This window comes from Tetrao urogallus (genome assembly GCF_951394365.1).
Source record: "Tetrao urogallus genome assembly, chromosome: 1".
Taxonomy (NCBI): Eukaryota; Metazoa; Chordata; class Aves; order Galliformes; family Phasianidae; genus Tetrao; species Tetrao urogallus.
The window spans coordinates 172513115-172585203 of NC_136813.1; the positions used below are offsets into that span (position 1 = coordinate 172513115).

At 36.4% G+C, this 72089-nt stretch overlaps 1 protein-coding gene across 1 annotated transcript; it reads right to left on the reverse strand.

The window, feature by feature from the left end:
- Window positions 1–4795: 4795 nt before the first annotated feature.
- POT1 (protection of telomeres 1) lies at window positions 4796–58636 on the reverse strand (the record flags this gene model as incomplete). Its single annotated transcript, XM_079549584.1, has 19 exons — window positions 4796–4908; window positions 5922–6027; window positions 7985–8076; window positions 8509–8603; window positions 10837–10972; window positions 12891–13096; window positions 18020–18176; window positions 18589–18633; window positions 19637–19725; window positions 20373–20536; window positions 28567–28722; window positions 31707–31997; window positions 37261–37391; window positions 46899–47013; window positions 48230–48277; window positions 49090–49200; window positions 52969–53054; window positions 54480–54552; window positions 58514–58636. 19 exons carry the CDS (start codon window positions 58634–58636, stop codon window positions 4796–4798), a joined length of 2337 nt encoding a protein of 778 aa, XP_079405710.1.
- Window positions 58637–72089: the final 13453 nt, after the last annotated feature.

Genomic DNA, 72089 nt, shown 5'->3' on the forward strand with positions numbered 1-72089 from the left:
CAATGACCTCAATATGTAAAATGAGGCTATGAGTACCTTCACTACAGCCACTAAGAAATGAGTTAAGAATTCCCTGCCCCATCACATCAGATCAGCCATCTCTTTAACCAGATTGAAAAGTAGGCCAAAGGCATTCCCTTTTTTTTCCAGGCCTTAGAGAAGCTAAATGAGCTTTGAAAACTATTGCTATTTCTACAATGCTGTAAGATTGCTGTGAAAAGATCTATTTGTGAGGTATCATTTTGTGATGAAAAAAATGACTTGATGTGAGTAGTTCTAGTTGCTTGGATAAGTACAAGAATGTATCCTCAATAGAGGGTATGGTATTTTTGCAAGATTTTTTTTCCGCTATTCAATTTTTAATAGAAAAACAAACAGATCTCTCTCAGGTCAAATAGAAACAATTTCCAGGACATGGATCCAGAAGAATTGAACTAATTTGCAAACAAGTTAGTGAATTGGTAGTCTAGCTAATCACTTGCATACAGATTGAAATAATATTAAAGACATTATAAATTACCAAATCACATAGCTCATGGCAAGCAATAGGTTTGCATCAAAATTTTCAGGCTACGGTATCTGATTTTTTGGATATCTGGAGCACCTCCCTATGAGGACAGGCTGAGGCAGCTGGGCTTGTTCAGCCTGGAGAAAAGAAGGCTGCGGGGTGACCTCACTGCAGCCTTTAAATACCTAAAGGGAGCCTAAAAACAGCAGGGGAATCAACTCTTTGAAAGGGTTGATAACAGCAGGACAAGGGGAAATGGTTTTAAGTTGAGGGAGGGGAGATTTAGGTTGGCTGTCGGGGGAAGTTCTTTACAGAGAGAGTGGTGAGGTGCTGGAACAGGCTGCCCAGAGAGGTTGTGGATGCCCTATCCTTGAAGGTGTTCAAGGCCAGGTTGGATGGGGCCCTGGGCAGCCTGGTTTAGCATTAAACGTGGAGGTTGGTGGCCCTGCCTGTGGCAGGGGGTTGGCAATTCACGATCCTTGAGGTCCCTTGCAACCCTGGCCATTCTGTGATTCTGTGATTTTTTTTTTTTTTTTTTTTTTAGAAGTGCAGTTAGATATTTAACAGGCACTTCTCATTCCGAACTGTCCTTCAAGGTTTAATGTGAAGCTTCTGACCTTTCCCATGCTTTCAAACAAAGCTCTTCAATTTTTTTTTTTTACTGTTTTTTCCTGCAAAAAGAACCCAAGCAGCAGCACACTGCTAATAAATGAATTCACTGACCTTTAGGGGAAGATCATTTCACACCTTTCTCCTTAATTTTACCACTACTTGCTTTGCTGGTTGCCCACCTTAACAGAACAGCATAGAGCAGAAAAGCAATCAAACCCCATCATCTGACTTTAAGAAAACTGTAGCATTATGAGCAGTGAGACCTTACAGACAACAGTAAATATGCAAGGGTACCTGAGCACAGCACAGTGAGTATCTAAAGAGTGACATGCCAATATGACCTTTGAGTATCTAAAGAGTGACATGCCAATATGACCTTTGACCTCTCTTTAAATTGTGGATTTACGTCAAACTCAATCACTGCTCCACTTTCTTATGGGATTTTTCACCTTTAACACAGTAAATGGTGACGGAGTATTTTTCAAGATGAAGTATCATATTAAAGCACAGTTATGCCATAATAGCATTAAACACTGCTGCCTTCCCCAGTTAAAAACAACATTCCCCGGTAATACACATCCTGTGTGTGACTGATCATATTTGGTGCTTGAAACATTGGCTCAGAGGAGCTTTGAGTTGCTTAAGGAGTTATTTGTAGACAGAAGGAAGCAAAAGACCGCACTCAAATCTATTTGGTCAGCAGATTTCATTGTTCTGTTTTCTTGCTCTTTTAGTCAAAAAATTCTAGCAGCCTTTCTAACTTGTCATCTAAGCTGTATCAGAAAAGAAAGGACACAATTATGTTACGGCACTGCTCTGACATACAAATTCTCTGGCCCATCCATACCTTTTCTGGGAAAAAACAACAAAGTGACCCTAAAAAAGCTACTAATTATATTATGATCTTTATTATATTATTGTATTTATTATTATATTATTATAACATAATTCTGCTCTACATTTTTAAAGCAACTCAGACCTAGTGATCCTTTGTCGGGTGGATGTTTCTACAAGCCACAGTACTTCCTGGGTATTTAGTATGTAGGAAACTATGTGAGCAGGGTGTGCAGCAAAGAATCTCATCAAGCCTCTCTACCATCACTACATCTTGCCTTTGCTGCTGTTCTCTGAAAGTTTCCTCTCTCCTTTATTTTCTGTTGAATTTCCTTGTTTCCTATCTTTACACTCACTGTTCAGTACACTTGGAATAACACATATTTGAAAATAATGCTTACTCGATTTTTCTTTCTTCTCCTTTGGAGAAAGTTTTCTGCAGTTGCTATGTTCATGCCAGTTTCACATACTTGAATAATGAATAAATTCATTGCAATGTAAAACATCGTGGTATGAAGAGATAAGAACTCATTCTTTTTAAAACAAACTCTCTTCCTTCTGTTGCTTGTTAGACCCAGCTCCACTGTGTTTTCAATCCCACTTCCTGCTGCTCAGTAGCCAAAGGATTAGTATTAAGCAAAGCATTTCAAAGTCTTGTCTGTAAATCTCTGGATCCTGTAACAGCTAAAGCTGATGAGAAAGTTCAATCACCACTGAACAGCAGGTCACCCATCAGAAATGCCTTCTTGCATCTGCAATGTGTGTTATTATTGTACATTCTGACATTTTCTTTGGAAGCTTCAAGAGGGTTTTAGGCAACCAAGAGCTTAAATTCAAATGACTTTTGAAAGACTTCCAATCTTAATTGTTTAAACCACCTTAAAACAAGGACTTCAGGAGCCCAATCATACAGATATTCCTGAAAACACCATTCCTACATATATTTTGCTTTTTTTGCCTGTTTTTTCTAGAAGACCCAAGTCCTCATTTTAATGACATTTTCACCATTTCGATGCACTCACCTGTGTAATTGGTGGGGTGGGGGAGGAACAGAGTTCATGTTCATTTTCAACTCTGCACTAATTCTGTTCTACATAATGATCTTTAGTATTGTAAAATATATATATATATATATATTCATTACTAATTACAATTATTTCTACAGATCGTGTTTGGAAAGAGAATTAAATACGCATTCCAATCCAACAAACTGTAAGCATTCATTTGAAGCAAGCCTACTGATAGCAAAGTTTTCAATATCTTAAGAACTAGAAACTGAAAGTCAAATACAGAACACCTCAGTATTTGAAAAAGATTTTATTAAATGTTTTAATAGTTACAATATTCACCAGCACAGAAGTGTCAGTTTTCTGGCAGGGATCTCAGACATCAGACACAATGAAAAGACTTCATTATAAAAAACATACGCTGTCAATTACTGCTGTCAGTTGGTAACAAAAATAAAATAAAATAACAAAAATATCTCCTTCCAATATTTTCATGCATTATATACAAGAAAAGTTACAAAAGATTGTCTTCAGTTTAAACCTCAACTTCTGGAGTCATTTGGATCCTGCCAGTGCCTCAGGTTTAATAATGCACATTTAGTAACACAATATTTTTTCTTATGCAGTTATTCACAGATTCAGGCACTGCTTCACAAACCAGTATTGCTCTTCAGTAAACGGCGGGCTCCATTCTGAATTTCAGATTTTCCTTTAAAGGAAATATGCACTAATCACCTTCAGCAATAGTTCCCCTTACACATTGATCAATAAAGTGCATGTTCTCTGGGGTTATGGCACAGAAATTCACTACAATCTTTCAGAGTATCCGAAAATTATCAGAAGACATTTGGTGAAATTTTAAATTGACAAACTGCATAATTACTAACAAGCTCTGAAAAAAAATTAAAAAAGAAAGTGTTTTTATTAAAATAATTATCTGCTGACAAGTATTGTATCTTGCTTCTGATCTCCTTTAAAAAACAGTTGTAAATATTTTGAGATTTTTCTCAGATGGGAAGCACTTGATTTGACAGGGATTTCTCATTAGTGGAGAAACTTGTCCTGAATTTCTCCTACGTACTTCTGAATGCAAAATAAAACCATCAAGTAATTTCTCCAGCAGTACTTTCAAGCTATGATATCACTAGATTAGTTTGGTATCTCTAAATTTAGTCAAACAATCTGATTATGTAAGATAGAAAAGACAGATCTTGGCAGTTTAATCTGACAGTAAATTTAACCTAGATATGAGAGCCTTTGAAAACACAAACCCAGGCAATAAACTCTGGTCCCCAACTGGGTCACTTTAAAAATCTTCACAGTTTACCGAATTTCAATATTCATTTTATAATTTTAAAATCTTATTTTCGTGACCTGACTTCAATTTTAGTGATAAACATCACACAATCAGATTTGTAACTCCATCAAAATACTTGCAGAAAATAGTCTCAAAGTTTTCTGTAGAGCTTCTTCTCTCTATCTTTACCAACATCATTTATTTTAATACAGAAATGAACAAAGCAGCATAATTCTGATTGTACTTTCTGAGTAAAATCATCAGTTTATAACCTCATCGCTGCCTTTCAGAAGGATAGCTGGGTATTAGATTTCTTCCATCAGCCTGAGCTGAGCAGCCTCCAGTAAAGCTTAGCCTCTTCCAGTTGCAGTGAGATCACAAGACTGCATGTAAAAATGTAGAAAATACATTGAAACATAATTTCCGTTCCTCTTAACAGAAACTAAAATGCCATATATACATGGATTTTTTTATGTAGTCTGATATATAAAAAATAATTGAATTCTTATTGGATTACTTCCTGTTAGTAACACATTTCTATATAACATCTTCAGCAACTGTAGTGTCAAAAATTTGGTAATAAACTTGATGTTTCATTCCATCTGCAATGTTATAGGACTTGATGAAGCATTCCAGCCATGGCAAGTCATCTACAAATCAAAACCAAATTACAATTTAAAGCTCATTTCTAATTTTTATAGGAGAGAATTACAACTAGAGCAGGATCTTAACTATGATACTTAAGCATATAAAATATTTAAAGAGAAGAAAAAATAATTACTCATTTGAAATTAAAATTCATAACTAGCATTCCAGTTCGTATCTCAAAATGTCATGCATCACCAGAAATGCTGATCAGTGACAAGCAGCCTCCCAGAGCACCTCCACCTTGAAAGCTCTTGATAACACTAGTTCTACAGTACTATAGCATTTATAGACTTTCTAAAACAAAATCTCAGTGATACTAAGATTAATGAAACTGATCACAAAGGGAATCTTCTACACCCTTTACAAAAGGACCACTTTTTTTTAAAAAAAAAGACTTTGGTGTGGTTGCCTTTGACACTCATGTACTTTGTGCGACCATGCTTCTGAGGTCGAAGCTGTGGCAGAGACATAGAGATACCTTGCATGGACGTGGCCTGGACACAGCTACTTTCTGTCACAACAAAACTACTACATAAAAACCTGTCTGGATCTAGACTGAAGTTTTCTGCTTAATTTCTAAGGGAGTTTCCTGCAGCAAGGGATGATCTAAATCAGAATGTGCACATGCAAACACAGAATCTCACTCACTGCACATGCCAGGCACTGAATCTCTTTCCTAACGTGCTGTGACACTCAGCACAGGGGTGTTCTGGTTCACTTCCATATGAACTGAAATGACAAGTTAGTGTCTACCTTTATATGACTGTATTCACACATCACTGCGTTCCCCATGAGAATTCACTGAATCATTACTTTTTTTTTTTCTCAACAGGGACTTCTACTATTAGAGAAACATATCAAAACAAATTGATTAGAACTCTCCTTATAGACACCAGCATTTCTCACTTCTGATTTTTACCCAAGCATAAGTTGAATTCTAAGACTTTGTATAAGTAATAGCAGACCAAAAGACCCTTTCCATTTTCATCTCCCTCTAAAACAACAGCAAGCTGACCTAATTTTCTTCCTGGAGGAGAAAGTGTATTCATAGTCATCTCCATCTTTTGCTGAAGAAAACTATTAGTTAAGATTTCAGAGGCAGGAATTTGGAAAAACTTTTCCTGGAAGAGAACAGAAGAGAGTGAGGTGTTGGAAGAAGGATATGAACTCATTAGCCCCTTTAAAGAAGTAAAAATCATCCAAATAGTTAGTGAAATAGAAAAAAATAATACTTCTAAGTCCAGATATAGGAAAAAACTATGGCAAAGGGCTGATACTGCAGGATGCATTTCTGCATGGAAAAGTAAATAATGGAATGAGGAGATGTTAGATAAACCTTTTCTTTAGATATTATTTACAGTAACATCACTGACAAAACTCCAATTTTATAATTTCCATGCTTGTTACCTAATTTTGTATCCCTCAGGGCTAATCACTTTACAGCTTCACAAAGTGAACTCAAATTTTTGATGGCAATTTATCATATTTTAAAAAATTAAAATACTAAATAATTTATCCTTTGTCTAATTTTTGTATGAGATGCTTAAGTGACTGTAAGTCAGCAGATAATCCAGTGGCAAAACTGACACAGGTAACTGCTTTTTCCCCTCCTTGAGTTCTTCTGACTATACAACTTCACAATGTTTTCCTACAAAACTCAAATAATGAAAAAAGAACTGACAACATTCCAATAAAAGCGTGACTGGAAGGTGGTGTAAAGTTGTACTTCAAAGTAGCCCAGCTTCTTCTGAGGTGATGCTGAAGGACTGAAGTTTAGGCTAGGAAGGCACAGCCTGTCCTTGAAGTTACCACCAGCAGAGATGCTAGCAGCTGTTATTTCAGAAGAAACTTGTTTCTTTTTCCTGCAGCTGAGCTGTAAACAGTATCTGATGAGACTCTTGGCTACTGTAAACTATAGATTTCTGGAATTCTAAATGCAGAGACGGTTTAAAATCTTTTCCTCCACCTCCCTTCTGCATTTTAGTTTCTTCATATAAAAGGAAAATGAACAGTAGAAAGATGACAAGCACTTTTCACTAGATACACATACAAAACATTGTGTTTTAAGCAAGAAAAAACATCTCCACAAAGAATGAGAAAATGTCTCATTTTCTTATATTATATATATTATATTATATATTATATTATATAAGCTGAGTTCTGTTTAGAAATGAGAAGAATGTACCAAACAAGAATCAGTAAGCAAGAAATTTATTCATCCTTATTATAATTACAGAATAGAAGCATTGTGCGTTAATGACTCATGCTAAGGTACTCACAGAAATTTTGGGCCAACAGAGAGGAACTCAGAACACAAGTGAGAATGTTCAGAGCTTACAAAAACTCTGATATGGAAGAAAAAACCCACCTCTGGTACTGATAAAAAACTGTTAGATGGAAGAAGATTAAATTAACCTTGTTTTTACAGCCTTCAGAAGGAAAACTTGTACAGCATTTAGTATCAGGCAAAGTATGTATTTTTCAATGTCTCAATGGACTTAAGTTGCTTCAGAGGAGATTGGAAGTAGATTAATTCTAGGGTAAGCAAAGTAATGGTATTAAAGTGCTTCTGGAATCAAACATATATTTACATGACTATGGCTATAACCTAGTATCAGGGAAAGAAAGGTCTCTTGTAGTTCATGGTCATATGAAACAATCGGGAATTACTCAATGGACAACTTAGATTCTATCTGGAGTTGAAAAAAAAAAGTAATGACATTTTGAACTGCATAAATCCTGAAATTCATTCAAGTAGCATTCAGGTTGTCAATAAAAGCAGAATTTATACAGAGAAAAGTATAAAAGTCTACAGAGATACAAAATTATCAACAAGCTTCAGCTTTGTCTTTATGCTTTGATATTCTATACATTTTATTGAAAAATAATTAGATCTGCATCCTGAGCATCTTCACTGATAAGTAGCATTAATAACATTATAACACTTGCAATGGACACTATAAAATGCTGCAGGTAACACAGAATGAATACTTCTACACATACATTTGTTATTCTAGTAACAAATAAAATTCAAATCCACATAATCCATATAGCTTACCTTTACCTAGGGTTACTTACATAATCAAAAAGATATGCATTTAGTGCTCCTGTTCCATCAACTAGTGTGAACTTCATAACGAAAACATACTGGAGTGGTTCAATACCTAAAACTGAAGGAAAAGATGGATCTGCTTTATACAGTGAATATGCAAGATAAACCATAACAACTCACGCAGACAATACCTCTCTTTCAGTGGTAACTTACTTTGAATATTCTAATTAAATCATAAATTGATAGGCCAAAAAAATGTGGCCTCTCAATGTCAAAGTGTGGTTTGTATTTTGAGAGTGCGTTGCAACTTGCTTAGATACACTTTAACAGGTGAGACTGCAAAAACACAGGAAAATTTTAAGATACTCTTATCCTAGTAATAGAACAGCTAACCTTGGCTTAGATGTTAGATTCTACCTTTTGGTAGGATCCTCCTACTCCTCTTACCCATACATGACGAAAGTCTTAAGTCAGTGATAACCAAGGCATTATGGATACACACTTAAGAATCAAGGCAAAATTGTTTCAGGACAGTATCATGTCAGCTGACCTTGTGCTATTTCTGTTGGTTCCCACGATGGTTCTCGTTTTTCTGCTAGGGAACTTAGATTCTTGATACTCTTTGGAGTTGAACACTTCTTACATCTAGCATTTAAAACAAGAACAGTGAGACTAACCAAGCATTGCAACGTTTATACCAGAGACATTCTGCACAGAAAGAAATAACTCAAATTTCCTTAATCAGTGGCAGCTTAAACTTTCTGCTATTTTAAACAACTATTCTACTGGAAACAAGACTTAGGCCATATCAAAACCCTTAATGCTGCTTTTCAATCATTCCTGAGTAAACTTGGTCTGTACATCTTACATAGCTAAGCATATATTCGTGTACCACCACTTGTTTAGCAATACAGACAACATCTTACCTTACAAAAGATGGAATGAATCTGAACTAGCGGCAGGTTCTAAAAGCACAACAGGGTTAGAAGAGAAATTTGGCTTTACCTATGTTCAAACATATTAAATACAAGTTTCCACAAAAGTAAAAAAGGTTTCTACAAAAGTAATACCTCCTTATGTTACTATGTTGTCCTGTTGTTACTATGTTGTCCTGTACTCAGCACTAGTGAGGCCGCACCTCCAGTACTGTGTCCAGTTTTGGGCCCCTCACTGCAAGAAAGACATTGAGGCCCTGGAACGTGTTCAAAGGAGGGCAACAAAGCTGGTGAGGGGTCTGGAATACAGGCCTTGTGAGGAGAGGCTGAAGGAGCTGGGAATGTTCAGCCTGGAGAAGAGGAGGCTCAGGGGAGACCTCATTGCTCTCTATAACTTCCTGAAGGGAGGTTGTAGTGAGCTGGGGGTCGGCCTCTTCTCTCGTGTCATTAGTGATAGGACCAGAGGGAATGGTTTCAAGCTACGGCAGGGGAGATTCAGGCTGGACATGAGGAAGTATTACTTTGGGTGGTCAGGCACTGGAATGGACTGCCCAGGGAGGTGGTGGAGTCACCGAGCCTGGGGGTGTTCAAGGAAAGGCTGGATGTTGTGTTGAGGGACATGGTTTAGTGGGAGCTGTTGGGAATAGGTGAACGGTTGGACTGGATGATCTTTTAGGTCTTTTCCAACCTTGGTGATTCTAAGATTCTATGTTGGCCTGCAATGTTGGAGGTGCATGCTGGTGGCATGGCAGTAGAGGTTGAACCTTCCCACCAGTATTCTGTTACATTTTGTTGCCATGTGACAGATGGCAACAGAAGGGCAGTCTGACACAACAGCATCTGACAAAGAACCACGTATGAAGTGAAGGTGTCACTGAATTCTTCCAAGCAGAAAAAATTGCACCCACTGACATTCATTGATGTTTGCTTAAAGTTCTATGGGGACCAAACAATATGTATGAGCACAGTGAGGGGTGGGTGGTGACTTTCAGTGGTGGCACCTTTGCTGGTGCAGATTTTTATGAGTGTGGCATGCAGGCTCTTGTTCATTGCTGGTAAAAATGTAAAACTAATGGTGGTGACTATGTTGAGAAGTAGTGTCTTGTAACTGAGAAATTCAGGTTTCAAATAGTGTTATTGTTCTCTTTGTATCTGTTGTCATTTCCAAGGAAACAGGAGGTACTACTTTCAGAGTGACCTACATATTGCTGAGTTTCCTGAATTATATGCTGCTGCACAGTACTGGGCAAACATACTAACTAGCACTCACTGAAAAGTAATACAGTATTAAAAGTTATGGCACAGTTACCAGACCTAGATTTGTGTATCACATTGCACATTCTCTGTGAACTGTGGAATTCAGACACCTGTTGAAGCTTTCCCAGTAGAGATCAGCACCTACAAATTGACAACTTATTTTACACTATTGTGAATCTCAATAAATAGCAATGGCACAGAAAGCTTACTCAACACTGGGAATTTAAAAGAGAGTAAGACTTAAGACTGAAATAATTCTCTGGGGCCTCTATTTTTATCTGTCTGGAAAAAAAGGCCACAGCTTACTGTTTCAAAGCAACATATGTGTTTATGTTTTGATTTTTGTCTACCAAGAAAGACCAAAAAAATGCTATTTGTCTGTCTAGAAAATGGAAGATTTGGACATTCTGCGGTCAGTACAGACTCATACACACGTTTCAGTCTCTGAAATTACTGCCCTAACCATGGACCACAGGCAAGACTGAAGCTGGGGTGCTGTGCACTTAAAGATATAAGACTTATAGTGTAATTGAGCATGATAAAATCCAAATGCAATTTAGCCAAAAGGATGCTTTGATATTTGCTTTGAATCAAAGACTTCTTAGATAAGTTATCCCTTAAGCACTGCAGTTTGAATTACTGATCTTTATTACTGCAATTCTTATCAATAAATACTTTTAACCTACCCATAATATTTTATGTTTCCTTGTAAAAGAAAAGGAGCTGAAAGATCTAATAATTCAAGATCATCTTCCTTGGATTTCACAGGAATAACACATTTAAATCTTCTTGTAAGTTTCCAGATTTCTTTTAAGGTTCCACCTATTAAAAATGGAAAAATGTTTTCTTAAACTGTAATCGAAAGTAAATAGAAGAACTTGAATTTCTTGGCTGATTAGATGTTCATCCGAGGACAACTGATGTTTATCACTAACTATAATCAAGACTTTATGACAAGTAATTATGGCACTGGGTTGTAAAATATTTATGGTATATATCTCTTACTTGTATTGATGAGGTAATTATAGACGAAATAAGTAAAGGTGCATTATTACTACTGATGTAAAATGCCCAATATTATGGAGCCTCCAAAATGCATTTCTCATTACATAAAAATACGTAAAACAAACAGATATTTGAAATTGCTTCTGAAAAGGTCTGCCAAGTCCAGTGACACAGTTCATACCTTTCATATACACCTGAACTCTCATCCCAGAGATTAATACATAAAATTCAGAGTAGTTTTAACCATGGCATTGCTAAGAGGCCTCCAGACTTGTTTTCTTTTTTAATATAAAGCTGCATCAACTGAATGTATTCAGACTCCTAAGAGATGAGTATAAAAGAGAATCAAGCAGGGGTTAGCAGCGATTTGAATCACACTAAACTACTGTTAACTGAAACATTTCATTCCTCAGTTCAACTAATCTGCAGCAGTAGTTATTGATTTCCCTCATTCCCTTTGGAGGCCCACCTAAAAATTTTGTCTGTTATCCGACTGTTTCCTCAGCTGCAGCCAAATAAGTGCCAAGCTCGAGGTGAGAAGTTCTTGATAAAGATTATGGGAAGAAATAGAGTCTTGTATTGAACAAGAGCAATTTGCTTCTGTTTAACAAACACAAATAACCTTTATTATATCTGCCCATTAAGTGATATAATGTATTTGCCCTTTGAGCACGGTCAGTATCCAGAAAAGCACCAAAAAGATTTCTAAGGAGACTGCAAAATCTTAACCTCCAAAAACTTAAAATATCACATGGACGTGGCATAGGAACAGTTCATAATCGATGTGTTGGGGAAAAATGAGTCCAAACACTCATTATGCTCCAACATGAAGTACTTAAATTTACAAAGATACTTGGCTGCTGGCATTTTAATGTCTGAAAATGACTTACCATGTTATATCATTTCTTTCATTTTGTTTCCATAAAGATAAGGTTGTATTACATAGAAAAAAAATGCCAGTCTTGTACACATCAGACATAAGCCTGCTGTCAGAATTAGTCAAACATAAAACAGCAGGAAATAAAAGTAGGTTTGTCCTAAACCCTATGCAAAGGATCCTCTGACTCACACTTAGTTATTCACCTCTATACTTGGACACAACTGAGGACTTTGTTCTGGAATCAGAATGGTACTATATGCATACATTTTTACTGTTCTTCTTCTACTCAAAACATTCCTTATTTGTACTGCTAAATTGCTTTGTCTAAAGATCAGTGGGTATTTCTCTTCCCCGAGGCAAACCTGATTTAAAAGCAAACAAAACAAAACCAGAACTACAAAAACATGCTGTAAGATGCCTTATTTGTCTGAAACAACACTGACATCCAGAGGCTGACAAAGTTAATTGTAGGCTTGTAGGTCTCCCAAACCTTTTTCTTGCAGCAGAAGTCTTCCATACCTTTTCCATATCAAGACTAAAAAAAAACGTTTAGACAACCCAAATCTGAACAGCAGATCAGTAAGCACAGATGGAAAATAACATATTAACATTTTAATTTTGGGAATCGTTTGGAACAGACAGAAGTACCTGACCAACCTTATGAACATTCAAAATTACCTTTTCCTGTGTGTACTACAAATTTCCTGGTCAGCTCTCCATTTGTTATAAAATGCCTTAATGATCACTGCTACTTGTACTGAATACAACTTCAGCATATCTTAACTTTGTTTAGTTATTTGTAAACTCAGAGTGGGCACTGTCATAAAAAGTGATATATTTACAATTTCATCTTACCTTCTATCATAAGCAAGGTATTTTCAGGACGTTGAAGCATTTCATAATGCTTTACAAAATGAATAGTTACTTTCCTTCTGCTCTCATCTTGTGTAGTCCACATTACAGACTCATACCAGGACATACTCTGTAATTCTGGGTTTGGGGCAGTAGCTTCACAGTCTTGCAAAATGAAGTCGAAGGCATCTCCATTTGGAACTTCTTGCCTAAAACCATTTCCAAAATTAGTAAGTAAATACTAACAACAATCTAGCAAAAAGGAAAGCAGACTTCTAAATAAATGGTACAATGTAGTCACAAAACTTAAAAGTACATGAAGGAATAGCAGTTTTGTTTTTATGTCAGTTAAGACATTTAAGGTTATATAGCAAATTATATAAAGATAATTCATTTCCATTTTAACAAACACTAAGTAACATAAGCTTACTTATGAGCAGAGGCAGCATGGCAGCATTGTTCACACACATGCAAATCCATGGAAAAACAAATGAGAAATTTAAGGGACTTCAGTTAGGCTGTTAAAAAAAAAAAACAACCACCCACACAAAATTGCATTCCACTGTATCAGGACCTGGGGGTCCTGATGGACGAGAGACTTAACATGAGCCAGCAGTGCGCTCTGGCAGCTCGAAAGGCAAATGGGATCCTGGGCTCCATCAGGAGAGGGGTGGTCAGCAGGGACAGGGAGGTGATTGTCCCTCTCTACTCGGCTCTTGTGAGGCCCCATCTGGAGTACTGTGTCCAGGTGTGGAGCCCTCAGTACAAGAAAGACATGGAGATTTTGGAAAGGGTCCAGAGGAGGGCGACTAAGATGATCAGGGGGCTGGAGCACCTCCCCTATGAGGACAGGCTGAGGGAGTTGGGCTTGTTCAGCCTGGAGAAGGCTGCGGGGCAACCTCATTGCAGCCTATCAATACCTGAAGGGAACCTACACCCAGAAGGGGAGTAAACTCTTCAAAAGGGCTGACAATAGCAGGACTAGGGGAAATGGATCCAAGTTGAAGGAGGGAAGATTTAGGTTGGACGTTAGGGGGAAGTTCTTTACAAGGAGAGTGGTTAGGCCCTGGAACGGGCTGCCCAGGGAGGTTGTGGATGCTCCGTCCTTGGACGTGTTCAAGGCCAGGTTGGACGGGGTCCTGGGCAACCTGATCTAAATGTGTATGTTTGGTGGCCCTGCTAGGCAGGGGGGTTGGAACTACATGATCCTTGAGGTCCCTTCCAACCCGGGTGATTCTGTGTACTGTAACTGAATGACCACTTAAGCTCATATAACATTTAGTTATATGAACTTCCATGTTCCAGCCTATTTTGCTTTGCGTAGCTTAGAGAAAGAATGAAAAACTGCAGTTTAACTTCACATATGCACTGTAAGTGGAAAATCTGCAACTCCATGTAACAGTTTATTTCCTATCAGGTGCAGATGCATCACTCATATATTTTGTTTCACCCAGAGAGAAATAAGACAAGAAATTCAAAAATTACTACTATTGCCAAAAACAGGCAAAGAGACAGCAGCTGGCACAGACAGAAAAAAAATACATTAGAATGTTTTCTCCTCAGACCTGCCTGACCTGTCTTAACTGTGGCATGGACAATGACAGAAGAAGTAGAAGTCTGGGCTATTTCACAAAACGTTGAAGGAAAGTAGACAGCAAACTTCAGAGTAGAGTCAAAAAGAAAATAACGACAACTCCTGAAGTTTATGTTGATGATTTCTCTTTCAAATCCAGGAGCACCCCTGCTTTCACCACTGAGGAGAATTATTCTTGTGCGTAAAACCCAAACTTTGATATTCTTCTGCTATAACTGCAAAACTACCATACAAAAAGTTTTTTTTTTAAATTTATTTAACTTTTATTACATGAATACAGTGCTGTTCACATGAACTCTTTCGATCTGTGTTTCTAGATTACTACTCTAAATAGGAAAACAATGGACCTAATATAATAGGTCATTACCCCTGATACATCCATTGAACTCTCCTCGTTTCTATGGTCTGTAGATTTCCTGAATAGGCAGGAATGGAATGAATTCTTTTTTGAACTAAATGATACACAAGAGTCAATCTCTTTAGTGCAGATATACAAACGTAACTAGTTCAATTTTTACCAGTAACAGAAGAAAGCAAATACTACTCCTAGCTACAAAAAAAAAAAAAAAAAAAAAAAAGGCAAGAAGGACTCACTGAACTAAACGGTCATCAATCTCACCTCAGTCTCTGGTAAGGTGACTCAGCAGCTAAATCTGGAAACCATTTCCAGGCATGTGAAGGACAACAAAATCATTAGAGGTAGTCATAACAGATTTACCAAGGAGAAGTCGTGCTTCATCAACATGATAAGCTACTACAATGAAATGATCAGTCTAGTAGATGAAGGGAAAACAGCAGGTATTGCCCACCTGGACTTCAGTAAGGCTTTTAATACTATCACTCATAAAGATCCTCACAAACAAGTCACTGACGAATGGGCTGGATGGGCAGACAGCAAGGTTATTGAGAACTGGCTGAACAGCTAGGCCCACAGAATGGTGATCAGTGGTGCAAAGGGTGCAAAATCTATCTAGAGACTAGAAATTGGCAAAGTATGCCAGGGGTCAGTATGGAACACAGTTCTGTTCACATCTTCATTAATGATCTGGATGATGGGGTAGAGTGCACCCCTAGCAAATTTGCTGATGACTCAGAAGAGTGGCAGATATATCAGAGTTGTGCTGCCATCCAAAAGGACCTTAACAGGCTGGAAAAACTGACTAAGAGGAACCTTGTGAAATTCAAGAAGTGCTGCACTTTCTCAGAAAATAACTCCATACACGATACATTCTGGGGTCCAGCCAGCTGGAAAGCAGCTCTGCAGAAAAGAACCTGGGGGTCCTGGCTTAAAGATGAGTCAGCAGTGTGCCCTTGCCACAAAGAATGCTGCTGGTGTGCTGCTTTGTAAATTATCACTTGCAGGTTGAGGGATGTGATCCTTCCCCTCTACTCTGCACTGATGAAGTCACACCTGGAGTACTCTGTCCACTTCTCAGCTCCCCAGTACAGGAGAGACGTGGAGATACTGAAGAGAACCCAACAAAGGGCAAAAAAAAAAAAAAAAAAAAAAAAAAAAAAAAAAAAAAAAGAGAGACTGAAGTATTTCTCCTGTAAGGAAGGACTGAAGAGAGCTGGAGATGTTTATCCTGGAGAAGGTTAATGGGACATCTCATCAACATATAAGAATACTCAAAAAGTTGTAGAGGACAGAATCAGGCTCTTTTCAGTCGTGCCCACCAGGACGAAGTGATGAGCATGAACTGAAACACAGGAGATTCTGTCTGAACATCAGGAAACACTTTACTGTGCAGGTAACTGAGAAATTGAATAGGCTGCCTAGAAAGATTGTGGAATATCCTTCATTGGATATGCTCAAAAGCCACATGCACATAATCTGTGTGGCTTCCTCCAGCGGGCTTGGACCAGATGACTTCAAGAAGTCCTTTCCCGTTTCAATATTCTGTGATTCTGTGAACATTTTGGTATTTAGAAGGAAGACTTCAGTAGAAGTCTGAAAAACAAAAATACACCTCTCTGAAAGACTTTATGAAGAGCTGTATGCACCTCACTGCATAAAATGTTAAAGGTTCAAACTCTCACTGAATTTTGTTCAGTCAAGTTCCTGCTTAATATGCTAAGTATGCAAAAACAGACAAAGAACTTCTTCACCTTAGTACAATATGTAAGAGGAAGGAGAGAGGAGCTCAAATCGTATTTTCTTCCCTGGTCTGTTAACTTACATATTCTTGAATATTTTTACCTCATGCATACAGTTGAGAAAAGAGAAATCAAATTTCTAGAATATAATTGCAAGTAGTCCAATTATTGCAGCAGGATGGTAGTCTGAATAAGAAATATGCTAACTGAAGTCTTGCAAAACTTTCTGGTTTAAAATCTGTCCTCATTCTGTGGCAAAGAGAAGGCAGTAATTTGTAGAAGTGAAACTTCAAATGGAGAATGTGACAAGTAAAGAATACATAAAAAGTCAAAGAAAACTGTAAGATAAGTACACAGTCAACAAGGAACAAACAAATTCCTGTCAATTTTATAGGCTTATACAGAGTTAGCAATTATATCCAAAAAAAGTGACAGAAATGGCAGAGACAGTAATTATTTTCCATTAATACTTGGTAATAAAGATCAGGTACTTGTGTACTGTGAAGACAATTAAGCACTTTTCACATTAGCGACCAAGATAATACAGTAAGATCTGACAAGGAGAAATAGTAAAAGCAGTAGATGCCACTTTGCACCTAGAGCACTACGAGAAGGCTAGCAGGAGCATTTTGTTATCTCAGCAATGTGCATCTAATAAAACTCAATTATACAAAAAATTTCAAATGGACAGGAGATGCTAAAACGCTATCACAAGAAAATTATTAACACCAGTAGCTATAAAACTGCTTTCTTAGAGCTTATGCAAGGCTAAGCCAGGCAAAAAAGTGATTCAAGACTCAGATGATCAAGAATAGCTCTACAAAGTATATTATTCAATATTTTAATCAAAATTGGGCTATGTCAACCAAACTTTCCCTCATTATTAGCAGAAACTTCTAGGTAAGATTATTTACAAAAGCATTATTTGTCACAATGAGAAACCATATCACCTGATAAAATGGGTAAGTATACTGATTCAAGTTAGAAAAAAGACCAAAGAACTAAAGTGAATGGTACTGTTCTTATATTTCTGGATCAGGATAAGATATCTTCTCTGGAAGATTCACTTTAGTCAAAGATATTTTATTAATTAATGCAGACCATAATTTGGAGACTATCACATCTTTTTGCATATCCTATTTTAAAACTGCACGACAGAAACAAGTACTTAATGCAGTGTTAGTATGGAAAAAACTTCACTGTCAAATCTGAAAATTAAGAAAAGTTGTTTTGAAAGCACTCAAAGGATTCTGCAAATGCACATCACCTGATGATTTCAAATTTTCTTATTACCAGTAAGTTTCAAATCTCTGCTTGAAATGAATTACATTTAAACGCAGCTTGTTTTACACAAAAAGAAAATGAAAATACACTGAAAATACAGACAACCTAAAACATATACAACAATTTCTAAATTACTTTTATTACCTAGAACACTTACAAAGTATTGCATTTGGAACAATGAAGTTTAACAGACTGATAAAGCTTCTGGGGTTTAAAAGATCTCAGCTTTGCTTTAATTCGATACTGTTGAGGAGCTCTGCTGTTCAGAACAGTTTTCAATATCGTGTTACTCATATCCTGATGATCTGTCAATACTGCAAAATAACAAAAAAAACCCATACGTACCTATTAAATAACATAATATTTGGAACATGAGGAATCATCAGCATGGATAAGCATTTTGCCTTAATTCCCTGCTTTTTTTTTCCTCAGCTGCAGCCTCAGTTTTATTAATACAACATGCTACTTCAGCCGTTAAGTAAAATCATAACAAGCTGTGGGATCATGGCGTACTTCATGGTGTAGAAATTCAACATACAGAAAGAACCAAATGTAAACAAAATATATAAATATGCTTTATTCCTTTATAAATCAAAACAATTCATAAACTTATAAGATTCCAATCTTATAACTGTTCTTACTGTAGTAAGTAATGGAAATTACTTCAACAAATATTTTTTTTTCTAGTGAGAATAAAGTTTACTTTGACAACAAAATGTTTCCTACCTGTAGCAGATAATTGCTGACATCTCTGTAACGGCGATTCAAGATCTGAAATCAAGAAGGAATTATTTTCCTTCTTTACATCTTTATCATGTAGACTCACAAAACCAGATAAACAGACAGGTGCGCACACAAAACAAAAAGCTGAGCAAGGGAGAATGGAAATCCTAATAACATATGGAAATAATACATAAAAGGAAAGCATGCAAGAGACAAATATTAGATGTCAAGAGCTATTATGTTTGTGGAGAAGTTAGTGCATATATTAAATAGCAACACCCATGAAAATAAAAATTTTCAGACTGTATACAGTGAATAGCTGCTAATAGTAATCATACTTCTGCAATCTTTCTGGACAAAAATATAGATATTACTCAAAAAAAAAAAAAGAAAGATTGCCTAGTCCCTTCTTTGAGCAGCCTCTATGACACATGCATGGAGCAGCAAATCTATGCAAAAATATCTAAATATTTTATTGATGGCTAAGTAATGCAGGATTTTAAAAGCCAGCAACAAAGGCATAGACTATATTCTACTCTAGGGTTTAACTGATGTTTATTTTTAAGATTAAAATACCATTTAAAAAGTAAGACTGAATCTGGAGAACTGTCCCTGTGCTATTACTCTTCCTTTGTGTTGCACCTTGAAACTCTGCCCCTATCACAACTTTTCCATCCAATGGCTTTAGAAAGGATTCTCAGTTGCTAGCAGCTTAGTGGTTCTTTCAGCATGTGTCTTTGAGGAATCCTCCTTTAGAGTAAGGAAGTTACGACACTCCACTTTATGACCTTTATAGAGTACATTTAAGGACACTGTTCGTGTTTAATAATTCATTCACTTCCTTGCAGGAAAGTATTTCTTGTTATATGTGAAATGCTTCTGCTGCGAGATGGATACAATTATGTCAATGTTCAGTTTAATAATCCAAAAGAATTCCCTAAAGTTTTGTCAAAGTAACATCGCACACTTATTTGGACCGTATGTATCTCGACTATACTATTCTTATATATACATATCAAAGAAAAAAGAGTAAATTATTAATTGCTTTTACCTGTATCAATGTCAAAAGTGTCACCTAATTCCAATGAAGACATGCTTTCCATATTCTGACTGTCTATTAGTTCCACACATTCTAAGAATCTAAAAATAAAGGGCAACACATTTTCATAGTCTTATGAGACTTTCACACACAGGTAGACGTATAAATTACACATAAATGAATCCTGTGATTTATCAACACACAGGTAAAATGCCCAGACAAATTCTTCAACAGAGACAAAAAACTCAACTGAATCAGAAGCTGCAGGAAGAATGTATATTAATGATGCAGGCAACAGCCTCCTTTCCAAAGCACTTCTGGAATTTCAAACACAATACACTGCCAAAAGAAATCCATACTACTGGAAACAGAATTCCAGTAAATAAGCAGAGATGTCAGTTACTTACCTTTTCTTCATGTACACATTCAGCTCAATAAAGCACTTATATGCACATGCTCAAAATATCCTCATTTGGATCATCATCTTCTAAAAATTATGTCGCTATGAAACAGTGTATTATTGTGCCCTGGATTTATCATTATAGCACTATAAGATAAAATCTTAATTTTCCATTTGAAAAATTAGCCTTCACTTACTTACCCTCCCAAATATCTATTCTTCATCTTAATAGTGCTAAAGTCATATTCTGTTCCAGAGTTCCCAGTTTCTTACATCCATTTACAATTCCGAACTGCACAGTTATAACTGTTGTCCAGAATCATGTAGGAAAAAATGTATGGCACTTACGTTTTCAGTTCCTCAACATCTGGGTTATTTTCTGGTAAGATTCCTATTCCTCGACCATAGCAAGTGCCACCATGAAGATGAAATTCTATATGTGATGATATATCTTCATTTTTAGCACTTGCCTGTTTTGTATGAATACTGTAAATTCTCAGAAAACTTCCGATCTTAAAGAGAAAACAAAGATTTATAACACAAAGTTAGCTTCTTAATTTGAAAATTCATAAACCTCTCTCTGTTTTTACAGAATCACAGAATAGCTGAGGTTGATAGGGATTTCTGGATGTTGTTTGGACCAAACTCATTGCTCAAAGCAGAGTTAACTGGAGCAGGTCACTTGAGGCCTTATCCAGTTGTACTTTGAATATTTTCAAACACGGAGACCCCAGAAGCTCTCAGGCTGACCTGTGTATTTTGCTTTATCAGACAATGTGAACGGCAGCAAAGGCTGCATTCAGAACCAGTGTTCTTACAAAATGTGATTCTCAAACAAACAGGAAGACAGACCAAGGAAGCCAATGTATTCCATTTCTAAGGGCATAATTTGTCTTCTATATTCACTGTTCAGCCTTCAAGCGAATGACGTGCTGTAATCTTCCCAGGTATGATGAACACTCAGCAATTTACCTCATGTCCATCATCATGCATGGCATACTGTTTAGGTAAACATACACATCCAGTTATACACATTTATCAACCATCTCTCACTTTCATGCTACAGGTAACATTTTTCAGTGTCGGAAAAAAAGGATGTGTGTTAGAAATTCAGTGATTCTGACATTATCCCAAACTTTCTCAGCTTTACTGGTCAGGGACATAGAGCACACACTTCCTGTTTTGCTTAGTCATTCTGCATTTTCTCTAAAAGTTGTGTCAAGTTACACAAAGGGACTTTCAGCTACCTTACGCAAATACCTATTCAGAAAGAAATTCAGGAGTGGTGATCACTGAATATAACTTTGCAACTATGCTTTTACTTCTAAATTTCACTCCCTTTATCTCTTTCACCACCATCCCCCCTCCAAAAATCCCCAAACCAATGTTCTAGAGGTAGGTAATTGAGAGACTGAATGACATTGTTAATTTACCCTTGATGGGGTACAAAGGCCTTTGAAACAAATTTACTAGCACCTAAATAACTTTTTTAAAGCATAATCAAAGCTGATAGATGGCAAGTTATATTCAATAACCTGGATTTACTTTTGCTTTAAGTATCTTTTAAATAGCACTATATAAATGATAAATTATTTTAAATTGACTTCCATTAGCATTAATATTACAGCAGCCAGTCTGTTAAGTCTCATTTCAGCTTCAGCTCTCACTTTAGATACTCTAACAGCCAGTGACAGAGTAACTTTAATCTGCAGAAAGTGAAGAAGTGTGCTTATTAGACTGAACTGGCTAGGTCTTACAGATTACATGTAGACATACATATGGATAAAATCAGATAGAGCAGCATATTGATTCTTGAATCCTCCTCTGTATCACAGAACAGCCTACGACTATATAATGTTGGTATCAAACTGCCTGTGTAAACAATAATTACATATGAAAAAGCTAGCATACTTTGAAATTCAGGCACCTGGGACATAAAAAATGCACTTGGCTTTTAGCATGGAGTTTTAATTGATGTGCACTAGTAAGGAGCTGCTCATTTTGTTCATTCAAAGCATCACGCTCATTTCACACAACTCATTCTTCGTATATTCCACAACCACTTAAATACTGGTGACAGACTGGTAGCATCAGTGTTCCAGAAACAGGTTAGAAAGGAGGTACTCATGTCATCTTCCACTCAACGGACAAAAAAAATCTTACAGTCACACTATAAAGCATCACATCATTGACCTTTTATCAAATTTTTCCTTTAAATATATGCTTAAAAAGCACCACACCTAGCTTATTTTGTTCTTCCCGTCTTAACCTCCACATGAAATAATCCACTTTTCAGTTCTCCTCCCCAAATTAGAGTAGATGTGTAGATCTCCATAAGCTCAGTCAAGAAACTTAAACACACAAACATTCTGCAGAGAAGCAGTGGACTTGGCATGCAATTGAAGCCACAGCTGAATTGAAGCCATTTTGCAGTAACTGAACCCATATCTAGCATTATGTTCGTTATAACAAAAGGGCTTTTGACTATGACTCAGTCACGCAACTGAATATCATTACATCATTTTAATTCATCCTGAAACAGAAACACTCCTTACAGTTGTATCAACACAGTAATGTACACATCTATGGCAATATGCCAGAAAAATCCCCTGCATTTTTCAAGCCCTCCTTTCCTTTTTATTGCTAATCTCCAACAGAAACAAACAAGCATGCAAGGCCTGCTGATATCAGTAGGAAGGTTTCAATGTTTAGATGGTGTTTAAGAGACTGACTGGACATTGAATAAACAAAAATCAAAGGGACAGACAACATAAAACTAAACCAATGACTATGATAAATGCTTTTGGATAAAGAGCCTTAGTTCCTAGCTAAGTTCTACTTATAAAATAACCCTATGTCAAACTATTTTTCTTTCAGAAAGCAATTTAAGGGCTACTCCAATAATAATGCCTCCTGTTTTACTACACTGGCTCACTATGTCAGAGGTAGATCTTGGTGGAATGGCAGTAGAGGACAAACCTTCCTGACAATATTCAGATACATGTTGTTGCCATATGACAGATGGCAGCAGAGGGACAATATAACAAATGGTGTCTGACATGGCAGTGCATATGAAGCAAAGGTGTGTCACTGAATTCTTCCATATGGAAAAAAACTGCACCCACTGACATTGACACTTGCTGAATACTTATGGAGACCAAACAGTGGATGTGAGCACAATGAGGGGTGGATGGCTTCTTTCAGCAGTGGCAACAGTGACAGTGGGTCACCTCTGCTGGTGAAGATTTTTATGAGTGTGGCACACAGGCTCCTGTTCACTGCTGGTGAAAAATGCACAGCTACTGGCTACATTGAAAAATAGTGTTTTGTAGCTGAGTACTTGCTCTATCAAAACAGTGCTGTTGTGCTCCCTGTATCTGCCGTAGTTTCCATGGAAATAAATAGCAGATATTACTTCTGGAGTGACCTGTGTAGAAGTCATCGGAAAAAAAGCTGTTATAATTGAAGATCTTTTTGTTTCAGAAGCACCTTATGAAAAAACTAAGTATTTAATGTTTAATTACATGCACAAACTTAAAACATTACTTGTAGTGGAAGAGAGCCAAGAAATCAAAAACATAAAATGCTGGGTTTGCCTTCTCAAACTGCATGCTGAAATTAACGCAAAAAGCAATGTTTCAACACGACAATTAACTTCCCAAGATGCGTGATCACTACAGAAATATTACTTTTTCCATCCACATTTTATTAAATCTCTTCTGAAGGCATTATTGTTACTTTACGTTTTAATATCACTCACAACTGTATTACAAAGATGCATTATAATCAGCACTGTCAAATACTGAAAAAAGTCAGGAAGGTATAAATGCAAACACAAAGTAACAGATCTGACTGTGCAAGACAGGCCTGCGTTTTCCATAAATTCCTTGGGGGGGCAGCATTGCTTACTCTTAGTAGCAGCGAGTAACTACCGAGTGTATTACAGCTAAAATATTACTGCATTTGTGTTTACTGAATGCCTGCAGATCACAGTATACACTGTATACTTGTCTGAGACAAATTATAACCTAAATTAAAGCAAAATCCATGATTTACAGAGTCATCACCAAAATCTAGTACAAAAGTACCGTAATTATTTGACCCAACAGCAATTCTATTTACAAACTACCTGCCTACTGCAGAGAAAATTTATTTCAAATAAAATTAAAACAGTAAGAAAAAAATCTGGCAGTATCATAAAATATAGCAGTAATGATATCCTACTTGCAGGAAAATTCAAACATGACTACTCTTAAAAATAGGTATCAAAGCTAAAGAAAACTAAAAAACAAGTCCCATACACAGTTCCCTGTAACTATTCAAGTTAAAAACATTTTTTAGCAAAGCAAATTCTCGCAATTTCTTCAAAACAAAGGGTTGCATTTACATTTAGCACTGGTGAATTTTGGAAAGTAATTTGTCACAGCAGCTAAATGTTGATGTTTTGTCACCAGTGTCTGTCCAGAGCTTGTCTTTATGCACAGGAATCACTTAAATTCATCTGTACTGATTTGGCTGTCAGGTGAGGTCCCGGATGACTGCAGGAAGGGTCACATCACTCCCATTTACAAGACAGGGAGCAAGGAGGATGCCGGGAACTGTAGGCCGGTGAGTCTCACCCCTGTGCCTGGGAAGATCATGGAACAGATCATCCTGGATGACATCCTTGATCACATGAAGAATGAACGTGTGATCCGAGACAGCCAGCACGGCTTCATCAGAGGAAGGTCATGCCTGACCAATCTGATAGCCTTCTGTGATGGAGTAACGGCATTGGTGGACAAGGGAAAGGCGACCGATGTCATTTACCTGGACTTGAGCAAGGCCTCTGACATGGTCCCCCACCACATCCTCATCTCCAAATCGGAGGGAAGTGGATTTGATGGGTGGACCACTCGATGGATAAGAAACTGGTTGAAAGGCTGCAGTCAGAGGGTGGTCATCAGTGGCTCTATGACCAGGTGGAGGCCGTCCCCCAGGGGTCTGTCTTCGAACCAGTGCTCTTTAATGTCTTTATCGGTGACATCAATGTGCACCCTCAGCAAGTTTGCTGATGACACCAAGCAGAGTGATGTGGTTGACATGGTGGAAAGAAGGGATGCTATTCAGAGGGACCTCGACAGGGCCCAGGTGAACATGATGAGGTTCAACACGGCAAAGTGCAGAGTTTTGCACTTGGGCCGGAGGAATCCCAGCCATCCATACAGGCTGGAAGGAGCAATACTTGAGAGCAGTCCTGCAGAGAGGGACCTGAGTGTCTTGAGAGATGAAAAACTTAACATGAGCCAGCAGTGTGCAAGAAGGCAAATGGTAGCCTGGGAGAAGAGGGGTAGCCAGCAGCGACAGGGAGGTGATTGTGCCCCTCTACTCTGCTCTTGTGAGGCCCCATCTGGAGCACTGCGTCCAGGTCTGGAGCCCCCAGTACAAAAAAGACAAGGAGCTCTTGGACAAGGTCCAGAGAAGGACCACAAACATGATCAGGGGACTGGAGCACCTCCCTTATGAAGACAGGCTGAAGGAGCTGGGCTTGTTCAGCCTGGAGAAAAGAAGGCTGTGGGGTGACCTCACTGCAGCCTTTCAATACCTAAAGGGAGCCTACAAACAGGAGGAGAGTCAACTCTTTGAAAGGGTTGATAACAGCAGAACAAGGGGAAATGGTTTTAAGTTGAGGGAGGGGAGATTTAGGTTGGCTGTCGGGGGAAGTTCTTTACAGAGAGAGTGGTGAGGTGCTGGAACAGGCTGCCCAGAGAGGTTGTGGATGCCCCATCCCCAGAGGTGCTCAAGGCCAGATTGGATGGGGCTCTGGGCAGCCTGGTCTAGTACTGAATGGGAGGTTGGTGGCCCTGCATGTGGCAGGGGGTTGGAGATTCATGATCCTTGAGGTCCCTTCAAACTCAGGCCATTCTGTGACTGTGATTTTTAGATCACAGAATCCACATATTTTATGGCAGATATTCAAGGTGATTTTTTTGTGATCATTTTATCCTATCAGCAGTTCAATTTCACTAATTGTGCATTACCTGCATGTGACAGGAAGCACATACACTGTAATGGGATGCGGTCCTTCACATCCAAGGAAAGGAATACCACAAATTTAAATCCATGAATAGGACTGTGAAATTTCTGGATGGAATGGTCCTTAAAGGTCATCTGGCTCCAATCCCCATATCATGGGCAGGGTTGACACCCACTAAGTCACGTATCTAGTACTTAGCAAAATACCACCAGTGGAGAAATGCATGTCATAGATCTAATTTTTGAGTAGTATAGTGAAGTCTGCACGAATCCTAAGAACCTCTAGAAATACAGGAATAAAAGACAGAAGGATAACAAAGTAAGACCTACAGGGAGAAAGGGTACTCTGCAGAGCTAGCTGCAGGCTGGAGTTCCTTGAAAAATGGGAAAGCCTCAAGCACTCAGGGTGCACAGGAGAGGGAAATTCAGGAAAAAGCAGTGAACACCATTATCTCTGCTTTGCTGTAGCTCTGTTTATGTCTTTCTGTCCCAGGAAATAATCTATTCAGAGAGATAACACTTCTGAAAATTTTGTTTGTGTTTTGCTAAGGCAGAAAATGCTGAAAAGTCACAACTTTTATTACATGAAGGGAGGGCAGTAACAGGTGACAAAAAGTCCACGTACAGTATCAACTGCAGCATACCTTAAAAGAGACTTTAACAAATGATTGCTTTCTGACACTGCTCTAGGATTTACTATCAACTGACTATAATATATAAGCCAGTTTCTCTACACTGTGCATTGGTTATTTACAACATTCTTGTCTGAGCATGTAACCTACAGATACAATTTTAATGTAAGAACAAATAATTCAGATTTATTGTGTTTTTTTCTGCCCTTCTGCAGACTGAAAAACTGCATAAAGTGTATTGTTCCTACATAAAACTTCATTTCAGAAGTGCAACTGTCATTGCAAATGGTACAACATGGGAGTGTAGCCTAACAGCTCCTCAACGACATCCAATAAAAAGGCAATTCTACATTACATTCAGATGCAGAAGAGATGGCTCAAAAATTGAGCACTGCTATTGTTTCTGAAACAATGAACTGGCAAAAAATCAGTACGCAGTTTCTGTCCACATTATTCTTGTGCTCACGCTCAGAAGGTGGACATGGATGAAGTAAATTCCCACCAGTTCAATAGTACACCAAAATGATTTTCTAAAAATCTTTGCATAACAAAACTTTGAAATAACATATTATATGGGTAAAAGAAGAGTACTTTAGTCACACTTTCTTATAACACTATATGATTTTCGCTAGTGTTTAAAAATAAACCTTTTCTTATATTAAATTTTATAAGCCACTTCAGCAATTTAGATTTTTCTGTAAAATAAAATTGTGTAAATTGTAATCTGAACTCAGCAAATCTTTCTGAAGTTTAATTATAAGGGTATTATTATTTTTTTTTCTTCAATAACTCTACTAGGATAATCCACTAAAAAATGGAAACGAACAAACAAAAACCCCCACAAAAAACAAATATCTTAACACTTCTACAGTTTACATGAGTGAAAGTAACACTTCCTGTGTTTCTGTAGAGAAAAACAGCCTGTGCCACTCAGTAGGTCAAGTCAGGTTCCTGAACAGTTTCACATCAGAGCTTCAGCTCTGCACTATGCAGTGTCCAACAAAAGCACAGATACTTCACAGTTAAGAAAGAACTAATAAGATTGAAAAAAAAAAAAAACGCAAGAGAGAATTAATGAAAAACTCCCAATTTGCATGTAATCAACAGGAATTCCTAAATATACTGAATATATTCATTAAATATTAATTAAAATTCCTAACAGTAAATATTTTCCTTCTTCATTTTCATAGAATGGTTTAGGTTGGAAAGGGCCTTAAGGATCAACCTTCAACCTCCCACTATGAGCATTCTTAGACTCTGGCCTAAGAAATGTCTACCATGTACATTTGTTTTGTGTCAAACACTACCTTAAAAACTATGCTTGGGTACAGAACACAACCCATAAGATTGAAGACGTATTTTTGGCTAATTTGCTGTATTTAGAAGCAAGATGGCAGTATTGCTGAAGATCAAGTGCTTAATTACATTGTTGCTTTCTCTAACTGAGCAAAATCAACATTACTGACCCACTAAATGAAGACAGCACTGAAAGTTGCAGAAGTTTACAGAACAGATAAAATCTTTTATTCAGAATTACAGGCCTCAAGTGGAATAATAAATTCAATCCTTGTTTATATCATTTAAAAATAATTCTGCAGCACAGAATACATTTTCAGAATGCACTACGTACAGAGTATGTATGATATTACAATGTCCGGAGAGAACTGCTTAATTGGAAGAATTTCTTTCATGGCAATTTAGGGTAATGAGGTTGTTTTACACATGTTGAAGGAGTTCTGTATTCAAATAAAAGGTATAAGAAATACACTGAACAATGAAGAGCCACATTTGAGACTAATTAAGAACCAAACTGCACAGACATATTTTCTGAAGCAAGTTCCAGACAGAAAACAGACCACAAATTGAGAGCTGGAAACAATGAATTGTACAATTACCTTGAGTGATTTTGCCAGTTGTACGTGGTTGTCATAGACTAAAACATCCACTGTTAGATTTCGCAGATGATGAAGAAGAACTTTGTCTCCCTCCAGTTCTTTTGCTTCCACAGATACCTTCCATGTTGGGTAGGGGCATTTTGTGCCATCCCATACCTGCAATCAAAACCAACTATTTCAATACTCAAAATATTAATGCACAGGAATTCATACATACTGGTGCAACAGAAAATAAGATACCAATGAGTTATGCTCTTCAGGCGGGGTGGAAACAGGGACAAGGAAGGGTGAAGACACCAAAGGTCAACTTTTAAAGGGTTTCTCCCCCTTTCTGAATATTTAACTGCTATGAATCAAAGGACACAAAGGAAAAGATCTAGGAAGCAGCAAAGCAATGTATACACACATGGAGAACAACTCATGGCTGAAATGCTCATGCCAAATCAAGAGATAAAAGGGGAAATTATTTACAGTTAAAATGACCCATAACATCAAATTAATGTTCCCAAATAAGAGTGTAGGGTATTTTGAAGGACTCACATAATGAGCTTGCACATGCCCCCACAGATTGAAACAAACAAACAAAAAAAGGCCTGTTATGAAACATTTAAAACCACCTTTGATTGAGATGCTGCCCTTTCCTGGAATTAGCTAAGCTTTTCCAGAACCGAGCTAGAGAAATATAGATTTAATGCTATAGGCATAAGTCATGAAATTATATGCTCAGTTTCCTACTGTTTTTCAAACCGGCTTTGCTTGAGATACATTGGTAGTTCCACACTTGTAAGATGGATCTTACAAACTGAAATAATGTGAATGTGCCCTGTCAGGTCAAAGCTTACAATGTCCTTTGCAAGAGGAGCTAATGGGGCTGATGTCAGGCCGTATTTTGAAGAATTTCTAAGCCAATAAGCATTCTTTACAAGAAAAGAAAGTTCTTTGGAAAATTATGTGTTTTATGTGATTTTATTTATTTACTATTTTAAACTTGTACAAGTAAGAGCACAGCTACTTTGGGAGCTTATCAGATGCATTCTACTTAAACTGTAGATGAAAATACAGGAGCCAAGGCTTTCTATTAATTTTTCTGTATCTGCTAGTGCCACGGTTATGAACAGCTATCCTCATGCCTTCAATCTTACCAACAATAATCAAACTTTGAATAACAAACAACAAATAGTTTCATTACTAGTCATGAACAAACAGGAATTACGGAATAGTTAGTGATGACATCTGATCACCATGTTGCAAAATGCTGAAAAAGGGGAGGCACCATGAACCCTGCTTTCCTGACTCATTAAGGCCCTCCAACAGAATATACTGATTGTATGACATAACGTAGGAAACTGACAGATAGAAGAATAGTTAATAAAACCCTTATGAAATGGAAAAATGACAGCAGCACTTCCAGCGTGAAGACTCCTCTGATTTGAAATTAAAATTTTCAGAAATAATGAACTGCTGCTTCATTTCAATTTAAGCTTACCTTCATAAGACAAGCAACACAGCTTCATGTCACATCAGCTTAAGGAGCCACGCTCGCACAGAATAATTTATTGAGTGTAATATTAAAGGTTATGCTATGGGTGATGCACAGAAATCACCAACATTCATTATAGTTCTGTTTGAAGCAATCACACTAGTTAACTTGAGCTCAGTGCTTAAAACTGTCATTATACTTCACTGTATTATCAACCATGAAAATAACTGTCTTGCAATGACACAGTAAATGTACACCATTATTAAAAAACCCAAGAACAGAAATAATATATGATATGTAATCATCAACCAAACTGAACTTGTGCTTTGATTTTTTGTTTAATGAATCAACAAAATAATCAGACCTCTGTCTACAATATTTATAAAAAGGCTTCTCTTACAGCTTTACCAACATTCTATATGTAAGGAAAGAATTTTGGCCTGCTTGCAATTAGCAACAGCACATCCATGTTAATCTATCAGTTTTTAGCTTGTTTGGTTCATTTTAACACAAATTTAAGTACTTATTTTAAAGTGCTAAAAAAAGGATAGTGACAGAGGATTCAGTATGAGAAAAACTGATCTAGTGCTAGTAGATTTCATTAAGACTTCACTATTCTGACTCCACACAGCTGCACCCTGTGAAGTTCACCTCCTTGTTTTAGGTAGTTGACAAAACAGTCTTCAAAATTTGCAACTCAGAAAAAAAAGGGAAAACAAGTAATATTTACTTAAGAAAGTCCTTGTGCTTCTCCTTGCAAAGGGCCTTTTAATGCTGAACACACATTAATGAATGAGAATTAGGCTAGAAGGTTCTGAAATTTTACTGCATGCCATTTGACAACCATTTCGTAAGAGACAGTTAAATGGAAATATTTGTAACAGTTGCACAACGTGATACAGGGTGACACTCAAGTTTTGCTTCTGTACAGCACATAGAAGAGTATTTCCTGCTTTACTAAGAGAACGATGCAACTTGCTGTTTCTAAAAAGATTGTATCAGTGAGCTTAATACAGAAGTACCATTAAATATTTTTATTTTCCATTTCATAACTTTGTCTTCAAAAAACATCTTCAATGCTTACAGTTTAACAATCAACTTAAAAAACTGAAAATAAATACAGAGCTGTTTCAGAATAACATCAAATTGATGCACAGGGAGGTAAACCAAGAAAAATAAGGAGAGCTAGTTTATATTTAGCTGATGCTAAGGATCACTCTTCAGAAAGTACTTTCCTGTTGTGTGGCATTTATATTCTGTGCTTTCATTAAGCAATGATCCCCCAAAGTGCTCATGTGTAACTAAAGAAGCTACGTAGAGCTCTAGAGAGTACCACGTACTGAATTACTTATATACTGTACATCTAGAAAAATAAGCAATAATTGCTACTGAGTAGAAAACAAGGTTACAATTCAAAACCAAAAATTATTTCTCAACTTTAAGAAATCTTACAATATTTACCTAGAAATGTTTGTAGTACTTACCATCCATACCAATGTCATCTTAAAAAACTTTCAAAATAAATGAATTAGAGAAAAAGAACTGAGATTCCTGTTTTGTCTCCACAGAAACAAAATAGTACAGAATCATACATTTCCTTAATCTCTACATATTAATCCACATAACAATATAAAAAATTACTTAAAGAAAATAAATCTACCTTTAGAAGAAAAGATGATCCATCCACTTTTGCCTTCCCTACCAGCTGACAAGTGAGATCGAAGAACATCATTGGCTTAACATCAGACAATTTTGCTTCTGGTCCAGAGACAGAAAGATTACTGGCTGCCCAAATACGTAATTCTTCTACTGTTTTCTGTTCTTCATCTATGAAGGTATACACTTTGCTAGAAGCTCGAGGAACTACTGGCGCTCCTACAGTTCCATCAAATGTCAAGGATGCAAATCCTGCACTGGTAATTCCTTGCATTTGTCCATTGTATTCCCTGATCTACAAGAAAACATGAAAAAAATGATTGTACTTCACTGAAGTATGCTTACGCTTCTGTTTTATCATATGCATCAATAATGGATCACTACTCATTTTCATTCCTGGTGCCAGCAGAAGAGACGAAATAAGAAGAAAAAAGCAAATTAACGCTAACAAATAAGCAAAGCATATAAGGAGGAATTTCTAACATCAAAAATTATTTCAAGAAGCAGACTAAGATAAGCATCAGTGCAGACTAATTCACTCACAAGTCTCAAAATCTTTTTAGCATCCAGAAATCTCAAACCTTGATTTTCGAACAGTTGCTTTGACCCATTCTCATAAAACTAAAATTAGCTGACTGAAATCGCATCCAGGTTTCTGAATGTCATTTGTGAGACAGGTTAGCTTAAGATACCTACAGACAAACCAGTGCTCTAGCACCAAAAAAAATTATATTTTTGAATTGTTACTAATTTAATAAGTTATTGCTCAGAAATGTGCCAGACAATTGAGCCTGCACCTTCACTGTCTATCATATCCAGAGATTGATTTTGCTGTAAAAGTCTGAAAGTTGTCACTAATTCTATTCAAATAAAAAATGTGCCCTGTTAGAGGAGTAAAACAAATTTTCACTATTTTCTTATATTTTTTAAATAGTTTTCTCACACCCAGTATAGTCATGACAGTCTAAACAAGTTTGGATAATATTGTACGTAGATTACATTTCCTTGTATTTTAATACTGTACTCCTAGTATACACATGGCTTCAGCTGCAATGAACTAAAGAAGCAATTTAAAGTAAGACAATAAATAATCTGCGTGCTCGTATGAATTAAGCTGTTTTCAACATGTTTAAATATAACAAGAAATTGAGTTAAAATGCAGACATCTTCCTACGAAAAGTTAAGAAGTCATACGTAAGCAGAATATTTTTTTAATGAAAATATAAAAATACAGAGATATCAAGACCATTGATTATAACTTATCTTCTATTATTTCTGTGAACTACTGTGCTCAAAATATCAGTTGAAATTTCTGTAGTAATTAAACACAAATTAAAGGAAACAATCAACAATACATTGCACATTTCTTTTACCAGTTCAGAAAACACGATATCCAGAAGAACTGCATGTACAAAGAATACATACCTAAACCAGATTAAATAACTTCTGCTTTGGTTATCATTTGAAAACCAGCAGGCATTATGATACCATTTTAGAAATATTCTATAGAGAAAGTGGCCCAGTATATTTGAGAAAATTTGGATAAAGCAATAAATAACTATATTTTGGAAAAATCCTTAGGTATTTAAGACAGGATTGGTGACTTGATCCAATACAACTCAGAACAAAAATTTCAGAAAACGTGTGAAATTCTAAGAACTTCTAATTTTGGAAGAAGACCATAATTGCCTAGAGTTAATACTTCTTGACGTTATGTATTATAGGACATAAACTTGCTTTCCTCCCTTTATGCTTTACAACTTGACAACTATGGTGAGAGCTGACTAGAAATGAAGACTGAGCATATAATTCTGCACTGGTCTCTCAGTACTTTCCATAGTGCACCAGGTAGTAAGAGAAGGAACCAATGTTAATGGGACAATCTTGACTAAACTGAAAGAGAGAATACACTGAGACAAGAAAATCACTATGGAAGTGCAAAGGTGAGTGCTCCTGGAAATAGTGGCAAACTGGTTTAGGCCAGGGTTAGTAATATAATGGAACAAATGTTGCCTTAAGTATTACAGAGTTTAAAGAAAGTGATGCTCAAGAACAGAGGCAGAACTAGCAGGGATATTAGAAAGGATGTGTGATTGACTCTGCTGTATTTATGAAGGCAAGCTTCTTATGTCTGATAATCAGATTGCTAAGTATCGCTCCATTCTTGACAAGCAAACAGCCTTGAAACTCACTAGCAGAACATATCTTACTCTACTGAACAGACTGACCTACACAGATGGTATAGTCACATGTATCATGGCTATAAAGTGCTTTTGCTCAAAGGAGCACTGTGTTTATGTTGTGAATCTGAACAGCTGAATATGCACTTGATAGAGAGGGTTTTTTTTAATTGCTGTTTTCCTCCTAACTTTGAAGTTAGAACATTAAAACTGTAAACCATACACATTCCAAAGTACTGGAATGACACAGTTGTTGTCTATGTAAGCACAATTCAGCTCATGATGTAATCATTTTATGATACCCATTCCACTACACATATTTCTACAGAACATCTTCCTATGCAGTGCATGACTGATAAGTCAGTGGTAACAAACAAGTGATGTGCAATGAAGAAGCTGTCATCTTTAAGACTCCAATTTCATTTGTTGCACTAACTTCAACCTAGGTACAGAAGTCAAAGCATGAAAAGATAATAGTAGCAATATAATGAAATAGGTCAGCGAGTTAAGATTTTTCATCTTTTTAATCACAATTATTACAGGTTGTGTTATGCTGGGAAAGTCAAGCAAGTAGAGTTTACAATGAGAGGTCATCTCATTATGTTAATCAATATTCACATTTCAAGAATTCAACTTGAGTTACAATTACACAGGGTCTGAGTAGTAGAAGTATACACTCATGACTGTATTAGATGTCAAAGAATACAGTGTTTTGAAAATGCAAAGTGCTCAATAACGTTATACATCCTGGAAAAAAGTCAACAAAAAATGTCCAGTGTCTCTAATAAATGACTGAAGGAGAACAAGCTGAACAAGATGTGTATTCAAAAGTGTATTCTGGTTTATTTCAATCTCATTGCTCTCCAATCCCCAAACACTGAAATAGAAATAAAACAGCAATTCACTTCACCAAGAGCATGGAAATAAATTCTTGTTCAAGAATCATTCGGAGATAATAAGGAATACGAAAGAAAGGTCGATGAGGAAATGAACAATTCTATCATCGTGGCAGGGTTTGTCTAATGCTAAGAATGCTGAACACAAGCCAAAACTCAAAGTCAAGTGAGGATAAAATCATACAGATTTAGCCAGTAGCAGCTGGATGACCATTCCCTCCATTTAGCAGCTCAAGTAGTAAGCATTAAGTCTAATTTATTAAGAGCATCCACATAGAAGAAGAAAAAAATGAAAGAAACTTGAAATACTTCCTTCTTTGCCAAAAAATAAAGGGGAACTAGAAAGACTGCAGGCCTAGCTTTTATGGTAAGAGGCAAAAAAGATCCCCACACTGTCAGAACTGACTATGGTTGAAGGCCCAAATATGGGACTGTAATTCATTAAGCATTGTAATTCATGAAGCATCATCATTAGACATCATAAAAATGTATTTCAAGAAATATTAACAGAAATGTAATTTAAACTGGACTATCACTCAACCCAACTAACAAGACATTTAAAATATTAATTCTCTTAAATAAATACTGAGCAAATAAAACTATTCTCAATCCAGAGTAACACCAACAGAACCTCCTCCAGGACTTCGCTAACACCTCTGCTACTGTGAAGTAGCCCAGAGCAGCCATTTTTAAAATGCATTTGCTATCAACATCAATTCCCTGGAAGTCTCTCAAAGCATTTCTGGAACATAGAAATGTGAATAAACACTGTAAAGAATATGTATATCTGTTCTCCCTGGTAAACATAGTTGTGACAGGCTAGAACCTCTGCTTTCCATTTGGTAAGCTATGAGAGGGTGAAAAGGCTGGAAAGCAAAATGTGAAGACAGTGAATGAGGAATTGCAGACATACTCAGAACTCTAATTAGTGTTTGTTGTTTTGTTCATATTTTTATTGAGAACTGTGTTACACAGCGATCATAAATCCTGAACTGGCTATAGTTGAAAGGAAAGAAGAGGTCACCCTACTCCCACACCTCCAAACAGCTGTCAACAGGCTCCTACACCAGCTTTTTACCTGCTCAGAATGGAGAACAAAACTTGCAAAGTTAGTTATCTCAAGATAGTCAAAACATGCCTGTCCAGAAAAATATAACTATTTAAACTAACTGCAGATCATTTTAAATTAGTAAGTAATTAGACATGCTGTTAAGCTTATGCATCTGAGGGGATATGGATTCTGGGCAGCTGGAAGTGTTGGGGCTGGAAACCACCTAAACGAGCTCAGCAGTGACGAAAAAAGCTGTGCGTGGGGAACATTAACAGACTTTGGAACATTACTGGAATACTAACAATCCTGAAGAATAATTAATCAGTTGAGAAGTATTTCAGCTCAACACCCAAAAAGCTGTTCCCAAATCAGGTGAATAAGGTTTTCTTGTTTTTGCTTTATCAGTAGTTGAGCTGAAACACTTAGATTTGCATAACAGAGATGCACACATAACACCTCCAAGAAAGTGGACTTCTTAGCCTGTACTTCACATCTCAAAAATAATCCATTATTTACCTACTGCCCATGCAATTTTTCAGTTCTTTTAAGCGTTACTCTCTCCCTTTTTTTTGTGCGCACACACACAATATATACACACATATAAAACACAGTTTTACTTCAGACACAAGAAACATAGAATCATAGAATCATAGAATCACCAAGGTTGGAAAAGACCTAAGAGATCATCCAGTCCAACCGTTCACCTATTCCCAATAGCTCCCACTAAACCATGTCCCTCAGCACAACATCCAGCCTTTCCTTGAACACCCCCAGGCTCGGTGACTCCACCACCTCCCTGGGCAGTCCATTCCAGTGCCTGACCACCCTATCTGAAAAGTAATACTGCAACATATTTTTACCTCCACTGAATTTCAGAAACTAGTATGTTTGTAATGCTTATCCTACAGGATTCAGAGAGAGTTTGAAATCAAGCATTAGATTTTCCTTGCTGAAAAATCTATGAACTTCCAAGACTGACCACACATATGGTACTGATAAGCAACACAAGCATCAAAACCTCATTACAGCTTAATTCTACTTGAATTATACACGAAGAAGCCTTTAAAGAAGCTTTATACTAACCAGGAACAGGTTAGCTAGCTTCTGTCTCTAGGTATTTAGAATATGCAGGAACAAATGAGTCTCAAAACAGAAGATGTCATTCAGGAGTTGACATAATCATCTATAGAACACTGGGTTTTTTGGCTCTTGCTGTTCTAAGAATTTGATGGGTTTTTTTTGGCTCACACCTTAACCACACTCAATTTTATCAACTGATTGTTTTATCCTCTACCTTCAAACTTGAATTTCAAGATACGAACAACTATATTCTTCCTACAGTTCTTTCACTGCAAAAAAACAAAAACAAAAACAACCAACCAACCAACAACCACAACACATTAAAAACAGAACAAAATACCCAATACATACCTTTACTCTATGAAACCTTACAATATCTCCATTTTTGTAAATCTTTGGTAGAGAATCTAGATTTCCATTGAAAAGAGTGCATGTTAACTTCACATTCGATTGGTCCACAAGTGTTACGACTGAGCAATAATCTGTAAAATATGAAAGTGTTTGAATGAATAATAGACATTACATAAGCTACTGGTATACAGACGTTATAGATGGAGTGAACAATGATACGGTCAAATCTTTTCTGCAGTCATCTCTGCAATTCTCCCAAAGTTAAAGCAGCAGAACAACTGGCAAATGGCCAACCATGCAAATAATTAACACAGGTAAATGAAAACAAAATGTGTGGTCAAGCACAGGTCTGTGAGCCAGGAACACACAAAACATTTTCTCCAGTACTTGACAGGTATGTTATTTTTTTAAATTTCCAATGATTTTCTTTATAATATGAGGACGTATATGTCCACTATCCAATTCTTTTCGAAGACTTGTTTTCACTATTTTCTGAAGATGCAATGAGTTCAACAAGCTCTAAAAGCAAATTATAAAAGTTATCTAGCATTAATTGTGTCCCAAATATGCAAACAAGGTATTTTCTGCAAGGACACAGTCACAAGGTAATTAATAGAAAGCATAATAAGAACGTGGAACCTGCCCTTTTAAGGGTAAACATTCATAACAGAATTTTATTTTTATTTATGACCCACAAAATCAAATTCAAAGCAAAACAAACAGGACAGAACAAAACAGTCCAGTACAGGACAGTATTTACAGACAACATAAAACAAAACTCTATTTGCCATTTCACATTAAAGAAAATCTATTCTTCTGTGCCATATATGAAGTCACTGAGCATGCAGTTGCTCTTTCTTGGTATGGTAGCTGGTTAACTTTCCTCATAACTTTTCAAACACCCAGTATTAACTCAGCTATATGTTCAGAACCTCAAACATTTGCAAATCTTATCCTAATTAGTTTTAATCAAGAAGATGGAGTACATTTCCTTTGGTTATTTATTATGCTGGCTTTTACTGAAACTTACACTTCAGAGCTAAATTACAACTTTTTAAGCAGATAAAAATTGTAGAATGTTGCATCCTAACTTATTATTTTTAACTATACATTAAGGTACACAGCATTTTGGCTTTAGTAAAGCTAGTAAAGATGCTCCAGCAAGAAGTACACTTTTTAGGCATTAAATTAACAGTAATAAATAATTTATAGTTTAAAAGTTCTGAAGTTGGAACTCTAAAGTTTGAACTGAAAGGAGATTGGAGACTACAAGGAGAGAGAACTAGAGTGAAGATGAGCTTGGGAAAACAAATCTTCCCTAAGAGTTTAAATGTCTGTCTTCTCTGTTTCTCAATACCTGAAGCAGTAATTAAACATTTATGTAAACTGCTAATGAATTAAATTTCCCCAGCTCTCAAAAAAAAAAAAAAAAAGAAAAAAATATGAGAACTGAACAAAGATGCTGTAAGCATTAAAACAAAGCAGATAAAATCCCCATTATTTTTAATAAAGATACAAACATAAATAAATTGTTCTAGGCAGCTTTGAAAAAGAGAAAACTATCAGTCTACTGAAACCTAACAGATTAGTATAATGCAAAAAACTACAGGAATGCAATCAAAAGTGGATGATCGTCATGAGTAAATTCACAGTGAAAAATTCCCTGAACTTGAAGACAACAGATACGTTACACTGAATTAGAATGCATGCTTGTTTGTGCACTTACTGTGTTTTCAAAAGAAATACTCCACTGTATCCAGCAAATACATCCCTAAATTTTACTATCATGTAAACTTAAAAGTTCAAATTCTCTATTGATCGGAATGATTGTTCAAAGAACAAAAATCACTGAAGGCTTACTAAGATGAAAAACAAAACTAATTTTCCTCCAGAAACAAAAATTGATGTACTTCCATAAAATGGATGCTTCTCTTCCTCTCAAATATTTTCTCACACTGATAAATTCTGATCTGTTGCACGTAGAGGTTGCTAAGCATCATTCTTTTGCACACTCCCACAAAAGACACAAGGTCAATACTATGTATCATCTAATCCAATATTCTGTGCTAGGATAAGCAGATATGAATAAAGTATAGCCAGTGGCTGATATGAAACTGCAAGTATTTACTACTGTAATCCAAATACTGATTGTTTTATTTCTCTGGGTTAAGTTGAACAGGTCAGATGCACAGAGACAAGGGCAAAATCAGCCATAAAGAAGAAAAATTTATGGTTCACTGATTTACAATTCTGTAAAGATACACGTAGCACATTACAGTGCATTGATATAATTCAACCACGAATCCAAAGTGAAATATCAAGCCCACAGCACACTAAAATTGTTGCTACTGTTTGTGATTATACACCCCAGTCAGTTTCATACACCTGCAGCTGCCTATTTAAGGGGGGGGAGGGGGGAAGTGAACGCATTTCCTCCATTTTCTTTGCAACTAGCACACCCTGAAGATCAGTATCCTTCCTACTCTAAATAGTATAAAATACTGCACTTTAAAAAATCAGAAAAGACCTTCTATATAATATAGGTTCTCTGGTTTTGTGACTGTAGTCTTTCATTCTCAAGAAAGACCTCAAAACATCAATTCTACAATAAATCTAACTAATTTTCTTCAAGAACAAAGCATAAAGACTGATTTTCTTTTAAAGAAATCCTCAACCAGAAAGTCCTTTTTGAAGATGAACAAAGAAAAAGTCATCTGTCCTTCCTTTTCCATACGGAATGTGAAAATTACTTTCTGCTTTCCAAAGGAGTATGAGAGTTCAGTGATTGAATTTACTTCTCTGTACAAATGGTAAGTTAAAGTCTAGATAGAACTGATGAATTTAAATAATAAGATAGTGTCCTAGTGTAGATGAAACAACATCATAAATGTAATTACTCAAACTTCTGATTTTTTATTTTACAACATACTTCCCAATAAAGAAAAACTCAGTTACCAAACTACCAAAAAATAAGTTTACATACTAGGGACAATTTTCTTCTCTTATAGGAAGTTTCACCACTGGTAATTTACTTACAACAATTCGCTTTAAAAATGCGACACCTAAGTGAAGTGAAGAGTGTGAAGAGCATGAATGCCTTCTCCAGCCACAGATTCACAAATCCCTCAAGCAGATGCACAGCCCCTCCATTTGTACTGCACCCCTTCTTGGATCTCAGGCTCACCTTGCAGCTTTTGTACACAAAGGAGTGGGAGTGTGAATATGTGGAGAATTCAAAGACTTAAGAAAAATAAGAGGATAAGACAAACTGCAGCCTTCAGCTGCAAGGCTCAGCCAGATAGGTATACTGACCAGCCCTGTTTTACATGCGGCCCTTTTGCACTCTTTTTTACCTATCTCCTCCACATTCCTCCTGCTCCCACTTCCCCTTGCATGCATACTTGAGTTTACAGAGCTCTGCAGTTTCTGCATCCTCCCAGTCCAGGATCCCCATTTCATAACATGATCAGCTACAAGTGATGTTAGAAGCGGTGCCTGTAGCTCCTTAGTCTGCCCGTTAGTGACTGAGGTTTGTTTCTTGAGATTGTCTCCCAGCCAAGATGACCTCCATCAGATAACCCTGCTGGCATAAAAAAATCTCACATTCTCATCGGCTCTCACAAATTAGTGTGGCTAACCACACTTGGTTCACTGCCTCCCTGCCTTATTGTACTTACTGTCTCACAAAAGGGCCATGGACCAGATACCTTTCAAAAAGCAGGCAAAATAAATCTAAAGCTCAGCACATTTATATACTACAAAAGATTGCTTTAACCTTTTAAAATGCTTTAACTTGTTTGATGTCCCCATATTTGGAGATACTCAAAAACTATCCAGACATGGTCCTGGGCAAGCAGCTTTAGGTGGCCCTGTGTGTTGGATAAGATGACCTTTGGAGATCTCTTCTCACCACAGCTGTTTTGCGATGGCTGAAAATTTCTGTTAAGCATTAAAGGGAATGTTGAATTTAGTTAATTTCTTCAATGTGATGAATTGCTAATTGGCTTGGAGTTTTATTACACACACACAAAAAAATCTGGTGTTTCTAGAGTTGACTGACGTCCTTAATGGAAAAAAAAAAACACAGATGCATAAAATCTAAGCTGTTAAAAAACTTACTGATTGTTACTTGCATATTGTATCACATCCAGATCAAAAACATTTTAAATAGCAAAGGTTTTAAACTGTTTTGAAAGTAAATCCAAAATATTGATAACTGTTTACTGGCTGAATTTTCCTAACAAAATGAATAATGAAATCATTCTTAACAGCACAAATGAATTTAAAGTTTCAACAGTTTAGGATCTGCAGGCCAAAACCAGTTTTTTTTATGAACGAAATGATTATGGAATGAGTCTCCTAGCTATTAAAAGTACAACTGAATTTTTAAGAAAGTCTGAAATAAAAGCCAGTCACCTGAAATTGTCCTGATGTGTAAAATAGTGAGAACTATATGAGCTTACTGTTTCACAGATCTGTAGTCTTGCAAAATCAAAAATTTAGAAGTGAACAGAGAAGGAAAGAGAGGGAACAATCATTACGGCAGCATGAACAGTGCTGCAATTCAAATTGTTGCTTTCAGTCATAACTATTATATTCTACAATATCTGCTTCCAGTAAAAGACATGGACTTCAGAGTTGCATTGTGCCTGCAAACACCCAGAGCAAAATTTAAATTCTGGACTTCTAAATAAGCAAGTTCTGTACTGTTCAGTTCAGAGAAGTTATCAGCTGGTCAGCTGAAGCAACACCTTAGCTCAAGCAGTATAAAAACTGGCATAGTACAGTCATCTGAATGGTAGAAAATTATCAAGTTTCAATACTATACTGACTCAGCAAAAGGATTGGTCTTACAATAGCAGCACTCCAAACTGCATCTTTTCTCTTTTTTTCTCTTTTCTTTTTCAATATACTTATTGAAAGTACTTATTAGGAGGTTAACAGCATGTGATGGACAACCAGGAATGGACAGTTAACCTACAAGGACACTTGTAACACCTCAGGATTGGCACTTCTTAAAATAACTAGGAGAGAGAAGCCACTTAAATGGGAAGCACAGAGTGAATTGTCTGCCTTACATGCTCCCCATATTCTTTTAGACTAACTCCTTAAGGCTCTTTCAAAACAATTACCAAATTAATAGTTAAACTAATTTTACAAGATGAAGTCTTTCATTTCACCTTGTTAAATAAAACAAAGAGAACAAAACACAATCGTGCAGTGAAACAGCGCTTATAAAAGAGTTTAATAAACAAAAGGAATTCATTATTATTACAAGGACTATCTGAAAATCAGTAAAATTCCAAGCCAACATCAATAGAAAGTTACACTAACAATATGGAGGGTGCTAACCTTCAAGCTTCTGAGCTCTAAATTAAAATAGCATAAAACATGAATGTGTTGTCTGTGTAATTTTAACGGTCACTGAAAAGCCAAAGTTTCCTCAACTGCTATGGCAACTCAAGCTTGCTCTCTACATTACAGCTTTTGTTTTATAAAATGCATTAGCATTTGTACTCCTCTTTGGACTATTACAGTAGTCATTAGCATGCTCAGAAAGACAGCACTCTGCACAGAGTATCAATACCAGAAAAAAAAAAAAGCAGTTTCACTTACAGTCATTAAAAAAAAAAAAAAAAAAAAAGAACTGCAGCAAAAGCTCTGTAAAAAGGCAATTCAGTACTTATTGATTAAATGCATTTATTTTGGTTTTATTTAGGACTTCAGCAGTCCATAACAAATATGCTCGTAAAATCAATTTTAAAGGTAGGAAGCGTTGATTAAATTATGAATCCCCTCTTGGTCAACTGCATATATATTCACAAACTTCTAAGTTTACAAAATCGACTATCCTGGATCAATAACTTCTTCCCACAAAAATGATAAAAAGGCTGCTGGTAAGGAAAGACTTCAAAGATTACCTTCTGCTTCTTATATTGCAATACTAAAAAAAGATTTTTCTGTAGCAAGCTATTCTCTCTTCAAAACCACTAATCATGAATAAAGTTTTCCAGTGTTACTGAGAACAGTCTAAAACTGAACAGCTGAACCAGCTAAGTTACTAAATATGTGCAACAAAATAGGGAAAGCAAAACAACATGAGAACATACATATATTATGCACTTATCTATTTCCAATATACACACAGAAACACACTGATACTGCTGAAGTCCAAACTAAATAATCCAATGAAAGATGCTTTAATGCAGCTTATTCGTAACGTGGCGCTGCACTTAAGAGGTACTCAAACTTTCAGTAACAATGAGATGCATCTGGCTAAACGGATGCTTTAATTATAAAATGACAAGACTAAATTGGGTACCACTTGCTTTCAGTGGGAACAGGAAGTAAAGCTTCAGCTTTAAGCTCTAATACACGTAAGGAGAAACGTATCTAGGGGAATATCCATATACTGAATAAAGATCCAGATGGATGAAGCAAGAGTGGCTCTACCACCCACACTTCCAGCAGGGACAAGCTTAAAGCTATATGATTCTATTAACACTGTGTCAGAAATAGAAGGTATTAGTGCAGGACTGTGACAGACCTAATGTGCCTATAGAATTTTCTGACAAGAGCTATTTCATGCCTTGGCAACTCAGAGCAATCATCAAAGCATTCTATACCTTCTCAAGCAGATAGAGCCCTGGATCATGCAAAAATTGAAATATTTAACTGAGAACATTTTTACACAAAAACCAAAATAAATTAAAAGTGTTTTAGAGATTTTCATGATGAAGTATGAAATGAATCACAACTGCAACAGTAAGAAAACTCACAGTAAGAAAAGCAGTTTACAAAACTCTACAGAAGAATCTTCAAGAATGAAGTCAACCATTTCCACATGTATAAAGTTTGTAAAGTCAGGAGGATCTGAAATTATCCATGAATAATATGAAAATTTAGTGATTTTAAAAAACAACCTCTTAATATAATCTACTTTTCCCTCATATTAGTTAACTACCTTTAAAAAGAATAAAAAACTCTGTAAACACAACAAATATTTGAAAAAAAATGTTAAGACCTGTGCTGAAGTGTGATCTTTGAACTGCTGTATTATGGTTCACTGAAGGTGATGAAAACAAACAACTGGGCATAACAAACATTTCTGTTCTGTTTTTTTGGGGGAGTTTCTTGAGTGAAAGCATGGAACACAACACTTAGATGTTCTACTACTATGCCATGAGAAGTACTTACAAAATATGCTGACAGACTTAAACGTAACCAGATTTTTTCTATATGCAGTATACTTCATTCATATACTGGAGTTATTTCATCTCTCAGCCCTTGTTTCTTTTTAAAAATGACATTAAATTACTCAAATTATTTTTTCCTTTACTCACTCCTTAACCTTTTTTTTTTTTTTTTTTTTTTATCTTTAAGCAGTATATTAGAGCATAATTAATGTTAAAATGCTGCCTTAGGTTTCAATTAGTTTTTTTCTTCTCCCTCCCTCTCCTCTTTCTTTAAAATAAAGTTACAGAAAGAGCATGAGCACACAAAAAATCACATTTGTCAAAAAATAAATGTATATATACATATACATACATACATATATAGATATATATGTTCATATATAGATACATATACACACACACACAAAATAGAAAAGAAGTACTTTCAAGCTGAACAAGAAACAAGAACATTTACTTTTTTTAATGGGCTGGTATAGAGTACCTTCCACATCAGCACTTTGAAAACACCCATACTTTTCAAGTAGTCTAATGGAACATGCAATTCCACAGTGGAACTTCAGTGTTGTCACTGAATGTCACATCATGAAGTAAATCTTCAGTGGAACAAACTGCCACACGCCTTGCATTGATAACTGAACTAAGTTTTCCTCTTGTCAAAACGTGCAAGGTAACTGCTCTGTTCCATAAAAATAAGACTGACAGCCTTCTTGTATTTCTCCCACCTACCAGCAGTTGATGGAGTTTCTGCTATTGCATGGTGGAACGCTTCAGTTGCCTGTTGTCTTGAACTACTAACGGAGCAAGTCTTGAAAGGTCCACAGGTCGCTTTGATGTGAAGGCTACTTGCAGACTATAACAAGAACCAGCACCTCCTGGCAAGCAGGCACACACTGCTCCTGGACAAATGACTTCCCCCAGCACCACACACACTTTCCAATTATTGGTGCACACAGACTTGTAGCTATGAAACCTAAAAGAATCTTGCAAGTGTGTTCTCCCCACAATAATTTGTCTCAAACTGAAGTCCAAGTATGCATATACAATAAATTGTATAACGTGATATTCTTTGTGTGGGAAGGCAGTAGCTTGAATTTATCACTTGAATTTATTATCTTTCATCTGCCTTAGAGAGCTATACTTGCAAAGAATAGCATCAGGTAATGTCTTACAAAGTCAATTTTAAACAATTTTTCAGCTCTGCATGTTTTTAAACAAATTGGTAGAGCTTGTTTTACAGAGGCACTGATTTACAATTATTTTGTCTGTCAATCACTAAGAGGTACTAGAAACCAAGGCTGGCCTTTCTGTTGGTTTGGTGAGGTTTTAACAATTATTTCAACAACTAAATTATAAAAAGAATTAGAATGCTTAAGAGAAGAGGGAAGGTAACCTGCCACTGCCAGCACTGTAAAGAAAACATTTTTCACAATCAGAAAAAATTAAGATGTATATAACATTGTTTCTCAGAAAAGACAACTCACTGCTCAAACAGCTGAATTTAATCAGTCTTTGGGCAGGGGGTTCTGTAACAGCAGGCCACATTCATCGACCATTCAGAAAATGAGAACTGCCTACAGATCAGTAAATCTAAAAAAGTAATTACTAAATTAAAATGAATACTAAGATGTCTAGACATAGTGCAGATTAAACAGATATTCCTGGTTGTTTTTCTAGATATGTAAAAAAGTTCCACAGATTTGCATTACGAAACCATCATATTGCCACCCAAAATTGACAGATTACTCTCCAAATGCCTTCCTCCTTTCTCTAATATGCCCCCATATAAGATGTGCTGAAAAAGAAAAGAGTAACTGGAAGATTTCGTTTTTCCTCACAGGCAATGCAGGGGAAGATTTTAGAAATGATCAAATAGCAAAATGTTAAACTGTTTATTTGTTACTACACAAATTGAAAATTGACTTTCATCTGAAACATTTGCAGTGTATAATTTCCTTTAATAAGTTTTGTGTATAAATGAGTATATAAAAATACATAATCATTTTTATTTATTTTCAAGAGGATAAAAATACATGCACTGTATTTGCTACAAAACAGATGGACCATCACTTGTCCCATTCCTAAATGAACATCTATTTTTAAATTCTAATGCTTGAAATTCAGTTACCTATGTTCTTCAGATTCGCTTTTTGTTTCACAGTTGAGAAATAACACTGCCTCACCAACATTTCTTAAGAGTGCAGGGAATGGTTTTCTAGGAGCAAATTTTGTCATCTGCCTGATAAATATTTACTTCACTTGCTATCTGCACCAGTCTGCCTACACTGGCTTAGATATCCATTACTTATTCTATTCTCCTGATGTTAACTGAGAACCACTGCCAAAGGATCTGCCAAAGGACTTCTGTGATCAATTGTAACAGAAATAACTATGAAATTAGTTCTGTGAAAAGAGATGTTAAATTTTTTTGAAAGTAGTACATACCTGTTCCTTTGCTTATATAAGGAGGCTTGAAGAATTTCACAATGCCGTACAAATTCACTACAGTCCCATCTTTCAAGCAATTCAAAGGAGTATACACGTATTTTGGTGCAACAGACTAGAAAGGCATGGTAAAATTAGGGGACAGAAGAAAAAAAATTATGCAAATGTTCATCTAGAATTCTGTGCTTTTAACACCATTCAGACTCAGATATGTTTTTAATTTGTCTTAATAACTAAAAGCTACCTATTCTTTTCCCAGCTTATTCACTTAAGATTTTCTAAATGCTATTCAGAATTTTATTCATTCATTCACATATAAAAAAAGCACACCTCATTCCATTTCTTCTGTGAAATATTTCTTACAACCAACTAGTCAGCCAGTAGGTGCAAGTGTGCAAAGGTACAAAAGTGAAGACAGAAGAATAAGAAGATGAAAGTCATCATAATAACGTTTTTTGTTTGTTTGTTTTTTCCAGGCTGGTATTAACACATCCATTCAAATGGCTTTTTAAAGCTACAAATTATTTTTAAATTAATATTGGCAGCACTGCTGCACAGAATAACCACTTTGGGCATCCTACTTCTCACAGTTATATGTAAGTTTATACTGTAACAGCACACCTGTCAGAGGATTAAAAGAAATCAAGGACTAATTTCTACTATCTAAGGACAACTCTCTTCTCAACTTAAGATTACAGAACATTAATCTCTTAACACAAGTTCTCCCAAACTGACTGAAAACTGCATTTTACTGATTGAATTGTGGAAAAAAAAAAAACTCTCAGGTAATTAATACAAAGTCAAGCTGCGTTATCTTCAGTACTAAATCTTTAACCTGATGATAAAGAACAATTAAATATCATCTATCAAATTTTAGGCCCTTAATGTACTACTTCCTGTAGAATTGTAATTTAGATAGGTGAAGGCTTTTTCCTAGCAGAAACCTAAAGAAATATTAAAACACAAAGTCTGATTTTAATCAAAGGAAGATTAACCTTTTTTTTTTTAAAAAAAAAAAAACAAACAACCTCCTTTGGTATGGAAGGTACTTTATTTATTCATATTTCCTAAGCCAATGTGTAGCTTATTTTGAGAACCAGACAGAAACAATGGCAGAAATACTACTTTCTCATATTTCATCCTCTTTTCAAGGCATGCCATTTGTAGAAATAAAAGCTAAACAATGACTGCCGGAATAGGACCATGGATGTAAAACAGGAAAGAAAAAGAATTCTACATATTCTTATTTACATGCAGTTCACCTTATATTAAAAATATCCTGAATTTTTAAAAAATTCCCCGCTTAAAAAATATCCTAAATATAAACTCACTGCAGATGTAGTTTCTGAAAAAGGAGTTATGCTTGGTTGTGTACAAATCTGAGGAGAAAAAAAAACAAACACAAACTTAACTGATTACAAAAATGAAGGCAGCACAAATATTGTAACATTTCATACAGCTGCAGCAATAAACACCTCTGCTACTGGAATCACTTCTGACACCTCTGAATCTAATAAACTTTATTCTACACAATAAACAATATCTGTTCTGATTACACTCAGACAAAAGCAACTTTAAACAACAGTTTCTGAAGCAGAAACTCCTCTCCCACCCTTTACCTTATATGCATTATTCCCTTCCATTATGTGCAAGAGCAGTTCAGAAAGTTCTAAGGAGCTATCTCAAACTAACTAATGTCAAATTCCTGCACTCAGCAGGTCGAAATTTACCTTGAAGATCAAGATAATTTGGATCTGGCAACACTTTGCATCACTTCTATATTGTATACTTTGACACAGACACTGTACTCTCGTTTGTCATCTACTACAAAATGTTATTCACTGCCGTGGACTGTTCTGCACAGAGTATTACCATGAAGGATTTTCAAGCACACAATCCCTATCCAGACCTTACAGAGTCTTGGGCAGAAAGGATAACACCCATTCTCATCCATCAGAGATAAATACAAATGTTTCATCCACATACACTACTTTGACAAAATGGATGGAAGAATGTATTACATAATTGTAGGCACACACACAAATGTGTCCAGATCATTCCCTCATGGTCATGCTGTAATAATCTGCAGCACTTCAAATTCTAATAGATTTTTTCTCTATTGTAAAGCATAATTTTAATGATGGTATTTGGAAAAAAGAGGTTAAAAAAAAAAATCTAAGCACCCACTTACATAAATGGCTGATCCAGCTTCTTCAGACACCTGCAGGTGACAAGCATGTCTACCATCTTCTCTTGCTGTAGGAGATTCTGTCACCTTAAATCCAGAAACCACAAAGGTGTCCTACGGAGACAGGTGATAAACAGATGAGTGCTGTGCATGACATTATCTTTAAAAGAGGATTTAATGTCAAATTTCACTCTCAAGTCTTAAGCCATTCAGTTAAAAAAAAAAATTCCAAACATTGCCTTTAATTTCCTTTACGTAGCAATTCTACCCTAATTCTAATTCAAAGAGAATCATTACTCTTCGAATATACTGAACATTGACTCTTTCCTGCATAAAATTAACTAAGCCAAAAAAAGCAGTCACACAACCAATTAATATTGAGAAAGCATTCCTTCTTAGTGGTTGTTTGTGTATTACAGCCTCACTTCAAAGACAGTCTTCTCGTAGATACTTTCAATTTAGTTGGATCAATATCCTCCAATTTATTCCTCAGGGGTCCAACAGTTAAGTAAATGACTAAATTTTGGGTAGCAAAACAGATGCTACAAACTTCTGTGATGTCCCTCTTAATCTTCTGGCACAAGAGGCAAATCCATTTGCTGTTGCATGCTCACTTTTGGTACAAAATTCCTCACACATCACAAAGCAAAGAAGAAAAAGAATTACTTAAGCAGAAAAAGATCTAAGTTCCTGCAGAAGATCACCTTTTAGTAGCAACCTTACAAAAAAAAAAAAAAAAATAAATGAGAGAAGACAGATGAAGGAAAACACATTTAGGAGATAGACATGTTAAGAAATGTATTTCTGACCAAAAGAAATACAATGCTAGGAACTTCGATACAAAACAAAGCTCCTTTAGAGTCAAATGCTTTCTTGTCAGAACAATACAGCAAACTTGTTCCAAAATACCTGCTCTTACAAAACCTTCCACACACATACAAACACACCTGAGAACTACCATACTAAAAGACTTGGTGTCCTTTTAATCCAAGCTTCTACCAAAAGCACTTTCTGAAGTTTTTTATGAATGACTTTTGTTCATGTTTTTATTTGATTACAGCATATATATATATATATATATATATATTATATACACTGCAACATATACATGATTAAAGCTGACAGTTTGTTTAATATTGCATGACAGTAGCTCCTTTAGCTATGTCAGCAATCTGATAATGCTGCCCTCAATAATAAAGGGCCCCAAATCTTTTTTTTTTTTAAAAAAAAAGAAGGTGTTACCTTAGGTTTTATCAATATAATCATTAAAGTAAAAACAAACAAACAAACAAAAAAACACCCTGCAAAAAAGACTGCTTGATCAGACAGTTTGATACACAAAACTAGTGCCATTGTTATTTCCAACTAGTGCCATATATAGGAATAAAATGTGTATTTTGACAAGAAGATAGGTGACTGCAAGTCACCTAAGTGTAAGATGTACTCAGAACTAAATAGATTAAAACAGGTGAAAACAATTACATGCATTAATATTCTCTGCACATGAAACACACAATCCAGCTAATGTACATTAAAGTTGTTTCATTCTTTTCATATACAGACAGAAGCAATATACAGAAACACACACTTCAAGAAAATTAAGGTTGTTTTTTTTTTTTTTTTGCAGAAAACAAGTTCAGCACATCTTTCCTTTCTCTGTTGCTGATGCTCTTTCATGGTGTTCCTTCAACAGTGCAATTAACCTTCATGCATTATTCCTGTTTCAGCATTTTGTTAGATTACAGGAGGCATAAGGCTCTGGGACTTGGCTGCTGAGTCAGGATTGGAGCTCTGCAGAGCTGACTTGACTTGTTCTCCTTTGTCAGGAGGAACTTTAGTATTACATAGACTCAAGTGTGTACACAGGTTGATAATAAATTGAGGATTTTTCTTGTGAACAATAATAGATCATTGGTGGTTACTACCACTTGAAGGGTTGCCAAGAGCTGTTGTTTCCTATAGCACTCTCTGGGACCCATCTTTCTATCCTCTCATTGCTGCTCAGGGCCTTTTACGTGTGTTTTAATCAGGACAATAAAAATAGTCAGTTCCTCATATTTAAAAATTCTGCATTCTGTATATTTAGCAAATTAATTCAAAGACCTCCCAACCAGGAATTACTGCCAAAATTCTTGGAATGCAGGAATCCGTATAAAGACTGACAGTTGTTATCTCACATACAAATCTAAGATTTGCAAAAGAAAGATTTTTCTGTCCCAAACTGACTGCTGATCTTCAAGGTATGTTTCTTCTGCACATGCAGGGGAACTGTTAGGTCAGAGCCTTAACTGGTCATTAAGCGCCTGGTGAAGGAGTGTGGCTGGCCCAGGTAGCACAGGTAAATTGTTTGTATCTGTGCTCCCCACGTGACCAGAAGGCACCAGAAGACATGGACACAGGCAGAGCCACCCTAGGCTAAACATGATGGCTACACACTGAAAAGAGAACATCTCTTAGATCTAGGCTGCTTCCTGGGAAGGAGCGCTGCATGGCCAGAGGTCCCTTTTACCAGTTGGGTGAATTCAACTCTTCTTTCCCTATATGATTATCGGCCTACCTGCAAATACTTTGCCTGGCATTGCCAAGAACCTGTCAGAAACAATTTTGCTTCCTCATAAGCAGAACAGCATGGCATGAGACAAACATCAAAACCAGGCTTTGATTCATAGCAGAATCTCCTGTACAACTTAATACCCTCTGACCTGCACACATTACCATCCAGACTGATGACCCTCTGTATCGTTTCCCCAAGTTCACACATATGGCTAAAATTAGCTGTGCATCAATTTCAAGGTCAAATTAATAGGCTCTCCTCTCTGCTGAAATTTCTGCCTTTTCAAATCAACTGAATTCCAAGCATACTTGACCACACTGGAGAGTAGGAAAATGTTCCTTATTGAAAATGTAGCTAGGCACCGGAACAGCCTCTCCAGGGAAGTGATCACAACACCAAGCCAATTGGAGTTCCAGATGCATTCGCACAATCATCTCAGGAAATACGGTTTGAGTTCTGGGTGATGCTGTATGGAACCAAGAGTTGGATTTGATGATCCCTGTGGGCTCCTTCCAACTCAAGACATTCTGTGGTTCTATTATCTGAGCCAAAAAGCTTTGATAAAATTTTAACTTAATTGTTCCTATTTCCGTGGTTGAGAAAGCCTTAAATTGTTGCTCATAAAAATATTTCCATGAACCTGAAAACAAAAACCAGTTTTCTTTACTAAATAACTTTCCATCTTCAATATGAATTTCTACCATAAACAATGAAGCACTAACATGAGCCCACAGCATACAGCATACTTTAGGTTGATATCTGGCTATCTGTCAGCAAACTGACAGGCAATCTAATCAAAACTGTTAAGTTGAGGTAATTGTTTTCAGCTTGCAACACACTCTCATCAAACTCAGACTGATTTGCCAATGTCCTTTACCCCGGAACTATAAAACCAAGCTTTCTTTTCTAATGAAGTAAGATGCTAGCAACATACACAATAAAAAAAGGCTGTGTATGTAGCTTCAAATTATAAAAAAGAAAAGTTTTAGTGTAACTTAAACCTTAAATCAATTAAAATTTAAAATCTTATCAAAAGTATGGCAAGACATCTGACTAAGAAGCATAAATGGACGGCTTCTCTTTCATCCATATTCTCAATCCTTTTCTTGCTAGGTAAAGGAAACAGCACTGACAGACAAAAAGAACTGCTCTATTTCAGTATTACTGTCAAAAAGTTTACATAAACAAATACTTTTTTCGAGTTTATAATTATAAATATGAACAGACTGAATAAACTATTTCTAATGTTGATAATAGCTATATGAAGACAAAATAAAAACATCTCTGGAAAACGGTCCATAACATAAGAAAAAGTGAATATATTTTACCCCATTACGTATAAGTTTTGCACAATCCTCTGCCATTTTTCCATATATTAGAACATTGAGGCTGTTAATCCTTGAACATGTGTCATCTAGGAAAAAAAAATGTATCCAATTATCATTCCTTCTTTAAAACAGCAATGGGAAAAGGTTTCCAAAATAAACGCATCTACAGAACATAACGTTTTTCATTCCAATTAATTTACAAACAGAAAATTACATAAATAGCTGTGCAATTGGGTTTATGTGCTAACTATAGGTAAATCAACAATCTGGATGGTGGCCAGCATGGTGAGAGAGGTGAAGAAAGAAGGCTCTTGGGGAGATGACACTGTGGTCTTCCAGTACTTGAAGGAAATTTATCAGCTGGAGGAAAACTTTACATGGACAGATAACAATGGGACAAAAGGGAACTGTTTTCAACTCAGAGAGGTGAGATTGAGATATTATGAGGAAATCATTTTACTCAGAGAGCTGTGAGGCATTGCCATAGGTTGCCCAGACAAGTTATGGGCGTCCCATCCCTGGAAGTGTTCAAGGCCAGGACTGATGTGGTCCTGGGCAGCCGGACCATAGCAGAAGGGGTGGAGCGGGATGAGCTTTAAGGTTCCTTCCAACCCAAGTCACTGCATGGTTCTATCAAGTAAGTAGTCTATCAGATAGACTGAAACAGACATCAAGTTATTTTAGAAGGTTATTCTAGCTGTTATCATTTCAGAAATAACACTAATGATTTAGATGTGTGAACTTATTTTTGAGACTGTGCAGAATATATGAAAACTCTTAACCTTCCTGAAAAGCCTTGTGAAATTAGCACGTCTTGAGAAGCTTTGTTGCTGTCCTCAGTAACCCCAAAGCCAGAAGATAAACGACGATAAACGACTTTGTTCTCATCAACTTCATTCACCTCTGGTAACACTAATCACAAGCAGCATTTTCACGTAGGATCTGAACTCCCTAGCCTACAGCTGGGTCACAAACACAGAATTTATATATTCAAAAAGGCTCATAAGGAGCAAGTGATGATTCCCTAACAGAAACAAGAAGCTGAGAAAGAAGTTCAAGGAAACGGCAAGCTCCTCAAAACCATCTCAAAATCCCTTTCTGAACTGGTTAGTTTAAAGCAATGCAATACATGTACTGCAAATTAGCATACTGTTCTATATTAAATGTGTACTGAAGTAGCATACACTGGGTAACTGTTAACTCTGTATTTTTCTTAGACCTTCTCTATGATAAGTAATTTAAAAATATGCTGTACTCATAACTAATGAATTTTCTGAGAAGTATTTTAAAAGATTCTGTAACAAGAAGTCAACCGAAAATCCAAATACCATATAGCCTATATGGAAAAGTTTAAAATAATCTATTTTTTATGGAGAATGAATATGTTTCAAGTATAAAAATTTTACTGAATACTAAACAAAGCAATTAGTAGTGGTGGAACAGTATAACGTAAAAAAAAAAAAAAAGGTTGAGAAGTCTAGCAAAAATAAAAGTGTATTTAGATGGAGTACCTTGAAGAACAATCTTGAAAAAGTCTGTACCATCTCCAAGTTTTGTTAGTGGGTAGGAAAGAATAACTATTCCCTAAAAAGTAAGAACAAAATTAAATACATATATATAAATATATGAACTGGGACCATACAATCAATCTATTGGTTACAGAAGCACTGATAACAAATGAAATGTCTATAAGCTTAAAAAAAAAAAAAAAAAAAAGAGAGAACATATCTTTCTTTGTTTTAATTGGTGAAACATGCACAAGCCAGCATAAATGAGCTTCTAGAGATTTAAAGGAAGCACTATGAATGAAATAGCACAAGTTTAAATTACTTAGATGCTATGACCTGGATAGTGAACAGAAATTGTAGCTATGGAAATACCTTTTTACTGCTTACATCATTAACACAACAGTTACACTTTTTGCACAAAGGCTAAAAAGTTGCTAAAATAAATAGGACATTCAAAACCTTATATCAAATTATTGTCAAAGGATTACAACATAAATATCCAAATGAAATCACAGTCAAGAGATAAAAGACACAGAGATAAACAATATCCTGTAATATAAAAAATAGTTGGGATGACAAAGAACGCATCACAAAACTTGGAAACTCAGCAATATATTGATTTATCAATAACACTAATGCTCTAAAAGATGCAAATATATGTATGTGTGTGAATTTCCAACTTGCACTGAAGCAAACTGTAGCAATTTTTGTTATGTTAACTTTCCTTTGGAACAAATGTGTTGGTTTTCATTTTGCTTTTCAGAAACATGGCACCTCATCAATAAAGTTTCATCGTCAACAGAAACAAAGATGTCAGCCAAACGTATTTCTACACAGCATGGTAGATAAAGCACTATATCTACCTCAAAGATAAAATCACAGAGATTGGTTCAATGAAGAAAAATACAGAAATTTGAAAACTGAGTCTATGAACATCTAAGAGAACTATAAAACAAGACAGCAAATAAAATAAGAAGGTTCTTGTAAGGAGACAACAGATGCAATCACCAGTAACTGCACAAAGGCAACACTAAGACAACAGTCAGGTAAATCACTGTGATCTTATAATGCACGTATTCTGTGGGAAACATTATTTAAATGTTAGTAAACACCTCTTAAACCACATTAAGATAAAATATACAGCAGTGAATTGCTATTGTAGAGGCTTTTCAGAGTAACGTTAACACTATAGTAACAAATTAACTAAGGAAGAATCCAAATAAAATTCAACATAGCTTATTTGACTATTTTCTATAAAGAATTAAAATTCACAAGTTCTCCATTTCCAACCCAAAGCATACAAATTTTACTACACTAAAACAAACAAAGCACCCTATGTTGAATTAATTTAATATTTACCATATTGCTTTATTGCTTCTTAGACAGTAGGAATAACTTAAGACCAAAATAAAGGTCAAAGATCTATGACTACGTGTCTTGAGCAGTTAAGCTCCTGCTTTTCACAAGGAACACAGTTACATTTTGTAGAGAGACTGCAGTATCAAATATTTATTTTAGCAATCAGCATCCGCAGAATAATGTTTTGAGATCTGTGTATGAATACTTAAAGACAGGTTTTTCACTCATTCTCGAAATCACAACTTTGGAATTGCAATTACTAGGTACAATTGTTCTTGCTGCGATTATTTGTCTTGAACTGTATTCACCAGTAAAAGAAATTCCACAGATTTTTTTCTTGTAATGAAATCTGCAATAAAACCAAATCATTTCAGGAACACTATGTTCTTTTAGTAAAGAACACTCAATCCACTAAAGAACAGCATACATTTATGAGAAAGGGACTCTGCTTTTTGGCCATTTTTACTTTCCACTTTTTTCCTCCTACATTCCAGTATCTTCAAATGATTTCTCAGATTCTGGTACCCCATTCTTATGCAGAACTGCCTGCCCCCATCAGTTTTCTTTGTATCCTGAACACCTACTCTCTAATCCTTTTCCTAGCACAAATGCCACCCACTGCTTTCTTAATTCACCTAAAACCCATGGGCTCCAAACTTATCTAAAATTTGCCCTGGAAAAACCTGCTCAAATTCAATCCTCCCCCACAAATCTTGCACTGTACATTAAAACTCAACAAACTTCTTCCAAATCCCTCCTCATTCCATATGCCACTAGACTCATCCTCACGCTGCTTATGTGCAATGCCTCTAGTGAATCTGTCTCCCTCCTTGCCACAGCCTTGTTCCTCAGTCTGGTCCAAAAGCCGACCTGGCAGCTGTAGCAGTGCTGTAGGGACATGACAGCACATTCTCAACTTTCGGTTCAGCTGCCAGGGTAAAGTCCAGAGGACAGAAAGTTAACAGGAGGTGGCATCAGGTTCAGTCAGGGCACAGCTCAACTGAGGAGGTAAGGACTTTTTTGTACTGTTTTCCCATAAATTCAAATTAAACTCCATATTCTTCAGAAAGATTTTTTGAAACTCTGGAGTAGCATGCTGTGCCATCACTAAGATAACCTGCAATCAGTGCATTCTCACACTTGCTTCAAGCTTGGCTTGTGGAACTGGAATCTCCAACACATTTAATGGTGTATTAGCACAAGCTTTATCAGTCCTGCAGTTGGTCTGTTTTTATGCCAAGCCATTTCAGTCACCTACTAATCCATGCAGCATGAAGCTTTTTTCAAGCAAAATTCTGAGAAAGATTCTGCGCACTTCCAGCAATTACAATATCACATGTATGCTTAGTCTGTTAATAATCATTCTGCTTACCTATTGGAAACATTTATTTTGGCAGAATCGTTTTCTAATTCAACTTCTGCCTACTTGAGTATTTCCTCTGCAAACAAGAATCCCTGCCAGTGTCCAACCATTCTTGCAGAAAGAACTTTTAAAAGAAAGCCTATATGCCCAGCAGGTGAACGAAGACAGAAAACTATATCCTGAGGAATAAAAACCCTGCTTACAAGCAGCACTCTTCATTGATAATTCCATTTGTCCCCTTACAAGACCCAACGGAGACTGGATCACTCTTATTTATGTCATCAAATCACCTCCTATCACACGCTGCTGCGCTTCCAAAAAAGGCAGTTTTGCTCCTTTCTGATTTATCTAATTGCAGTACTCCTGGCATCTCTTTGACACCATAATGAATCAGTCTAGAGAACAAGAATAGGTGAAAACTACCCTCTCACTGTTAATATGATTAGTCTTGTGCAATTTATTTCCCTGAACTGACTCAACACACAGTCAGAAAAGCACTAGGGCTGGACCTGGGAATACACAGGGGGGGGAAGCAAGATGTTCTTTTTGCATACAAACTGGTTCAGTTTATGTTTCTAAAATATTTGTGCCATTTTCTTTACCATGCAAGCCACCTAAGGTTTTTTCCAGAATTTGTTTTCATTCTGGTCAGAAGGTAAGCTTGGGATAATGTTGACTTTCTGCCTCGTAAGTACCAAAGATGATAAACAGGATTTTCAGTAGCATATATGCAAAAAATTAAACAGGTTGAAAAAGAAAACCCTCAAGAACTGATGCTGCATTTTACATAGTATATTAAAATATTACTTCTGCACTTCACTAGGACTGTACTTTGAATCTGAAATATATTTGGGACTCCTAGAGAAATATAGTGCACAACTGATAATAAATAACAAAACTATTAGCACCGTGGTGCAGATAATTGCCACAGAGACATCTTTTCATAAAAATGGATACTGAATTGCTTCATACAAGAAAGGAAAACTGCTTTAACGGTCGTAACAGAGAAACATGATCTATAAGGAGCATAGTAGTGCTTACTGCTATTTAAATATACATATTTACACCCTCCCTAAAGCCCTCAATTTTCAGCAGTCTTCTGTATACTACTGTAATTAGGTAAGAGGAAGAACTGCAAACCAATCAAGTCAATAGCAACAATGCAATGAAGTTCAACACTGCCAACAAAAAAGATATGCAACAGATGAACAGAAACAGCACCAGTAAGTCAACAACATAGCTGAAATGTGGGGACTTCACAAATTAGGCAGGAGCTATCTCAAAGCAAACCAAAATTTGTTTGTTAGTAAATTACCTGGAAATATTTGTTGGTATGGTCAAGTCCTATTTGCAAATGTTTTAACTCCTCCCTCTGCAAGTGGCTTGGAAGCTGAGTCTCAAGTTTTCCTTTAATGATCTTTAGCAATTGAACAGGCATAGCTGATATCTAAACGACAAGAAACAGACTCCTGATGTTACCCAAATACATCAAATTAAGAGTTACTAGAAGTTCCAGCATACTCAGAAGGGGAAATCTATTTTCTAAAGGGAGAGCTTTATTAAATGACTAAAAAACTTCAGACGGATCAGTCTCAGTATTAAATACATCAGGAAGAGACAGTAACATTTGCTACACATCCGATAACATTTGACAGACCTCCATGATTATTTTGAAAATATTCCATTGTGTTGAAAATGGCAACAAAATATTATTTTACTCATGATTAATAGCAGCCGGTGAATATAAAGGATAAAGAATATGAATACTTTATATACAAAATACATGCTAGAAAGCAAGCAGGGACTTTGAATGGAAAAAGCAGAATCATGTTGCCACGAAAAGCAGACATAAAGCTCGAGCTCAATCGCAGTATTTCAGCAATTTAGAGAAGAGGGTGCACAAGTGACAAATTATGTTTGTACTGCTCTGTTTTTCAGAACATTTTGTGCTTTAGGAAAGATTTCAACTCTGCAAAACTAAAAACAGCTAAGTTACTGCATGTTAACTGACTAGGCTTACCACACACTACAGAAAGCAAAGACCACCAGAAGGCTGCAAAAGGTCCTTACAATAATGGGAAGCTGTTAGTGAGAATCAGTCACATAGCAGATCCCTGCACTGAGGACTTGCATTCATGATGCTGCCCAAGACACAGATAGGCCGCCTCACCTGGCACTGATCTCAAGATGCAATGCAGTAATCCCTAGAATTAATTGCAGCAGCCTTCATTGAACCCCAGAACCACAAAAGCAATTTAGAAAAAACTAACAGCCACTTGTACTCAGTCAGTAACAAAGCCACAGTGCCATGCATCCTACCTGCTCACAACATACATTAGGTCAGCAAGTTGTTTTTGGTTTTTTTTTTTTTCTGTAACTTCCACCTCAGCATGCTCAAGACAAGAAAACTCCAAAAACAAACAAACAAACAAAAAAACCTCTTCAGTTGGAAGTATCTACTTATGACTGTTTACAAGGGTGGATAGTGATAGGACAAGGGGGAATGGTTTTAAACTGAGACAAGGGAGGTTTAGGTTAGATATTAGGAGGAAGTTTTTCACATAGGGGGTGGTGACACACTGGAACAGGTTGCCCAAGGAGGTTGTGGATGCCCCATTCCTGCAGGCATTCAAGGCCAGGCTGGATGTGGCTCTGGGCAGCCTGGTCTGCTGGTTGGTGACCCTGCACATAGCAGTTGAAACTAGACGATCTTTGAGGTCCTTTTCAAACCAGGCCATTCCATGATTCTACTTCATACTACATCCTAGGAGGATGACAATTTATTTCATCTGATCTATTTCATCTAGAAACAGTGAACTTCAGAGTTAATCAGTAACATTACTTTTCATTCAGCAGCACTATAATGAGCTAGGAAGATGTACAACATAATGAATTAGCACTTCTTAAATTTCTTGCAGTTACAGTACGTGAGCAATTACGGAGATTTCCCAGAGATGTGTAACAGCAAGATGCATTTTGTTACAGTTCAAAGATGGCTGTTAAATCAAAACAAAGAAAGAAATTCAGGTTCAAAAACTGCCTTCAAATTTTGCAGCCCCTTTGCTTTCTTTTGAGAAAAAAGATTTTGCCATTTATGTCAATTGGACAAATATTCTGCAAGCGTCTCTATGATTAGAAAGGAAAATTTATGAAAAGGAGCCATATGTCAGTTGGTGCAGTGGGACGTAGCCATATTATTTCCACTACTTACTTCATGTTTACTCCTACAATTTAGGTAATTTATGTAAATAATATACGAGTTGAAAACAAGGGTGGTTTGTGGTGTTTTTTTTTTTTTTTTTTTTTTAAATCTTAAGTTTCCGTACATGTAAAAATAAGTTCATGTATTTTAAATAATAATCACTGACGCTCTCAGGTTTTTGTTCTCTGCAATTAAAACATAAAGACATTAATGTGGATGCGTGCACATGTATATGCACATGTATATGCTGTAGTTCTAAGACCCACAGAAATACATTTTCGAGATCAAATTGATACAGCACGGGCATCCCAAATCTAGATGCAGATGTCTGTAGTGCTCTCCTCAGTGTTAACAGCAGCTCAGTGAAAATAAGTCTGCCAGGTGTCTCTTGTTCTCAAAAGGCTAACTGCGTAGCACTGACAAGCATCCCTTCAAATCTGAGTCTGCTGCTGTAGAATTCTCTAAGTGGCATTGCAGAGTTACTCATCAGGCTGTGATAGGTAGGAAGCATCACGGGGCACTCCTCAAACAGCAGAAAAAGTGGATGGGTTCAAAACACACACAGCAGAAAGAAAAAGGCAGTGAACTAAAAACCTCTATTGCCTTCCAAAAGCTAAAAGTGACAAACATACAGATCAGCCTCTGTAAAGACTTAATAATTTTACCCATCAAAGAATTATGTAAATGATTTCATCTTGCATGTGCATTCAGAAGAGAGAGAAAAAGAGATCATTCATCACTTGCTTACTAAGTGAAATGTAACTTTGAAGACAGCTATGGGCTGAACTTTCCACATTCTGCTCTACCCCATAACTGTCTTTCTACCTAATTTTACCTGATTTTCTAACTTTTATATTTCTGACAGTTCAACAGTCTACTATAATCCAATAGTTCTATCTTAATTGTCTAGGGAATATTAACATATGTTCCAAAAGCATATAAAACACCTTAAACCACAGTACACTGGAGAACAACTGCCTAGTAGAAAAAGCTTTAAACAAAGGTTAACCTTCAACAAAAATAAGCAGCAATTTTAGAATTTGTTCTTTTGGATGCATTGAGACATGTCCCACCAAGATAATGCAATCATAGGATGTCTCCATCTCGAGGTTCAGAAAGAAAACAGTATGCTACAATAAAATACTAAGTTTTAATAAAGAAGGACTCCACCTCATTCCTTTCTCTTGGAGCTTAACTTTAACAATCTCAGACCTCATTTAGGAAGCTAAGAAGCTGTCTTGGGTGCAGGCACAAGAAAAGCTGTCAGGCTCACAGTCCTTTCATCAATTCATACAGAAGGTAAAAGAACTAGCTTTCCATTTTACTTGCAACACACCTCAGAAACAAGCTTTGAGAGCCTGGTAACTTTAGTGTTAAAGTATATAACCAAAAGCCTATGCACTTACAGAATCAAGCAGTAGCTTAGATGTGGTTTAAAGACTGTAATTTTTGAACTGAACACTGCACAATAGGGTGTTAGGCAGAGCCTGAGCATTGAAGCCCTTTTGTGAAAGTCATATTCTTTTTTTTTCCCCTCCTACAGGCTTTTTAAACTTTTGTTAAAACTAAAAGATCTTAAATGTGTTTGGGAAAAGAAAGAAAGAAACAAACAAATAAACAAAAAAAAAAAAACAAAACACACCAGAACTTGAACTCTCAGATTAGCTCTATAATCCTTTCAGGCACACTGCAAATCATTAAGACAACACAAGCTGCAGTGGCAAATGCATTTAACACCACACAGTCACAAACAAAACTGCTGATCTGAACAGTATCACAGCATGAATGAGAAAATAACAACAGAAAAGTAAGCAATATTTTTCTTACTAAGAAACATGCAAGAAGAAATGTACAGAAATGTAAAGAAGTAGTATAAATTTGTTCTTATCATCAAAAGATTAATCACTACTTCTGATCTTCCTCCACGTATCTCTAAGAAACACAAAACAGCAAATCTTACACTTCAGCTAGCATAGTAAGGGGGTAAAAATTTTCTACAATATTTTCAACACAGAAAACTGCAGGTTGCAAGCTTGCAGGCACACAAACACACTCTCGTGTACTGCTGATGTTAAATTAAATATACCAACATGCTGTAACAGTCTAGAGGGCATTCTTGCAGTTGAAAACACACCAGCCATGACAGATAGGTCAAGTCAGCCTCCTGTTAGAATCACTTCACATACATTCTGGATATACAGGTTGCTGAATTCTTTTGGAAAGTGCTTTTCAAGAATCTCTAGGATGCAATGAAGATCAACTGAATTTTTACAATCATAGCAAATTATAAATAACTCAGTTTACTAGTAATGGAATTATCACTCAAAAGACTTCGTACCTCTGAGTAGATATGAGGAACCAGTAATATAAAGAAAATAACATAAAGACAATCACAATTAATGTCCTACTTTTTTTCCCCACTCCAGATCAAGGGAAACAAGCATTTAGTCAAAAATATGACAAAGAGATTACAAAGGAAGAACTACATGCTGCATTTATTTGTTGAATGTATCCATCACTTTTGTCTTCCATGTCCAGCTCTCTGAAACACACAATTCTGTTATTATCTTCAGAAGGGGAGTCAAAAGACATTTCAAAACAAACAAAAAAACAAGAGCTCATAATACAATCCTAAGAGATGTAAGACAACCTTCACTACTTACTGCTTATACCAAAATAGTCAGAATATGAAATACATACTACAGACAATAGAAGTACCTTGCAGATCCTTGCAAGTGTGATAATGCAACTGCTCTTTGACCCTAGAATTAAGTTCAAGCAGGAGGAAACCGAAGTTGCATCCATTTTATTCTAACAGTACATTAATCCAGGACAGATTATCCAGCATGGGATAAAAAAGAATTATATTTCTAACTAGATTACACAGACCCATCCAACCTATTAGCTTTTGTTCAAGTCAAAGGTGCACATACACTATGGGTCCTATTTTTAGGCATTACTGCAACTAATATTGTTCTTCTGTACTCTCTTTCCAGAAATGAGATTAGCTCTGAAGCAGAAAAATAAAGAAATCTCAAGAAGCAATAGATAAACTGGAAAGATTACTTTTTTTCTCTGTAACAAGAAACATTTCACTGAAAATACCATAAAGAGGATTAATGTCATTTTGGGACAAGCTATAGCAGTTTAAGGCACAAGGAAATTCCTTATCTATCAAAGCAGATGCTACTTGCAGAGATGTGCTTTAAGTCATTCTCCAAATCAGAGAATAAATGCATTATTTTGTGGACTCAGAGGAAATCTCACCAAAATGCCATGAAGAATGACATAACAGCCAAAAACATCAGCATGTAACTGATGGGGGAGCCAAAATGGTATATTTCTGAAGCCCCTACAAACACACAAAGGACTCAGCACAATATCTGGGATCACTCTGCAAGATCTAAAACAAGTCTGAAGAAGGCAATGGTCCACCTTTAACACAAACGTGTATGTAGAGACAGTAATGTGGTCTTATAGTTTCTGTTCAGTTTTCTCATAAAAACCATTAAACAAACAGAAGTCCTACAACCTGGATCAATCCTCCCATCATCAACAGGAGCTATCTTTTGTTGTATTACAGTTTTAATAAAACCAAGAGGACAACTTAAGAAGAAAGACCTAGTCTGGAAGTTTTTTTCCCCTCATGTTGTAACCTGAGGAGAAAACATGACATCGTCTAACTAAACAAAAGGAAAAGCCAAGAGAGCAGCATGACACCCCGCTCCCTTGGCTGCTGGGCTTTAGCATGTGCTGCCACAAGCCTTCAGGGGCACATGAACAGCAGTAAGTTCAGCCCATTTTTGCTCTAACAGTGCTGACTACTATCATACAATTAGAATTCTTACAGACTAATACAAACTCATTTATTCATTTCAACTTTTAATCTACTAATTGTACAGCTTAACAGGCCAAATCTATGCATTTCTGGTGGAAAATGTTCTGATACTGCCATTATCAGCAGCACTTCAGCCCTGAGAAGCAGCAGAACTGCACTTCTTGTGAAGGCAGAGAGAGGAAGCTCAGTGAACGAACTGCGAGGACTACCATTAAGCCAACAACTGCCAGAAAGCACAACGTTTAAAACCAAAGGCCTGGATGCTTACTTTAGTATGAGAACTACAAGGTTATTAGCACTGATGATATAAACGTTTTTCTTCTGAGCACTCAGCGCCAAACTGGCTTAAACAGGATTAGGAGAAAAGAAATAATAGCATATATATGGATACTTCTAACCGTTATAACACTGTATCGGTCACAGCGGGGACTCGGTCTCCATAGAGAACAGCTGCGGGGCAGTTCAAGCAGAAGAGAAGTGCATGGGCTCACGCTGAAAGCAGAACCTAGTCCGGGCAGCACAGGGCATCTGCACTCCTCCCCTCAGCCCTCGGTGAGGACACAACTCCGCGTCCCGCCGCTACCTGCTCGAGAGGGCGGCAAGGAACGGGCCGGCGCCGCACCGCCTTCCCGCTTCCGCCCGCTGCCCACACCGAGGACCCGCGCATGCGTACTGCCATGCCGATGGGTAGTAAGAGCATGCGCTGTGAGCAGGCAGGAAAGCGCTGCCCTCAACCGCGGCCCGAGAGGGGGCGGGCAGCGCGGGAAGGCCGGCGGGGCGGGGCGGGGCGGGGCGGGGCGGGGCGGGGCGGGGCGGGGCGGGGCGGAAGGGAAGGGGCGGGGCGGAAGGGAAGGGAAGGGAAGGGAAGGGAAGGGAAGGGAAGGGAAGGGAAGGGAAGGGAAGGGAAGGGAAGGGAAGGGAAGGGAAAAGAAAAGAAAAGAAAAGAAAAGAAAAGAAAAGAAAAGAAAAGAAAAGAAAAGAAAAGAAAAGAAAAGAAAAGAAAAGAAAAGAAAAGAAAAGAAAAGAAAAGAAAAGAGGCGGCGTGGTGGGGCGTTCACTTTTCCGTAGCTTCTGGTTTCTGTAGTCCTGGGAGGTTGGCTCTGGTTTCATTTTTTTTTGCTTCTCCTCGCCAGAAAATCCCGCAGGAAATTATTTTCTCCTTTTCCTACCTGTGCTATTCTTCCACTGCAGTTCCCTCTCCATGCTCTTTTGGAGTTCATTTAGTTAAGTTGCTGCTGCCCTGTCCTTGGAACATTCAGTGTCAGGCTGGAGGAGGCTCTGAACAACATGATGTAGCTGTGTCCAGGTGTTTCTATTCATTGCCAGGGAGTAGGACTAGATAAACTTTGAAGATTGCTTCCAACTCAGACAATTCTGTTATTCTATGATTTCCAAATGTGTTTTAAAAAACATGTTGTAGTGACGGTCAAGTCCATAAGCAATATTGAAAATACTGCCTAACTTTATTTTATTCCATGTTTTCTATGTTGAACATGAGACATTTTATAGGCTACTGATACAACGTTAAATGTGAAATACACAGATGACAAATAATGCAGACCTCAAAAAGGGTCAGCTTTGATTTCATTTCAGAGCTGCTGTAAAAGAGTAAAATAATCAAAACTATTCCTAACTGCTTCCATACCTAAACACAGCCCAGTCCAGCTCCTTTAATGCTTGCTTTTGTTCACAGCACTTGATTTTTTTAGTAGATTCTTATGGACACAAGCCAAGTTCAATCAGTTATTGGGCATAGATCATCTGCAGCACATCTAGAATTAGATATTAAAAGAACTGATAGACTAATAGACGCTACTTCAAATTTCTTACAATGACTAAGATGATGGCTGTGTAAGTATTTAGTTAATTTTAGTGATTTCCCAGAAAACATTTTGACTAATTGCATCTTTATAAACATAGTTTGTGCACAATGAATCAATAAGGAATCATATGACTATATCATACTTCTGCCTACGAAGTGTTGTGCTTAAATATTTTTCCTTCTCTAAAAGATCTGTAAGTTTTTGTTGTCACTGCTGGAAAGCCTGAAATGCAAAAACAAGGATAAGAGAGTCTTTTGAAATAAATGTACAAGAAGTACAAATAATTAATTCTTCATTGTTTGTTTTACAGTACTGTGCTGTGTAATTTGAGCTCACTTATTTTATGGCTTATATGGATGTGAAAAAAAGAGCATACATTTAGCAGGTATTAATGGATAAATTATTGTAATTTAAGAAACAAGATTTGCAAAGAAGGATAATGCCTATTATTAGGCCAAATTGCATAGGGTAGGGATTGTATATGCTATATGATAGCAATGAAACACTTTCACAGGCTATTGCTGGTATTTCAGGAGCTGGCTCACATTGCAGAATCATAACTGGTGCCCTGGCCAGAAGAAGCCACCTTCAGATAACTCATGAATGAAGTAGTGGATGAAGAAAGATTCAGGGCAGGAAACAATTTACTCCCATTCCTACAAGATAAGTAAACGAAACAGGAGATGATCTAGGAAAAAGCAAGAGGCTGAATGTTGGCAGTGGTGTGAAGAAGGAAGGTCTCCACTGTTGAGATTCTGGAGGTTTCTCTGCTTGTGGCAGTTCTGTAGTTCAGCAGTTTTAAAAAAAAGTCTGAAAATCTCCAAGTTCTCCTGTAAGGAGGGTGTTACATGATATGTGGAATCTCTTGTGCCTGCTGGCTGCTTCAAAATTTACAGGGTTTTTGAGCATTAAGATAGACATTAATAGCATATGAAGAGTTATTGTAATTGGTTTAAAGTTTGGAACCTGACCCAAAGCTGTTGAAAGTCATTGTTAGTTTTTCCATTGTTTTCAAAGCTTTCCTATCCACTGAATCATTAGAGATACTGAAAATTAGACTTTTGTTTGCTGTTGTTAAATCTGAAACTTTTTTCTTTTCTAAATTGAATACACTCATTAAATATTCTTGCTTAGTGTTCTTAGGTAATTTGCTTAGCAATAGGATTTTATTTTCTAGTTTTCTAGCAGCCATCCAACAACTTTCTGTAGAAATGAGAAATAATGGGTACTTGTAGCTGTTTTTCATTAAATTTCATTACATGAAATACTCCTTAGCTTTAAGAATGTGAAAAGACTGTATTTTACTCTAACACCTCACCTGTCTGACCAGCTGCAGAGGTTAGTACTTTCTTCACTGATGCTTAAAGGCTTATTTCTCTCTAAGTTGACCTGCTAGTGTGATGCATGTCTTGGGAGTAGGATAATGGAAGGAAACCCCAACATTTTTGACATAATGATCTTTTCTTTCATTTCAAACACAGGAATAAAACCAAGAATATCTGTTCAACAGAATAAACAAAAAAAAATATTCAGTGTTCATACATAGAAGATAGTTAAAATGAATATGGTACTACTGAAGTGTTTGATTTTTTTTTTTTAAACTTCATATCAGAGAAGTCTTTTCATGTCATTTATTGTGTGTGAGTTTTGGTAAGTGTGCTTCAGGTGTATACAACGGCAGATAGGAAACTAGGCTTGTATTTTCAAGGAAGTCATTAAAGAACTTATTTAAGGGTCCAATTGCGTGAGCACAGATAAATAGAATTATTTCTGCAAGAGCCGTTCAAGTATTACCTGCAAAATAATTGTTTCTTGCTCTGTTATTTTCATTAACTGATGCAATTGCTTTCCTCTGATATGTACTAAAGCCTGAGAATTATTATTATCATTTTTCTTTATGAACCAGTTTATTTTGAAAATATTCTCTTTCAGGAATGAATGTCTAATTTTGGTTATTATCACAGGCATCACTGTCCTCACTGTGGAATTCTATGAAGTAGAATCCTTCAGAGTTTAACAACCTAATAGAGAACAAAAAAGCCAGTCTCCACCCCACTAGATTTACAAAATACACTAAGAACTCTAGAACTGGAATTAATCTATAATGCAGTGAGACATTTACGTTGAAATTAAAAAATCCCGTGCTTTTAAGCTCTTTAACTGAAGTGTTTTAAGAAAAACTAAAGAGAACTTTATCTGTGATGACTGACCTCCTTACTTTAAAATATTTTTATAAATATGCTTGTCTTCAATCTTCCAATTATTTAATCAGTGTATTTTGTTAGGCTAAGAGAAACAGCATTTTCCAAAACATGGTAAACACTCTATATTTATAAATATATACATATATATATATATATATATATATACACCAAATATTGAAGTATGCCTTTGGGGTTTTTACCTTAGATGAAATGAGTAAGTGTCCATCAACAACTGAATAAAGAGGAGAGACTTCTAATCTTTAAGATAACACCAGTTAAAACAGCTTAGTTGCTGATGCACTCATCTTTACTTCTAGTGCTTGCTTAAGAGTGCTTGTGAGTTCATCCATTACTGGCCAGTTTTTTAAGTGAATCCTCAATAGTGTGATCCTCATTTTCTAATGTGGACTCGGTGGGACTTAAATCCACCTGAAATTTTGCAAGAGTGAGGATTCTTCAGCTACATTAAGAGCTCATTTAGTAAACTACTCAGCTTTAACTGAGAGCTAACAGGCTCAATTTTCATAATGCTGTCAAAACAGATATTCAGAACCTCCAGAATTATAAGAATATACCTGTGATCTGACATCTTTGGCGACAAAGATGTTGCTGTGGTCTCCAAAATTCAGCACACCTAGGAAGCATGGTAATCTGAAGAAAAGCTCTCAAAAAATGTCATGTACTGAAGATGTTGATTCCTTGTTGTAATACAAAAGCATTTTGACAAATTCAAGAAAATTATTTAAAAAAATACTATGCATTCAAGAGCGACAAGCAAAACATACTACACTTAAGCAAAAATAATCGACTGCATAAACATGTAGAGATAAAGGGCCAGCTAAATGGCAACCCATTTAGAGAAAAAAAGGACTGATTCACAGCTGAATGTGAGTCAGCTGTGTCATTCTGTTCTGAAGAAGAATAAATGACATATACAACCTGTAAGATACATAAAGTAACCTTCCTGTCCAAGGCCTCTCACAAGCTGAAGTAATGTGTTCAATTTCTGTCATAAAACTTCAAGAAAAACATAGGTCAGTTGGAGAAAGTTGAAAGGATCCCAGTGAGAATGATGAGAGGCTTAGAAAACCTAACCTCCGAAGATGGATGGAGAGACCTGGGGTTATTTAGTTTGAAGTCAAGGGCATTTTTTCTCATGTGGAGTTATGTAGGATACAACAAAAATGCAACTAAAGAAGAAATAATTGTTTCTCTGTGTCCAAGGTATATAAAAAAGGAAGTTAATGAGCTTAAATTCCAAAATGAATTATTCACATTAGGTAGACTTTCTGACAAAAAATAAAGTGTTGAGGTGTGGAATAATTTTCCCCAAATTTGCATTGATGTGTGGATTTTTTTGTACCAGATTAATAGAAGATTTAGTTTGACTGATCTGTCTCAGAGTAGATGGATGGGTAAGGTATCCTCTTAAGGTCACTTCAGCTCATTTTTTGATGATCAACTCATTTTTTGATGATTCTTTAAGATTTTATATAAAACATTTATCTAATTCAAGTTTATTCACTTGCTAAAGCTGTATTTTTCTCAGATAGCATTATTCAAAGCTGTTTGCCTGAACCCAAACAGACCAGTAGTCAGGAACCAATCAGGGAGTCTTCCTGTGCAGACCATGAAATAGATATTTAGAATATGCAGCTTTTTCTGGCTTAGTATTTGTTCATTGCATCTGTTTGAATGTGGTTAATAAATGCTTAGAAACTATCATTTAGTTTAATTTTACAACATCTTCTATCATTGTTCATTGTCACATTTTCATGCCACATCAATTCTTTGTTCTTTCTTTTTTGTGTATTGATGGTGACTTTCAGTTTTGTGCCTTGAATGTTCTAGTGTTATTGGCTTAACTGTCATCTTTCATATATCTCAGGAAGAAATGCTGTGCTTTTAAAATAGTTTTTATTAATTTATTTGATAATTTGATTAGTAGTATAAAGCAATAAACATTGTTAGCAATGTTTTCTGATACATCATAATTTCACCAGTACTGAGTAAATTTAGGTGTGCAGCCAAACATCTCATTATTTTGAAAAATTGCAGTTGGATGCTGAATTTGCAACAAATATGGACAAGGCTTCCTGATTCTGATTTCAGTGTCTTTAAGAAAGCAGTCAAGCCTACCTAAAGGTGCAAAAAAGAACACCAAATTTGGAGCTTGCAACACTTGCCAACACAGTCTTCTCTTAGAGAAGATAAATTCGTTTGCATATTATTATTAATGTTGATATCACTTACAGCTGTAGAAATGGTGTTTAGAGGGATCTAGGCATAATTTAAGAAAACAGGACATTTCTTCAGGCACACTCATGTAGTCACGTTTTTCTTAACCATGGTGAATATGAGGATTTATTTGCTATTTTAATATGACTATTTTTTCTGTGATTCTGTTCACAGAACAACATCATAATTGATCAAACACACCACGTCTAAATATATCTTATCAAATGTCAGGCTATTTCTAAAATACTTACAACAGTGAGGATTGTGTGAGTTTTTGCTACTCTGACTTATACCGGTAGATTCTTCAGTGGAAGTTAATTTCATTTTAAGGGTAGGGACTGGTGAAGAGGTCAGCAACAATAGAAAAAAAAGTAGCTACTGAAAAGATTGGAGTGAGATGGCCCTGGCTGGCAACCAAGCATCCACCTTGCCTCATTCATTCTCCTCACCCTCAACTAACTGGGGAGCAAACAGAAAGAAAGAATGGGAGTGAGATCCAATCCCTCCTTTTCCCACTGAGAACATGAAGATCTCAGAGAAGGTGCCAGTCATGGCATAGACGTTTCTGTTCGTCACCCATTCCTTTCTGCTCTTTTCTTCTGCTGTGCTGTGGGTCTCCTGGGTGTCACAGCCCTTCAGCAACATCTCCACCACCTTTGCCCCTCTGACCTTGGTGTTAGAAATGGTGTTTTCTTTCTGTTTCCATCTCTATTCCCTAATTATCCCCCTGTTCTCTCCTCCGTTAGCCAGCATTTTCTTTTCTTTCTTAAATACGCATTCACAGAGGTGCCAACAGGTTCACTGATGGGAAATCCACTTCAGCCTGTGGATTTTAATTTAAATAAATAATGTATAAGATATGTACTTTATTGGTCTGATCTAGCTTATATTCAACAGTCATTGCTGTGTACTAGAAAAGATAATTTATCATTTCTTTTGACATCCAATTCTAAATCTCTCTCCAAGTGGACAAATTTGATTATTATCTTTATTACAGTAGAAAATGAGAACAAAAACCACCTTGTACTGAAGAGATTACCTGATATTCAACAGACATTGCTATGTAATAGAAAAAAATAATTTATCATTTCTTTTGACATTCTGCTCTAAATCTCTCTCTGAGTGGACAAATTTGATTATTATTCATTATTTTTATTACAGTAGAAAATAAGAACTAAAACTAAATTACAGTAAAGGGAGCAACACCTACTGACAGTTCTTTTAGCCAGAAGACAAGAGAAAAACATTGGGAGAGGAAAAAGGGCAGTGAGGTAATGTGGTCAGCCTGATGAGACATAACTTTAAAAGAGCAGCAAATTGAACAATAGCAGCATCACCGGTCAAATTTCTAAGTGAGTTATCTGTGCATTTTCCTGTTAGTCTGACACAAACCAGTCTCCACGTATGAGAAAAAGTTAGGAGGGAAAAAAAGCCAGAAGACATGAACCGTGGTGGACAAGATTTAAAAAAAAAAGTATAGGTCATTAACTTCATTGGAGCAATATCCAATAACCATTTCAGAGGATTCAAATACCCTGCAGCTAGTGTATTTGGTTAAATGATATTGGAAATCACAAAATGAGATC